This window comes from Falco punctatus (assembly GCF_963210335.1).
Source record: "Falco punctatus genome assembly, chromosome: 8".
NCBI classification, from domain to species: domain Eukaryota; kingdom Metazoa; phylum Chordata; class Aves; order Falconiformes; family Falconidae; genus Falco; species Falco punctatus.
In genome coordinates this window covers 61,559,295-61,631,383 of record NC_137588.1, presented here as the reverse complement: position 1 = coordinate 61,631,383, position 72,089 = coordinate 61,559,295, and the positions used below count along the sequence as shown (strand labels likewise).

General features: G+C 41.0%; 1 protein-coding gene across 4 annotated transcripts; it reads right to left on the bottom strand.

Moving 5' to 3' along the window:
- Nucleotides 1-24,478: 24,478 nt before the first annotated feature.
- On the bottom strand, nucleotides 24,479-71,742 carry MACROH2A1 (macroH2A.1 histone). 4 transcript variants are annotated; one of them, XM_080398505.1, is made up of 9 exons: nucleotides 71,600-71,742; nucleotides 62,951-63,151; nucleotides 49,258-49,364; nucleotides 47,544-47,741; nucleotides 44,892-45,002; nucleotides 38,436-38,535; nucleotides 32,876-32,965; nucleotides 29,756-29,930; nucleotides 24,479-25,204 (listed from the first exon to the last, which is right to left on the bottom strand). In XM_080398505.1, exons 2-9 carry the CDS (start codon nucleotides 63,120-63,122, stop codon nucleotides 25,039-25,041), a joined length of 1,119 nt encoding a protein of 372 aa, XP_080254631.1. In that variant the 5' UTR covers nucleotides 63,123-63,151; nucleotides 71,600-71,742; the 3' UTR covers nucleotides 24,479-25,038. The 4 variants fall into 4 exon arrangements, with proteins under 4 accessions (XP_080254631.1, XP_080254633.1, XP_080254632.1 ...); XM_080398507.1 differs by lacking the exon at nucleotides 38,436-38,535 and adding an exon at nucleotides 36,849-36,939; XM_080398506.1 differs by having other exon boundaries at nucleotides 44,892-44,999.
- Between the last annotated feature and the right edge of the window lie 347 nt (nucleotides 71,743-72,089).

Below are 72,089 nucleotides of genomic sequence, written 5' to 3'. Positions count from 1 at the left end.
CATGGTGGAAGACAGGCTGCCAGAGTCTGGAACCTTGTGTTTAGGTGTGTAAGGACTCCCCCTTTGGGAGCTAACACTTCAGTGGGAGCTGGGTCTGGCCATAATCCTTGGATCTTCCTCGCTGCTTCTCTTGTGAACATTAAAAATCCTTTATTAGCTTTGCTTAGCAGCCAAATGACTTTATTCTACGTTATTTCTTCACAAGAAGTTATTCTAGTTAGAGGATCTGACTCACATTTGTCCACCATGCAAAGCATCTCAAAAGGAAAGTAAATTGTACAGCTATTTTAAAATCCTGGTGGTAAGACACAACCAGCCTCTTCCCTCTCCCCCAGTCCATAGGTATTCCTGCAACTACTTCACTGCAGGAAAATGAATTGGCTAGATCCGTCTGAAGGAATGCTAGTCCGCAAAAACACACTCAGCTGAAAGATACATTTTAGCCTTTTGGATATGGTTTCAACTTTCAAGATAACTTTTCCTTTGAGGGGGTCTAACTATAAATCCCAAAGGGCCTGCAAGGAGTTGGGTAGAAGCCAAAAATGCCAAGTCAGAAGAAAGTAATTGTTTTCAAATGGTGACAAACCTGCAAGGTCGGCAGAGAACAGAGGAACTGTGTTGCTGAATGGAGATAGCCATGTAACTCAGGACTGTGAGTTCCGTACACTAAACAGAGCCTAACATCTCCACAGGGTGTTTAGCTGCTGCAAACACAGAAGGGAACTGGTCTGCACTGGTCTAACTCACATGGCAGAAATGATATTGGAAGAGAGTCTAAAGGCATCAGGTTTAGACAGGGTGTGCACTGCTAATGCTTTGGTTTGTTCTGGGTTTGTTTTCCAAAGGTGAAAAAATGACAGGTTTTGTATTTTTTAAATTATTGCAATGAAAATAATTAGACAGGTTGGCCTGGGGATTTCTGTGTCATTATGAAATGTTTGAAATTGTGCAAGGCAATACAATAATTATACAGTCTAGCATGTCTAAGGATGAACAATACTTTGAGTGGAGGCTGAGAGTTCGCCGCTGGTGTTGGTCTGGGTTCCTTTGTACCCTGGACAGATGCCTACGCAGTGTGGGAACATGCTGTGGGGGGTGCCGAAGCTTCAGGAACAGCACTGCTTTTGAAACTGCAGTTGCAAGTCATGTGAAATCAGCTTGAGGGAGCCTGGTGATTACTTTCTAAGGATATCTACATATAAAAAAAGCATGCCTGGTGGTATAAATCAGCATAGCTCTGCTGACTGCAGCATAGCTGCATCCATCTACTCCAGCTGAGGATCTGGACAAAAGTACTTAGGGAACACAGAAGACTGAAAACTACCAGAACACCTTTAAAGCTAATGTGCCAGCAAGCAAGAGAGGCATTCATTTGTGTGGAGTAGACTTCTTTCATCTGTGGTAGTTAAAGCAGAAAAGTGAACTGTAGATTCTCACAATTTTACTGCATCTGTTAAAGCAGTATTGGCTTTCAACAATGAAATGAGTATTCAGGCCAAGTGTCTCTGCAGAATTTCGGGCACTCCATGAACGGATAAAATTTCAATTGCAGAAACAAGAGAAAGTACCAGACACAAATGTACCATGTATTACATTTAAGGAAAGACAGTGAAGTGGGCAGGTTATACCGTGGGAATAGGCAGCAGCTGGTGGCTGACCCTGGTGTTATGACTAAGTCACCGATGAGGCCACAAAAAATTAAGAAAATTAGTAAGTAAGGGCAGCCTGCCTTTAAGAAATCCAGAAGGGCTGGTCTGCGGGCTAGCAGCAGCAGGAACTGCTAAGATCTGGCCTTGGGCTCCAAGCCGGGTCCCTTGTTCCCAGGCAGACAGAGCTGGCAACAGCCTGTATCACTCTCTGGTGGCCCCTCGGGCCAGAAAGAGGAGGTATATTGGCAGCCCAGCGAGGGAACAGCAGCCAGATCCCCTTGCCAGAAATCAGGTTGCTACAGCGGCGGTGAGAAAAAGGCTAAAGCAGGGCCCCTTCGATGCAGCAGGCATGGGGCTTGCAAAGAGACACATGGGAAAGACCTGCAACTGTGCCATTGGGATATGCAGCTTGAAAAGCCCAGGCCAGGTGGGACTCACCAGTCAGACGCCTGCACCGTCCTTCGGCGAGCGGTCCTGGGGGCCCGGGCTGCCAGGCCATCCTTGCTGGCTGGCTGGCGTGCGGCAGAGCCGGGCGCTGGCGCGGCCTCGGAAGTGACTCATTCTCCCACCTGGCCAAAACTCTTTGGGGCGCAGTGTGGAGATTTCCTGAAGACATCTGTGCTTCAGTGGCTCCTGCGTCTGGAACAGGCTGCAGCTCTGGTTTCCCCATGCACAGGGCTTTCTGCATATGTCTTTTCTCTTTCCACTGCTGCTCTAGACAGGCCTCCCGCTCATCCTTGTATTCATTAAAAGGGCCTTTGCCCCTCCTCCAGCATCTTAAAAGACAGTGCTGGGAAAGTCAGCAGTGACAGGAGTGACAGGCAGAACTGGAGTAACTACTGCACCCTTTTACTTAAAGCCCCTGCAATTACCTTCTTTCTAGGTGGGAATCTCTCTCAGTGATTATATGGCTCTTCTGATTTTCATCAGCTGGAGAGCTGCATCTTTGGGATTATCTTCTCAGCGTCCTTGCCTACCCCTTAATGTCACAGGCTTTGGCCAGTTAGTCCAGTTATAGCTTCTCTCAATTCCAGCCTCATCCTCCTGCAAGAGTAACTCACAAATAAAGCAAAGTGGGAGTTGCCATGTTAATGTGCTTTCCTCGAACCCTCAGGGAAAGGTCCTGAACATGATTTCTTCCGCTTGGATGGAAAGAAGAATTTCTGTTAGAGCCTCCATGAAATTACAGTCTTCTTTTTTTATGAAATGTAAAACAAAGTAAATATTACCTTAGAGTCTCTTATTCATGCTGCAATAAAATGAGACACTTCCTTGGAAATAAGTTTTAAGGCACGAGTCTTGTAATGTTCGTATTTATTGGAGCAGAGTTCACAGCTGACCTGAGGTCTGGAGGGTTTGGAAGCAATAGTCTGTGTGAACTTCCAATTCCTTCTCTCCTTCTCCAGCACATGAGGTGCAAAACTGGTCAGTTATTCAGAGACTTCCCCACCCTTCGTAAGCTCGTGTGCTCATATATCTCTCATGGTACATAAAGAATGACATATTGCAGTGAATCTGCTGAGAATAGCTTGTAAAATACATCATTATATGAATCAGCCTCATTAGAAGTCTCCTTCTCTCATGATTTAAAACAGACACAGTACTTGCAGGAATGGAAACCAGTGCTTTTTTTGCTTTTTTTTCCCTCTCCTGCTGGCATGTTGTGCTCAACCAAATGCTGAAACAGAAGAAAATAATTCTCTCAACTCAAGGCCAGAAGTAGAAAGGAAGAACTGCACTACCCTGATGCCTCTCTGGCATAATTAAGGTCTTGGGTGTTTCCCTGGATATATGGCTTTAGAGCTTCATTAATAAAATATTATGTTGCTCTTCTAGACAGCACAAAGCTGCATTCTTTGCATACTCCAAATCCCCCTGACTCAGGACCCTATAACACCTCACATTCAGCATCCTTAGCCATTCCAGGCCTTTCTCCCACAGCTGCTGCTGTGTTTATGAAGGGGATTATACAACATGGTGCCTGTGATAGCAGGAGACAAGGCTCGCTGACCCAGGAGGCCTCTCTCGGTCCTGTTTTATGCAAGGACTGGTGCACCAGGTGCCACAGCTGCATAACTCAGACTGTGTTCAAGCTGCTTGTGTGCTGGTGCAACCACTTGCCAGTGGGCTCAGTGAAGTTAGTGTTTTACCTTAGATAAGGCTACGGCAGATGCAATCCAAATGACACACCATGGATCGCAGCAGCTCTGGGCTAGTGGCAATGTCGTGCAGGGCTCACAGTAGAAAAGGGATGTCTCTTTGCTCCAAGGCAATGAAATAAACTCTCTCACTTTCATTTGCTCGCAGTATACTGTAGAGCTAACTGACAAACTGCAGGTACAGCAACTTATTATTCTCTTGTCACTTCGGCATCAGAGAATATAATATTTCTTGCTGTTATCTTAAACCATGCCAACACACACCCTCCACACCATGTTTTGGCTTATAAGCCTCTGGCCACACTCTTCTGAATCACACTGATTTTTTAATTAACTGTGATAAGTGCAATTACTCAGCTATCCTTGGTTGTTCTGGTCTCCTAATGCTTCCAACCATGTAACCCAGGAGCTCTCCCTGGATTGCACTGCATTGTGGCCTTGTCACCGAAGAACCTTGTTGGCTGAACACTATGGTATGTTCCTGCCTCCCACCCAAGATTTTGAGCCATGGACATCAGCAGGAGCCTTGTCACAATGAAGACAACACGCCTTTGCAGGCAAGCTGTATTTATCTTGAGCTTACTTGTTTACTAGATTCTGCTTTGACTTTTGCAGAAGTAGGTCAGAACGTGCAGTCTGGATGCATTTTATTCACAGAGGTGGTAAGAAGCTTCTGCTTGGCTCACGTAGGCTCCACAGAAAGCACCACAGGCTCTACTTGTAGCCACTGGCTTTAGACACTGCCCTTATATCCTACAGTATCCCCAGGCTGCTCTTGGACTTGCAGTGCCTTCAGTGGCTGAAAGCACAACCACGTTAATCCCCCTGGGTGCATCCGTAGGCTGGCTTCCAGTACCAGGTTTAGTTGGATGTAATGGGCCTGCTAGGATGGTCAGAGGTTGCACTAAATAAGCTGTAGAGAGACAGGGGCTGGGAGTCCTGCAGCTGCACTAAAGGAAGGGAGGTCTTCAGTCAAATCCTGATTTTCCTTCTGCCGTAGTTTGGCTGTTCTGGCTAGTGATCAATGGATGGTGCCAAAGAATTCAGCACAATCTAAAGATGAAGTGCTTGTGAAAACACACATACTTCTGTGCAACTGCACTTCATTTGGGTGGGTGGTGGTGTTTTGGGGAGTAGAACAAGCACATTTCCTCTCCGTTTCTAGTCTTGATCATCTTTTCCCACACACTTGTCTTACTTGTCATGGTTTAGAGGAATTCTTTTTAACAGCAGTTCACATAACCTTTGTATCACTGCTGGTTTTGCCACTGACAAAAGTGGGTTTACTTTTCTTTATCACTCACTTTGTTTATCAATAACTACTTTACAAGACCTGTTGCATTTCAGTTGTGATTTTTGCCTCAGGACTGGGCATCCCTTGCAATGCAAGCATAGCCTTCTGCCCCTTGGATTTGATGGGGAAGATCTGGTTCCCAAAGCTGGGATTTCACAGCTGTGGTCTGACTGGCTTCCTATCAGCCCATACAAAAGAAGCGAGCACACAGCAACAGCTAAATACCTACTTCAAACTTCAGACTTCTCAGCTGGAACAACTGTTGCGGTTTGAAGTTGTTTTGTTAACTTCTTTGGCTAATTGATAACATCTGCATCTCACCACCCTTCCTTGTGTCTCAAGCTACTTCCAAATAGATGGGATAGATAATACTGTGGCAGATCTCAGTTTCTGTATTAGTGATATATCGTTACGCTTTCACAAAATTGTATGAGAACTGGGGGGAGTCTTCAAATAATGCCTCCTTTATAAAGGTTTTTTTCACACAGTTGCAGAAACAAGCCCAGAAACACTAATAAAACCTTCATGCTATTCATTTGGCATTTCTTTCATGATCACGTTTAGATAAAAGAACTTCTAATTTCCCACTTTTTTCTTCTGTTTTTCCCTACCACACTTTCTAAGTTTGAAATTTACATTTGGGCTTTAAAATATTGGAATTAGTTTTTATTTTTCATTAGTTTGCATTTTCTTTAAATTACAATAGATGGATCAGGAACTCATATACGTGATATTTTAGTAAATAAAATCCTTGTATTCAGGATCACTCTTGAAGTCTGATAATACACAGTGACAACATATAGGTCCCAAGGAGACATTATGGTTGTAATGGAAATATCATATATCTCATATCCCAGGTCTGATATATCAGCTCAGCAATAAAAAGAAACAGGATATTTGCAACTATATTTTAACAGGGATTTTGCTGTTACCATGAGAACATGGATTACTTAGAAATTTTGGTGAGAAAACTCTTTAATGGTTCATCAATGTCTAACCCCAGGAGATTTCAGTTCTTTCATTGCTATTGAAATAGCTATTAATGCACTGAAAATCAGAAAAGTTGAGCACATTTCATTGGTGTCTCACTGTACATCTCAGACTTAGGTCTCAGAACAGGTCACATGGTCCTTTCTATCATATTTCAGGATTCCCAAGATCAGATCTGGGTTATGACTAAAGACCGATGTCCACTATGAACTCTTCACAGCTTGACATCTTTCCAGTTTTGGCTGGGGAGAGATTCCCTCCTCTGCCTCCCTCTTGCTCTTAGGATGGCCAGTGCTGCTACTGAGAAAGGCCTAGAGATGTCTGCAGGCTCTGTGATGTGCAGGGAACTGATGTAAGCCAAGGCTTGAAGGCTTGATGTTGCTTAGTCAGCCAGGAGAGCCTCATGAATTTCCTTGTAAAAGGAATTTCTTAGGATTCGGGGAGATTTGTGTTACATAATCCTTTGAAAACAATATTTGACACAGGATAGGGCTATCCCCTTTATGAAGTCCCCAACAGAACCTGCGAGATGCCATGAGCATCATTATTATTGCAATTCTTTTCTTTTGTGCCATTTCAGCATCACTAGTGTCAACAAAAGAAGTCAGATAAAATCCCAAATACAGATTTCTTGTAACTTCACCTAGTGTAAGCTCAGCACATTTGGTCTTAATCTGAGTGCCTGGACTGGGATGAGTTCTACAGGGCTGTAATAGAATAAATATTTTCCTGCACTGAGAATGGCTCATCGAGAGGTTCAATGTCAGGTCAGCACAGCAAGCTCTTTAACCACGTTTTGCTAGACATGGACTATGTTTTTACCTAAGAAACTGTCACGGCTCCACAGCAGCTGGTGGAGTGGAAATGATTTAAATTATTCACCTCTTGCTCATTTTAATATTAGATTTGGTCAACATTTGAGGAAAGCTGGACAATGGATACAGCTCCAGCTTCCAGAAATAAAAAAAGTTTCCACTAGAAAATTAAAAAGAAAATAACAAATGGGGAACTTTCTGTAGAGCTCCCTTTCCTGCTCTGCCCTGCTCAAATTGGATTACTTACAGAAACAAAGGGAACAAGCAGCCTTGTTGCAGCAGACTAGTCCCAGGTGAGTAAGGGTGAGCTACTTAACAATTAGCAATATAGTGAGAGCTCTTTTAATTATTTTTTCAAACAAACCTGAACCACCTGTTCTGCCATTTTAATGCAGGAACCTAAGGAAGTGTGATTCACAGGTGTATTATAAAAAGGAAGGCAGAGATGCTTGAGAAGGAAGTTTGTCTTTTTCCTGTAGCATGAGACAGAGCTTGAAAATGTGGTGACTGGATAGTTCATGTTATTGTGCAGTTGGGGCAGAAATAATCTGAACTTCAGAAGAATTTTTAAAGGTTAGTGGTTTTCCATTCTTTTACAATCATGTCATCTATCAGTACAGCACAGATGAGCAAAAAAGCCTGCCTCCCTGCCAAATAATTCCCAATTATTATCACTATACTAAAATGCTAGGTAACCATTTTATTTATTTATTGCTCATTTTTCTTAGTTCCCTTTCAAATTGATGAGAATTGATTATGAACTCTAGTGATAAAATTTAGCTCTTCAAGTGAAGTTTTCTTAGATGAAACTGATTCATCATGTGACTCTTCTAAAGTTTGATACTTTACTGATTTGAGAAGTGGTTAATCTTCTACCAAACCATGCATGTAGTTACTGAATATTAGCTCCATTGTGCCAGATAGAAACATTTTTCTCACTTCCAAACTCATACCAGCCCATGCAAAGAACTCAAAGGTCTGACCAAGCTCATAAAGAGGACTAGGAGCAGAGATGGAAATGAATGTGGGCATTCTCGTTCTAGGTCTTGTACTTCTTATTAATTAATCATTGATGTAATCAGTCTTCAGCTATATGCACCATAGATTATCTCAGCTCAAAGCAAAGGTATTGGATGCATGCTTGCAGACCTAGGTCAGCAAGAAGGCCACTGCATGCTCATAACAGAAGTGGATGATGCTCTACACCTGGGCCTAGAAGTTTTACTGCTCATTTAAATTCAGCAAATGCATTCAATATAATCTCATCCCTCTTGGTAGAACCTAACTCTCCCTGTTCAGTTAAATTGTTATTTACTGAGATACCGCAGAGGCCAACCTAGGAGGAGAAGATGGCTTTCTTGGTTGGACTTACTACAAAAATCTTTGTTTCTCATGTGTTTTCAGGAGAGGACTTTTAAAGAAAGATTGATCCAAGTATGTACTGTTTGCTTACTGGCTGCTGGGAGAGAGGTTGATGTGTCCTGTCCTTGCAGAAGCTGGTTAAGTGAAAGTATTTCTTTATGGCCATCGCCATTTACCCTTTCATTTTGGAGCAGCACTAATCTCTCTCCTTTTAGGGTGTGTCAGTACATTTACAGACTATGATAAGTTGCCCTGCATTGAAGGGTTTACAACCATATGTATATTTTTTGATTTTTTGGGACACATATAGATCATGTTAAAAACCAGAAGTCCATTGTTCAATCAATCAAGTTAATCCTGGTGCTCCTTGATAACTATAGCTATCGCATTTCAGAGTGATTTTACTGGATATTACTGGGATTACTTGTAGTAGCCACTCAGTCTAGACAGGGGTTTCTATTACAGTGAACACAGACAAAAGGGTAAGAAATATTAATGCCCAACATCCATTAACCATGCACAAACTGCATATTAGAGAGTGGATCCTGTTCACTTGGCTGTGGTTCCCCCTCCCTTTTGTTTATCTCTCAGGAGGGCACTGCCTTTTTTAATTAAAAAGAAACAGGTTGTCTTAATAAAGGCAGGGGTGGGGGGAAGAGCTGCTTGAAAACCTTGACATTTGGACTTTTTAGTCTTTGATGAACAGTTCCTGTATGGAAAGGTCCAAGTATTTTGGCCCAAGAGCTGCCTTCAGGATGGCTTTCTCATCACCTTTCTGCAAGATGGGAGCAGAGTTGTGGTGATCTTGCTGAAATGAACAGCTTTAGGAACCTGGATCTGTGAGAATCCTGTCATTGTGAGAAATACAGCAAAGTGGATCTCAAGGCTGTCATCAGAGCTGGATAAAATTATATTACACGTTGTTTCTGAAACAAAGCCATTTAGAATGACAAGCACTCCAGGAATGCTGCTCCTTGAATAAACGTAATGTGGCAGTGACATGTAGTTCCCACCATCCCCTACAAGACAATTCTGCTAAATTAGGACAGTTAGCTGATTAAAATTAGGCCTAGTTAACAAGGCACTGAAAGAGGCAATAAAGTTGAACTGTAAAGCATTTCAAGTTCTCATTTTATGATACTCCACATGTTCAAACTCATAACACATGGGCAAACATCATATTTGCTGCCTAGACTGTTTGCTGTGTCACAGATTTTATTTTGGTTATGGCATATTTCAGATTATTGTCACATTGCCCATCATAACTGAAGTTCCGTCAGGTCTTCCAAAGCACATTAGCAGTTAGGGTAACAGTAGAAACAAACACTTGGCTTCCATATGGCTTGCCATCCTGCGTTCATTCACCCAAAGACCTTAATGTCCTTTTATTCCTGACATCCTTTTGGAATCAAAAGCTAATTAGCTGGCTGTTGGGAAGGGTCTGCAGATCCTGTGGAAACAGAAGCTTCCAAAACCTTTTTCTGGGGACTGTGTGCATGTCAAAAAAATAAAATTAAAAAATCTGCAGTTATAAAAGAATTATGTAATTATTTCAAGATTCCCTTAATCCCTAGGTGATAAGGCCAATTCAGTGCTATATGGATACATAAATCAAGATTTCCCTGCAAAACTTCATTTGGTATAGACTTGGAGAACATACTCCGTGTGCCAATGCTCTCAAACCCTTTTTATATCTGACAGCTGATTTCAGTATGTTTGAACATGATATAGTAGGCACTGGAGTCTGCGTTACTGTTGCTCTCACAACGTCTGTCTTTCAGTATCTAAGGCTCAGCACTGTCCACCTCTAATCTTCCACAGCAAATCTGACCATGACCTGAAATCTTGCCTGTTGGTTGGTGGAGCTCAGCAGGGGTTTGGTGGCTCCAAGGTCTTCCCTCCAGGCAGAGGGGAATAGGAAATGTGGTTGGTTGGTTGTTTTTTTCTTGTGAGGCAAGATTGTGTTTTTATCCCTGTTTTACAAAATGGAAGTGTTGCTGTCATGAAGTTAGGGTCCAAGTTCATCAAACTATGTAAGTACCTACTTCTCTGGGTTATTTTAATCAGTGGTTATGCTCTTGATACAGTTGTGGGTATGATAATAAGTTACTTACATAAGACCTGTGGAGCAGGGCAATGCACTTGGTTTCTCTCAAATTTTAGGCTTACCAATGAGTGTTTTTTCTCTTGCTGTGTACATGTTTATCCTGATCCAGCAGCTGCAGGTCTGCTTGCCTGGATACACCTCCTCCCTTGAACTCTTTGGTTCATGGTAATAAAACAGGAGTTTCTGGGGTATTTCTCACTGCTGTGTCAGAAAGGAGGGGTCAGCATAAATTTCTGCCTTTGTTTCCAGGAAGATCACCATGGCTGGTGTTCTGATTTTAAAAGCAAAGCCTTTCCAATATACCCATGGGGATAGCTCTCTTCAAGCAGCCAATAGGCAGGAATAAACTATTGCTTGGAGAGTAAAACTCATCCCTCCTTGGAATAAGTTTCCTTATTTTCTTGCAGTTGTGTGGATGGCATGTGGCATTCTTGCTGTCTTCTGGTGCAAGATGTAGGGTGATCCAAAGAAAGCATATGAGGGTCTGAGAAGAACAAGATCAGAAAGTCTTTCCTGTGAAAATGCTGCCTTTGTCCGGGGTGTTTTGCCAGGCAGCACAACCTAACTTTATTGAAAGAGCTGAATTATTTTTGTATAGCTTTAAAAGCACAGTATCAAACTATACACATAATTTGAGGCTGGTTTAAATACACATTTTCTCTAACCTGTGGTTCCCTCTGGTTTAAATGTGCTCAACTTCTTGGTCAAATAAATAACAGCCTAGAAGAGCATTTTTTAGGAAAAGATGATGCTTGGTGATGGCTGAGAATTCTGTGGCTTTCACGGCCCTTCAGAGGGCTTGGGCTTATGTGTATACTTTTCAAGAAAACAAAAAAAGAGAAAAACTTGGGAAGGTTTTAGCTGAAACACCATCCAAGACAACTTGCAACCTGTCCTTTGATTGAGTTAGCTGATGTGTGAGGGGGGTATTTTTGTTGTTGGTTTTGTTTTGGTTTGGTTTTTTTTTTCCTGAATATAACTGGACTTCCTGAATCTCTATACACCTGCTCCTAGTTTTTCTTTCCTTCTTTATCTTTTCATACTTTCCTCTGTCTTTTTTTTCTTCATCCTTGTTGCTTATTCATTCTTTCATTTCTTTGTGTGTTCCTCCCACTGTTTATTCCTGTTTCACTGCTTCCCTTCCTGGTTCTTCTGCGGTTCAAAATTACCTTGTCTTGAACTGTTCCAACCAGTTCTCCAGAAGTCAGCTCCTTGTCAAGGTCAAATTATGCTCTTGATCTAATGTTGAGATCACATCTGACCCTAAATGTGCCTAGATTAAAGGGGACAACATTATAGAAAGGCTGGAGAAGAGATGGCAGCAGGAAAGCCTGGGGGAAGTGTGCCATGGGACGTCCCAGGACCCCAGCTTTAGTTCAGGCTCATTTCCACAGGAATATCAACAGCCGAGGGAGGATGGTGAGGTGTGAACAAGAGCTGGAAGAAACCATGCAGAGAACACAGCACAATGTCTCAAATCTTCTAGAAACGGAAGATGAGTCTGTATGCTTTGAGCTTGTAGGATGTACCAAGCCAAGGCCTGGATTTTGTTATTTGAATTTTCTTAAAACATAGCTGGGGGTGGGGAAGTGACTGGGCCTATGTAGGCAATACCAGAGACCAGAGAGGTCCTTCCCAAGGAGTATCTGAAGGTTTTTGGCGGATTCCCACTGGCTTGTGGATGAAGGCACTATTTTACTGAGGAAGCTGGAAATGGAAGAGGCTTCTTCCTTGTTCCAGGTCCACTTTGATCCTTTCTCTCCTGCCTGCTGGACACCCCACAAAGCCTGGCCCTGTGATTTCAGTGGATGACAAGAACCACTGGGAACTACTTGTAGTAAACATGGAATTAACTGCTGTGAGGGCTGACTGAAGTCCTGAGATTTCCTCTTTGTCTTTTCTGCCCAAATTATGCTTCTTGACAAATCCATTGCTTGACTGTGCTGTCACCTCCCCTCATTCCCCACTTCCTGGCTGTATAGCTCAGCTCTGGATTTTTAGGAAACAAAATATTCTCCAGACCTAAAGACAGTGAAGAACTGCAGTAATTTATGTGGCCTGAGATAATGGCTTTAGGCTGTCCTTTGAGCTTTTCCGTATTTCTTTCATTACTGCCCAAATGCCACTCCAGTTCCTGCAAACGGAGCAATCAATGGTACTATGCCAGGGTCATGAACTTCGGATTAAACTTTCTTTCTTAAACTTTGTCAGCGACGTGGACATTTTGGGAGTTACAGACTATGAAGGAGGTAATTGTCTGTGGGAAAGGCTGGCTGATGCTATTTCATTAGCCATCTGGCTGGGAGATCCTGATTGTACTACTTCAGACAGTTTTTGAAAGACTATTGAAGATGGAGATGTTTAAATGATAATTAATAACAGTATTCATCTCAGCGATTCTCTTGGCAAAACTCTTGCTTTAACATTAGCTTTCAATAAAACTCTACCATTTTAAACTTTCATTCTAAACAGAAAAATGCTTTTAAAGTTTCAGATTTAGAAGCTTTTCCAGAGCTTAATAAAAATTCACTTTTTGGGCAAAGTGCAGTTGACAGCTGTAGTGGTACTGATGGTTTCTATTTAAAAACATGTTCCCTTTGTTTGCTGCATCTTGCAGCTGCTGACATTCTTTGTCTTGCTTCCTCTGAGTTTCTTTTACCATCACACAGGCACCAGAGAAGGGGGCCAAGTGCCTCTCACATACCAGTGGAGACAACTTGATTTTATTCTCTCTCTCTGTCATGACTCAGCTCTTTGTATTGATGGGGGAAGGATCTGGACAAGTACCAGCAATGCTGGGGAGAACATGCTCTGTAATGCACTCAGTAGATGGGAAGTGAAACACTTCACCATGATTTACAAACTACCATCAGATATGTAGGTGGCAGGATGGCCAAGTACACCAGGCTTTCATGTAGGAAAAATACACCCTTAATCCTTACCCCCCTCTTCTGTGACCAACCTACCAGGTAGCTGGGCAAGGTGGTCCCATGTGAACTTCTTGGGACAGAGGCTACTTGTTACTTTTAAGTTGCATATAAGGTCCTATAGAGACAGTAATGACAGTGCTGTGGGAATCCTGCTGAATGCTGTTGGTTTGGGACTGGCATTCAAAGGACAGAGATCATGAACTATTTCAAGAGAATGATTTAGGGAAAAAAAAGCATATACTAGTTCAGTGGGTAAAACATCTGTCTGGAGAGTCTGAGATCTGGCTCATCCTACTGTCACATGCCTGGATGGATGCCTCTCACTTCCCTAGGAAGAAGTATAGCAAAGTGAAGAAAAGGAAATAAAAAATATAATCTCATGCCTAACTAGTAGCTGTATCTCTTTACCAGCTTAGCACTTTTGGGCCATATATCCATGTAGGAACCCCAGTTGTACTTCTTTTTATGTGTATTGACTTAGTGGAGTGCAAACATGTTAAAAAGTTCACTTTCTCCTTTATACGAGTCTATAAAAAAGCTCTTAAAATGGAGTCATAGGGTTTCAATGAGACAAATGAATGATCAGCCGAGACCCAACAGTCCTTTCTGATGGATTAGGTGCGTTAGTGTGAGAAATTTTAAGATGCTAATCAGCCTGGAGAGTTTTCATGCCTCCAGCGCTATGTAATGACACAAAATATTGTGATGCCTCCAAGTTATGATGGAACAGGCGAGTAGGATGCAGTAATAGGTATCACTCGTGGTATTTGATTCCAGTTAAAACTGAAAAGTCTCTAGGCAGCAGAGGTTTCTTATGCATTTATGGGAATTTGAGTAAAACTAAACACACTCATACTAGCTTGGAAATTTTTCTAACAGCTATTTGGACACAGTAATGCACAGTAATAATTGTAAACAGATGCACAAGTAGATCAGTGTGTGTTTTCAGTGCCTGCTTTTAGGAGAAATAACACATTAACATATTTCCTGAATTTTGCAAATGCACTGCAAAATTGCAGCTCCATAAACTTAACTTTATCAGTTCTTCTAAACTGATGACACCAGTATAATATCAAGATGTTTTCCAGTTGGGATCTAGGAAGCTGTAAGACATGACAGAAGTGTTCATTATAGGATATTTCAGCAGAAATTTTAACTCTCACCGAGTTGATCCAAAATCAGCTCTCCGGCAAGGAATGTATCTGTTCACAACACTTACTGTGGAAAGGATCGATCCCACTGCCAGAGTAGTAAACCACACATTTTCTGCAACAGCACAGAAGCAGGTCACGGTTCACCAGAAGAAATCATTTACTGTGCAGAGCTGTTACATGTTATTTCTGTACATTTCAAAAATTTGAGTTACATCCTGTCACTTACATTTCAAGCATGCAAGTGCTGTGTTTATATTCCATATTGGTCACCGAGATCACAAACAGGATCAGCCACTGAGAAAAGAAAGAAAGAAAAGAGGGTGAGGGGGGGAAAGGCAGGATATTTCATCTGCGTGTTTTTCTAGGGGTGGTATCGTTTGGGGAGATAATGAGCAAAACAAGTGTTTGGAAACATCGCCCAGGATAGCTCTTTTTCTACAGGCTTCACTGAGCACTACAAGGATGCACCTGAGCTAGTGCTGAAATGGTTAACTAGTAGCAAGGGGCTAGGAAATCGGCATTCATCCCTGGCACAACTGCTTCAGGAATCTTGCCAGGAACCAGTAGCTGAAAGCCTCCCTAAAAACAACAGGACAACACTATTAAATGTCTGGAGTCTTAAATGGTTAGTAGTTTGTCAAGGTGACACGCTTGTGGTCTTTATTGAAACGCAAGCTGAAAGACATCTCTGTTATTTATAGAAACACGTAACCAATGCAGTCTGTGAGCATGTATGTTGTCATTACAAGAACAAAATGTTATCTGCATAATTACAAAGTTATATTCTGATAGGGATTCTTATTTAAGCCTGTTACATGCTCCAGCAAAGCAGAAAATCCCTTCCTGAGCACCGTTAATAATGGAGCATTAAGAATACACTCTTTTCTTGCTTTATGTACATCTATTTATTTTTAAAACAACTGTTTTTTGGTGCTTTCTAGGATTTCTCTCCCAGGTACTGGAAGGACCTTTCCCCTGGACCTGGCTACAAGAAGGGATGTCTCTACAGTCATTTCTGGTAACGTTCCCTATGCCCTGCTGGGGTCGGCCCTCTCTTTCCCACCGTAGTCTGCATCAGGGCCTGGGACGGGGATTTAGGTGGGTGATGGAGTGAGAGGGGTTTGTCAGCCCTAGGGGAAGTGCATGGCCCAGGAGAGGCTGATAATGTCCAGAGATTTCTTTCTGATAGGATTAAATGGAACTTTCTTGTGGAGAAATTTATGATATTTAGTGGTAGACTTGGCAGTGCTAGGTTAATTGTTGGACTTGATGACCTTAAAGGTCTTTTCCACCCTAACTGATTCTATATGATGCCAGAGGACTGAAATAACTCTAATTTGTCCCCAGAAATCTCAGTAGGGGTCCGCTGAGGTGCACACGTCCTCAGGGATGTCCCAAGCATGGACTCACACCTAGGCAGTGACTGCAGTGGTGGTGGGGATCTCCTGGGAATCCTCCTTGGGGCTGAGAAGGCTTTTCAGGCTGTGCTGTTGGGGGGGGGGGGGGCTGGCAGCTGCTGGGGAGTGGCTCCTCAGGGGGCTCCACCAGCAGTGTCTGATGGCCTCAGCCACCTCAGCTTGGGGGGTGCTGGGCTGCAGACCCAGCCCGGCCCTCCTTGGGGGCTAAAGGTGCAGCACCATTTTGTACAGACCAGTGATGGGCTTGGGAAATATAAAATAACACTCTTTGAAACGAAAAGGAAAGGAGTGAACCCCACAAAAGGAAGCAGCAGGAAGGCAGGCAGGAGGGAAGGGCAGATGGGGTAACTCAGGGCAGTTACGCCTTCTTGGAGGTAACTGACTCCCTAGGCAGAACCTGCCTGGTGGCTCCTTCCACTGCTGCTGCTTGTGCACAACAGATGCATTGGCAGAACAAACAGCCAATGATAATTAAAAAGGAAAAAAAAAAAAAAAAAGGGGGGGCCACTATCAATCAGGCTTTGCTTGTTGAACCACTAGGAATTTGTGTCTGGGAAGGTTGTGGAACTGGTCCTCCGTTTAGTGCTGTGTCTAGCTGAAATATCATGGTCAGGCAGCTGAGAGGGGAGCAGTCCAAGGAACCTGGTTTTCCACAGGGATTCCTGCGCTGCAGAGTCCTGTAGTTGGACAATGGTTTAGCAGACTAACCCATGCCCGCTCTGCTTCATGCAACTCACTGCTAGGATCCATGGATGTATCTCCCCATGCTGCGGGAAATGAGCTTGTCTCTCCAGTTTTGTTAAGACACAGTAAATTAAGCAGTGGAAAAAGAATGCAGAATCAACCCCTTCCCTGGGCTGGGCACTTGCGGGACTGCTAAGTGTAACATTAGCATTATGTGGCTTTATTATGGACACGTGTATGCTTGGATTTAAAGGCCAGTGGCTAGACTGAGCAAACATTTAGTGCCGATGGGAGGAGGGAAAACATCTATTTTCTTGTGCCAGTACAAAGGATGACTAATTGCCCCAGGAACAGCTGCAGTGCACTTGAAACTATAGAAGACCAGCTGATTCCTACCACGCTTCCGCAGCCAACTGGCAACACCTGAGACCTGCTAGGTAAAAACCAAGCTCTGTGCTTTGTCCAAGTCATTAGAGCTCCACTTGGAGAAAAAAGAGCAAGGAACAAGCTTTGCTTCACTGCTTAAAGAGTTACTCAAAAAGTTAAAAAAAATACCTGGAAGAAATATTTCAATCCAAAGTAATATTTACTTGGGTGCTTAAAACTTTGTAAAATGCCCTGAAGGTCACAAGCCATTCATCCTGCTGTGTATTTCTCTTTAAGAAGGTGCTTGTAAGTACTACTGGAACACATGTGTGATGAGGGGTTGCCATGGCAAACAGGTTTTGGCACTATTTAAGACAGAGTTTTATTGCACAGCAGAATAAATAAGCATGTTAAAGCCACATACAGTAACTTGTTGGCACATACATTAATGCTCCCAAGGGCTGCAATAACTTAAGCACCCTCCCTTTAAACATTTTTCAGTGTTTTTTCTTTTTTATTGACTACATGCATTTAGTATTAGGGCTAGGAATGTCCCATTTCCACCCCCTTTTGAAGTGAGTAATTGAGGCAAAAAAGGAGGACTGTCTAATAAATCATAAAGGGGCATTGTGCACTGAGAAGAGGGGCAATTTTCCCATTCCTTACATACATGAGGATAAGCCAGCGTGAGACCTGGCTGTGCACTAAATCCTGACTCGCTCCCTCTAGACACAGGAGTAGATTGGGGTGTTTATATTTCTGATGGAGCCTGAATAATCAGAAATAGTTTCACACCATTTTCTGCAGTTTCTGCCTCGCTCTTTTTTTTGCCAAGCCAGTCTCCTACCACATCATAGCAGCAAGCTAGTTACTTCAGCTTTGGTCGTTTTATGAACCACCTGTTCTGTTCCCAGTTTGGCTCCCAGTTCACACCAGTGAGTCCTGTCAGGTCTGGAAACACTCCCAGCTTTGAGGAAGTGCTGCAGGGAGGCAAGAGGTAAATCTGTGCCTGTAAGAGGGCTCAGGTTTGTGGTGCTCTTAAAGGTGAACATAAATTACACTTTATAATGAAAGCTCTGGTTTAAGAAGAGTTACTAGAGTATTAGGCTGGGCTTTATTAGCTCAGAGGTTTTGGAGCCATGTGGGAGGTGTGACACTGGCTCCCTCTTCTGTGGGAAGCAGTTAACTTTTCTGGTTTGGAGAACTTGGGAGCTGCCAAAAGCAGAGGAAGCCCAGAAAACCTGCCCTGTCCCCTCCCACCTCGGGGACACCAGGATGAAGCACACCAGTGCAGATGTGACCAGATACCGCCCAGCTGTGAGGCAGGTGTCACAGCTGCCGCCTCCCCTCGAGCAAAGGCCCGAGGTGTCCAGCCACAGCTGGCAGAATTGCCTCTTGCTTCGAAACTGGGGAATTGGTGGGAGCGATGGACCCAATTCTTTCTAGTTTATTGGTAAGGACCCTACTGGGTCAGAGTGACCAGAAAGTACATCTCACCCTAAAGAAGGTTGCAGCAGTGCTGCTTCCCATCATGCTCAGAAGAAAAAAATCTGTTTGACATATTCCCTATGGATTTAGGATGAAAGCTGTGATGTATTTCGCTCCTAGAGACATTTCTGCCTCTTGCCCCATTGCCAAGATGACCCCGTAGCCTTCAGCAAGGCTTGGGCCGATCGTCGGGGCGACTCCTGAGTTTCTCCTAAACTTTCCTGTACGCTCAGCCATCACTGAAGCATGCTCAAGGCTCGTGAAATGGGGGAGGCGGAAAAAGTCAATTATTTTATGAAACCTACATCTTTGTAATATCACATACTGATAGTTTCATTATGAATTACAATTTGTTGAATAAGAGAACTCATGAGGGAGGGACCGTGCATGGAGAGAAAAGAAAGAAAAAAGGGGGGAGGTGGTTTTCATGCCTGTAAAGGTGTCTCCTGGGCATAACCAGAATTGAAGACCTACCGTTTCCTTCTAGCTGTTTGGATTTGCTTGCAATTAAAGCCTAGTGGAGCTGTCAGGGGCTGTTGACAAATATATTATAACCAACTTAAGTTAAGCGGAAGTTACTTAGAATTAATCCATCCCTGCACAATACTCCTATTTCATTTCAGAAGAATGTGCCAGGAGGAATAAGTACAATCCTGACTATGTTGGGAGAACATCCTCAAGGTGGAAATTTGCAAATAGGGCTACTGTAGTATGTAATGAGAAGCTGCAGGGCTTTCAATTATCCCACATAGTCTGTCTCTTTGCAACTTGACTGACAGCTAATTATGCTGGTGCCATTTTTTTGGCAGTGGAATTTAATCTCCCAGATGGAAAGCAAATCAATCTGCCCATCGCTGCAGCTGAGGCATACTTTGGCTCAACTTTAATTTATTCTCCTAAGCCTAAGAAGGCTAGTCATTTCAAGGTACAAAAATATCAAATTTCTTCCGTTAACCAGGCTGGTGAAAAAGTGTGGAAGAGTTGGGATTTCGTAGGCTGCGCTGTGAAATGTTGTCGCTCCTTCCTTTGTATTAGGAAACCGCAGTATCATCTCCCCTTGATTCCTGTTCGTGGAACCTGACAAGGAAGAAGCATTTATGAGCAGGTTGCTAGTGATAATGGTTAAACATGAGTTGTGGAGGCATTAAGTAGGATTCTATGGAGGAATGAACTAAATCTCTGAAGAACTCGACACAAAAAGGAATCGGTGGCAATTTTCAAGCACTTTAGCCAGTGTGCAATAGCCCGGTTCCCATTGGGTTTCATGCCAGGGATATAAATACAATCCTTCTACTTACCTGCATTCTTCAGGCCTAGCAATTATGCTGCTCCCTCCGAGCTGCTGTTACATTAGGTACTACTGTCCTCTGTAAAACCATCGTAGAGCAGAGTATGTGACTGGTTACCACAGGCTACAGACCTGATCTTCAAGTACCCAGGCACCTGCAGCTCCTGTCAATGCTATTTTTCAGGCTAGAAAACCCAATTTCAACTAGGATCAAGGGGAAGGGGGCTCACAAACACTTGGTGTTAATGAATGCTGGAAAATCGAAGCCTTATTTTTCTGCAAACTTTTGCCTGTTTGACTAACGCTATTTCAGCCTGCGTATGGTACCTATGTTTTATCTGTGTTATTTTCCTTTTTGGGATAATTTCTCTGAATTCCTAATCTCTCAGGTTACTGGATGTACGTACTCTGTTTTTTGGAGACAAATAGAAAAGGTTCACCATTCCCCTTTTTACCGAAAGAGGCATTTCTAGAAGTGCTTTGCTCATATCTCATGAGTCTGATTCCAGTCTTTCTTGTGCTTGTACAGACCCAGCCATTTCACTGCCTCTTCCTTACCAGGTTTGGAGGCTGAAAGATTACAAGCCTTCCTATCTGGCTATTAACACCTATCTTTTTCTATTTTCACATTATGCTTATAATTATGTTGATGCTGTTCCTAATGAGCCCTTGAATGACATTTTATAATTATGATGAGATCTTGTACATGGAAGCATTTGCTCATGACAAATCTCTGGAGAACAGATGTTCTGACGCTGTCCCATCAGTGCATTCCTTACCCTGCTGCATGTTGTATTTCTGCAGTTGGGACAGTTTAGAGGCAGCCCAAGCAATGCCCTCTCAGTTTGTAGCAGAGGAGAGAGGTCGTTCAATAGATGATCGGAGTGCTAATTAGTTTGTGGGAGGGATGATCAATACTTGGGGGAAGGTGGTGCAGGAGCAACTGAATGTGGGCTTGGAAAGTAACGTCCTGTGTGTCTTGTAGCTGACATTTGAGGTTATAATGCCGCTTAAAGATGCTAGCTGCAGGCATTTCTTTGAAAATGTACATGTAGCAAATGGAAATCCAACATAATCTGCAAATAACTCCCTAAACGGAGCATTATGAGGAAACCCACCCCGCTCACCAGATGTCAGACCTCCCTTTGTAAAGTGCTGTAAAATATCGGCATGTCCTCATGGCCAGAAAATGGGACCTCTTCCAGGGCAACCTTGCCAGCAGGGCTTGCCTCACCCAGGGGATGAGTTCCTCCCCATGGTTCTAAGTGAGGTGTAAGGATGGGCACCAGCTTCACGGCAGGGATGTGGAGGAGACTCTTGGATTCTTTAGGTGGAAGCAATAGTTTGGACGAGGTACCTGCTGGCAACCAGCACCGTCTGTAAGGCAATGAGGTATGCTGCTGGGGAGGGACCACGTTTACTACACAGGCAGTCACATCAGTGACATTACATTTAAAAAAAACTAAGTCCATAATTTATTAAACAATCAGAACAATTATTTTTTCTTAATTATCCTAGAAGTTTAAATGCTGATGATAAATTGTACAGTGGAAAGCCTAACACCTTGGAGCCAGGCACAAGGACTGCAGTGCAATCCTGCCCACTTACCTGACAGTGGAGTGCAGTGGGGTCCCCAGACCCCCTGGGATCAGAGCAGGGGAGAGTCTCCACTGTATTTCTCTTCCTCCTGTCAGGGCTGGTCCTTGCTCGGCCACCTTACCCTTACTGGTCTCTGCTGCAGGGTGGTGTACCTCTGAATTTGCCAAAACACTAATTCCAAAAAGTTGACATCTGGAAAGGAGCTGAAGGAAATGCAGCAGGATTTGTTACTGAATCTTAAATGAATTGTGAAGTACGGAGGGTTGATTTCAGTGGAATGTAATGTGAGACTGAAAGTCTAACCTGTCCATCAGCGCACTAACCATCAGAAACACACCCGCATGGCTCTTAGCCCTTCCCAAATTGGTTTAGAAAAGTAAAGGTTACACAAATGTTGCTTATTGTTCCCATTTTCCAGGATTTTTAAAAGAATGGACTTCAGGGAAAAAAGGATTCAAAGAGGCAGGTGAGCTACAGCATGGTTATGAACTCTTCTTCCTCTTCGGGGTGGGGGTTGGGGAGAACAACCCCCAAACTTGCATTGTTGCTTCCTTCCTCTCTGGGGCACGGCAACGCTGCTGTCAACAGCTAATTGCAGCTATAACCCAGCCTGGCAACCTGACCGTGAACGGGGTAGGAGCATTATACGGGCTCAACAAATCATGCAGGCTGACAACTCAGAATGAGGAAGGCTTCAGAAGGATGGTAGGCTGTAAAACCAGAGGGAACTTCTAAAGTTACACAACTTGGTGCACCCCAAGGACGGTGATTACAATGAATTTTCTACTGTGGAAAAAATCAGTCGACTGGAAGCAGAAAAGTAGTGCAGAGCAGGATTTGAAACAGTGAAACGAAAATGTTATTGGCCACAAAATGCTTTTAACCTTTGGAAGTACTGAAACAGTTAAAGAGGGGAATGTCTATTTTAACTATTGTTTTCAGTTGCAGCAGTTCGCAGGAATTTCTTCTCTTGTTGTTGTTGTTATGCAAGTAACCCGATCTGTTACTTTTTAGGTTCTTGAATATATGCCACGATCTACTCGGGCTGCCCCGTGCGGCCAAGTTCAAGCTTGTTCTGGGATCTCTGGCTTTCTTGCCAAGAGCCTGCTGGCTTCCAGGACCTCAGAGCAGCGCTCTTCAGGCTGCAGGGAATGCGGGCGAGAGCTGCCCGTGCAGTGGGGCCAAGGCAGGACCAGCTTGGGGCTCCTCAGGCAGGCTCACCCTGCTGCCAGCGTGGCCGGGACCAGCTGCACAGCGGTTCAAGGTCACTTGCAGAACAGGCTGGGTCAAAGCAACAGAAGATGGTATTCCCTGAACCACCAAGAGTTCACGGGCTTTTGAATAAGTAAGGAAGAAGAGGATGCTCTGGTATTTGTACAGAAGGAGAAAACATGATGCCCACTAGGAGACCAGCTTCAACGCTGCATGTTTTACCCAGGAGCAAAAATGGTCCATAGCTATGACTGGGAATGAGAAGAAAGACCTGAAGGCTCTGGGGCTGTCGCCATGCCCACCAAGGGGAGCATCTTCCTTGTTCAAAGCAATGTAAAAAATCCTTGAGAACCATTTTTGGTGACACTGGGACACGGTGCTGGGAGCTCAGATTCTCATCAGGTGGGAGCTGTTCAGCCCTTTTTTTGCAAAAGGACCCACATCTGAACAAAGCAACGGCACATCACGGGCGACCCCAATGAAATCAGCAGTGCTATTTATGGAGCCAGCAGCTGAATAAGCAGATGAGATGTGAGGCCAGAAGCAGCAAGTCCATGTGATTTGAATTACAATACAGTTTGCTTTGGGGTTTTCTAGTTGAAAGACAAAAGTTGGCCCTCCCAGCACGGTGCAACAGTGTAAAAGACAGATTTATTAAATGCCATCGGAGGCTGTATTTTTGACTATTTTGAAAATATTTGTGGACAAACATTTTTTTCGTAGAGGACCTTAAAATTTTGAGACTTTTACAGTTGGACTTTATACAGTATAGTAAATTCTACAGTGCAAAGCGACCAAGCAGCTGTACTCCGTACACTCGTTTTAATGTGCATGTTCCTTCTGTGGTGAAAAAAATAGAGCCCTTCTCGCACCGAGCGTTTCCTCAGGTGCCTGATCACCGCCCCGTGCTCCATTTTCCAATCCTTTCAGTGACACCTAGCGACAGCTGTGGGAACTGCAGGTCCAGGCTTCTTCGTAAGGTTCGAGGCAGGTACTTCAGCTGCTGCCTTTGAAGAATGGGTTTTGGCCATTTAAAAATTTTAAGTTTGACCCTGTAGATTGGCCAAACACCTTAAATATATTTTGTGCCCATTGAGGCATAAAATTAATTTAGTCTTTGCTCCTTTTAACTTTGGGTATGTGTTCAGAATAACACTGTTAATTTAAACTTTCAGTTCTGTTGTTGCTGCTGTTGTTCCTCTACAGCAGTGCGCTTGAAAGCTGCAAGTAGTTGGACTTCTGCACAAATTCTTGCAGGAGCTTAAGCTATACATTTGAATACCTGGTATTCCTGAGCTTACTGAAGTCAGATTTGGTCCAGTCATTGCTCTGGCTCAGTCTGGAGTGGATGTGAATCGCTCTTTCATCAACAAATGAAGTTTTCAACAAAGATGGGAAACGTATGCCTACTATCCAGAAAGAAGGCTAAAGACTTCAAAGGAAGAGCTTCCTCTTCACAGCGAGCGTTCATATGCAATAGCTTTTGAAAGTGTAACCTCTTCTCTTTCAAAGTACAAAAGCAAGTGGCTTCTGTAAAGGTTTATGTTGGTATGGATTTCAGCTGTGTGAATGATACAGCAACCAATACAAACTGGTCTCATAAATATTTGGAAAAAGTACAAAATGGCTTCAAACAGGCCAATATTAAATGACTGGAACTACTTAAAAAAATCCTAGGCCTTGATTGATCTAAAAGGCTTCAGCCTCCCAAACTAAACTGCCAATTCAGCCAGATTCTGAACAGAAGGATCTGAAGCATCAACTGGGAAGCCTGCATGCCCACTGGAAACAGCTGGCTGTGAGTGCCACTGGGCACGGCGCATCCACCCAGCACAGGTAAGAGGCCCAGTATCTCCAGGCTGCTGCTTCAGATCTGGTGTTTCATCATCCCTCTCATAGCTAACTTTACAGAATTTAGAGAAAGAAGGCTTAAGGGAAAAATTAATTCAAGTACACCAACAGCAACAGTTCAAACATTTTACTAAATCAATTCACACAGTTTCAAAATTGTAAATATAATTAAGGACAACAGGGTTTCTGTATTTTTTTCTTCCAGATTTATCATTAAGACAATAAACAAACACAAATTAGGTTTATAGGATCTGTTCTTTTAAAAAATGAAAGGAACGCCACTCAATGTATTGATAAAGCACCACAACACAGTTACAAAATAGGGTTGGCCTGTTTCTTTCACAAGTAAAAGACTACATACTCCTAATAGCTTTCTGCTTCAATCGATACTTCATTAAAATAAAACTATAAAATCTCCTAGTTTACACTAAGTTCAGACGATGCCTGGTATACAGTGCATTAACAGCAGTAATGCCAACTATCAGTGCCAACATAAAACATTTTAGAAAGTAAAAACAAAACAAAAACAAAACAAAAAAACCAACAAAACCCCCACCTTTATTCCCCTCGATGAGCAAAATTTAAAATAAGGGATGCTCTGCTTCACAATGAGTTAAGGATTTGGGGAGGACAAGGGGTAGAAGAGGGGGCTGGTACTGTAGCTTTCTAGGCTTAGTTGGCATCTAGTTTGGCCATTTCCTGCACGTATATCCCTATACTCTCGCTGTCAAAGAGCACAAAGTACACCGTCTTGATTGAAGAGGACATTGTTGACACAAAATAGCTGGAGATGGCTTTCAGGATAAGCTGAGCAGCTGTTTGTTTTGGGAAGCCGTTTCTGGAAGGAGAGACAAAAACAGAGAGAAAATCAAGACTTGCTGAACGGACTTCTGGTGCAATCTTGCAGGAACGCTCCGCTGCTTCCCTACCACAGCATGGTAAACAAAGCCACAAAGCCAGTGTTTACTGAATTAGAAGTAAATTCAGGCCACAAAGCCTGAATTAGAAGCTACAAATTTGTTTGTCAAGGCAAGGCTTACAATGTTCAAACAGAAGAAAAGCATTCCCAAAATATGAATACAGAGTCCACACACATTATCGGGTTGAGCATTGCAATATCTGGTGCGTCAATTATTCTCATTTAACAGACAAGTAAACCAACAGCACGAAGCGTTCAGGAAAGCAGCACACACGTTAGAGTTGTAGAGTCAAACTCATCCTGAAAGCAAACTAACCATTACAGAAAGGTAAAAAAGGACAGAGAACTTGAGATCGAAAATGAAGAATGGAAAGACGTGAAGTACAAAATGGTTTTACCACTATTGATGGTTAATAACATAGCATACAATTTTAAAAGGTACTTGCAGAGCTTTGCTGCAGACTGAAAAGGAAGACAGAATGAGTTCTAGCAGTCTGGCAGTGAGAAAGAACACTGGCAACACCCTTACCATGTCAAACGAGGCAGGAAAAGTGAAGCAGGGTGAGTGAAGGTGAGCACGCCTGCTCTCCTGGGTCACAGTGAGCCTTGTCCAGATGGGCTCAGTCTAAATTTACCGGGCTTGGGAAGCCAAAGTAGCTGTGTCAGATCTGAGGACAGCTTTAAGGGACTTGGTGGCTTTCTTAAGCCAACCTCAGCAGCACTTCCGACGCTCCTCACAAGCTTTTTAATTACAGGCTGATTCAATATAAGTACAGTCCTAAGAAAAATATCTTGAAAGACATCTGCTTTCAAACAACAAACCAACCTTGCTGCTTTTCTCAGATGCCAGAACTGTGCAGGACTGAATGTCAAAGCTCAGTGCTGAATCTGGGAACCCTTCTTACAAGCTTTTTCACATTTTTATCTAGCAGCTCTTGTCTGAAAGTTTCATCTAATCTCAAAACAGGTCAAGCACAAGTAGAATGGTCTGAACAAAGCCATGACCTCAACTGTGAGTTTTCTAGGTCATGGCAAACGCCTGAAATTACAGCTGGTAACTACTTTGAATGTGGCATAAGCTTTGCTGCTGCGTTACTCCCGAGGTGCTGCTACCACCCAGGCCGCGGCTTCACCCCAGCCAAAAAGCCTGAGTGCTCCACGAGCCACGGTAAAACACATTGCAGCAAAGCAGCGGTCAGTCTGAAGGTGACTGAGTAGGTCAGAAGGTTATGAGTAGGACCCAAACAGAATTTGAAAGAGCACTTGGTTCCTTGACATGCACCTACAGATAAACAACGGTCAATACTCCATTATAAAGTGTGTACTATTAATACTAGTACCAATTTACAGATTACACAGATGGCTGAGCTTCTCAGAGTTTCCTCAGCAATTCCAAGCAACTTGGCTAAATTTACCTCTGGCACTAACAGGTACAACATCGCTTAGCGTTTGCTCACTGAAGGGCCAAACCTTGATGATAAAATGCTGTTGTACTCTCCCTCTCATTACATGCTGCAAGACACAAAATGAGAAAGGCAACTGCCTGTGTCATGGTCTGCTTACTGCACATTACCTTACCATAAAACACACTCTGAGAGCAATTCTGTGGTAGTGCTGCCTGTAATGTGATATTATACATGCTGCCTGAAGATAATGCTTGTGATATTTCAAAAATGATGACATGAAATAGCTCATGCTGTTTCTTTCTTTTCTGAAACTGCCCAATTTTTTCTGGTACTAAAGAAGAAAAGGAAAAGAAAAAGAAAAGAAGAAAAGAAAAAAGAAAAGAAGGAAAGAGCATTGTGAGAAAACCTTGTACTCTCCCAGAGCCAAATGAGCTGGTCAGGGAGAATCAGCGGTGTGACAAGATAATCAACTGAGAGCATAGGTTTAGACACAGGAGCTACTTCCTACTGTCAGTTTGCACAGAGAAAAAGCCACGGACTCAGCATGCCTCCACATCCGATCGCTTGCTCATTACTTATGAATGCTGCATCCTGGCAGACACTGGACAGATCTTTAAGGAATGTTGCTCCTGAGCAGAAATTGTCATGCGGGCCAGAATCAAAATTAAGTGTGTACGCCACTTCTGGATTGCTGCCAGGGGACTCTGAGGGCATACAACTGCCACTTCAGTAGAGCTGCAGCAGGGTGGTCACAGCAGGACAAAGGGAAGAAGAGCAGCCTGGTCAAAGGGAGGCGTGCACACAGGGAAGCCGATTAAAGTACATTGTTTAGGACCACTCTCCCAAAAGAAAGGAAAGAGACAGAGCAGAAAAATCAGAAGAAAGGTGCTGACCCAATGGCCATGTGTGGGCTGCAAGAAACAGAAGCCTCTTGCGTCGGCCTACTGGTCTGGTTAAGTTCTTGTGAACAGGCAGTTTGAGACTTTAGCCAAGCCAGTGTCAAACCAGATCAAAGTCAGAGCCTCTGAGTGAAATCCCTACTCTGAGGATGACTTTATGTTCAGGCCCGACCTCTCCTTTCCCTGTTCTCCTGCGGGCCCTACCAGACTGAACTCCAGGCTACCTCTGTACAGCACCCAACTTGTGCTTCCCACAAGCTGGCTGTAGCTGAGCATCTGGCCCGCTGAATGCTACAAGCATGCTATTTTATTTCCCCCCGTGATTTATTTGAACTGCCCTCACGTAATCCCATTCCTCAACTATAAAAGAGAATGAAACTGTTTATGTGGGTTTACTGAGTGATGTCTGCTTGACAGATGTCTGTACTAGAACAGCTGCATACATGTGGTGTCTTTGGCATTTGCTGTCTTTAAAAGCTTTACTTTTATTTTTTCTTAAATGCTTCTGACTTCCTAAAAACAAGTAAAGAGTATTATCAGAATACAATCTCTTCTCTCCAAAATTAATTTGGGCCTGGATATCTCTAATTAAGAGAAAAAAGGGAATATACAAAGCTGCATCTATTTCTCAAGGCCTTTTGATTCCTCTCCATCTTTTAAAAGCCCCACTTCAACTGGCTCGAGGGAGAATGACGTGCGTGTGCCAAGCTGAGAACTCAGCCACAGCTCTTGCCTGTCAGTAACCAGATCTTGCCTGCCAGTAACCAGATTCCATAACGGAATGCCAATCTAATGATTATGCAGGGTTTCATCATCTTCCAGTACCAGCCAACTACTTCGCGACAAAGGTTGAGAATGGTTCTTCGCTGGGAGCTATCCAGAAAAAAAGAGCTCTGAGGAAGATGATTTACATAGCCTCGCTTTTACATAGCCATCTCCATAGTCATCCCACAGTCCATGGAGGAATACGGTTTCTCCTAAGAGCAACTGAGAGTGGCTCTTCGTACTGACCAGCCTGTGAAGCTGACAGCCAATTCAGTGGGTTAGTATGAACCCTCCGCTGTGTTTCTCTACTGTTCCACAACGTCTGCTCATGTTATATCCTTAAAATCACATTCGTGCAAATTAGACTTATTTGGAACTTTGTCTGATGCAAGTTGCTTAAATTTATTATCCTACTGAAACTTCTATTTCTTTATTGTTCTTCACCCACAAGCTCAAATGCTACTTTCTGCCCTAACCCACAGAATATGCAGGAATTAATCATGTGTTGCAATGCAGCACAACGGGAAGAATATTCCCGCTGTACCTCTGCCAACTCCTTTCATGGCAAATTTAAACGGGGCAGTTGCTCAGGGTTAAATACACAACCGTGTAATTTCAGCCTAGATTTGGCCCTTGGTCTTCATACTGAGCCATCATTAAGGGCCAAGTGTTCCAAACCTTCCTCCCCAGCCCAAACCCAAGAGCCTCACACTGGAAGTGCAGTCCGTGTTCACACTCTTAAGGATGTGATCCAGCTTTCAAAGGCATCCTGTACAAAGCCAGAGGACCTCAACTTTAGTTTGGCTTTCAAGGACCTTGGAAAAGCTTTTAAGGCATTTTTTTTATAAAAGAGTCCCATGATATAAACTGCATGGAATTCAGCTTAGGGATTCTGAAGTGACTCTGCAAATCCTAAGAAACAAGGCACTCCACGTTTGCTGCTTAAACAAACACTAACCCACGTCTTCTGGACACCTTAAGACAGTTGTCACACTAAGTTTAATTATAAACCTAGGTAAAATAGACCCTTTTTCTTCATGTTCTCCTCCACATCCCCAATTTACATGAACAAATCGATAGCCTGAAATAAGTCTTTTAATAGCCTCTTAAAAAGTCTGTTTTACGCTCTTTAACCTATTTGCATGCTTTAAGACTCTGCAGGGATCACTACAAGACCTGCCAAAGCTGAACTAGTATTCAGGAGAATACTGCAGGCTCCATGCGCAGCCTGGACGAACCAACCTAGAAGAATGATTTCACTTCGGGAACTGATTTAAAGGAAGAAGAATAAAGTCAGCATTGCAGCAATGGCTTTTGTACATGAGAAAGGACTTGGAACATGTGAGATGGCCCTTAGAACACTCGACCTATTTGGCACTAGGTTTGTGTAACAGCCTTACCTGCCACTGCCAATTGAAGGAAACGCGATTGATTTCAGCTTCTTTTCATCAGCCAGAGCCAAGCAGTTCTTCACCGTCTTTTCCAGCAGCTCCTCGCACTTGTCTGATCCCCATCCTGGGCTGTTACAGTGGATCACATATTTTGCAGGCAATCCATGGCCAGCACTGACAACAGCTAGTGAGAACCGAAAGTGAAACTTAATTGCTTTCCTCTCCTTAGGATTAAAAGAGTGCATACATGATTAAAACAGCAAACAATTGACAGACATTCCTTTAGCCCCTGTGAATGTTTTAGATTACAAATCTGAAGCCTTAAAATATAACAACATGATTACAGAGACTTTGTATTTTCCATTTCCAGCTGCACTTTGCTGTGGTAATTTATAAATCGTAGCTATAATCGAGCTTATTTTAGAGAAAGCAAGAATTCATGGCTGACATCAAAGGAAACACATTTTTATTGGGGATTGTGTGAACCTGTGTAACGTGTAAAGAAAAAGGCAGTAATCTGTTAGAACATAAACCCGTTCAGGGGATGATCTTGCTTTGGTTCAGTTTATTGCAGAGCTACAGTAAATATCAGGATGCTGGACAGTCACATTGGGTTAAGACTTGTTTGACCTTTAGTTACCGCTGCTAAATACAGTTTGTTTCCCTAGCTTCTGATCACGCTGTGGCCCAAACCAGATTAGTTCAGAGCTGGTTAGTGCTCTGCAAACTGGTAAGGAAGGCTGGGAAAGAGGTGAATTAAGATTTTTGCCTTATTTCCAGCTTTGTTTCTGAGTAACTGTAAAGAAGATATTTTGTGTGATTTCAAGACTTTGGGCCTGGTCTTATTCGGGGTTTTTTGTGTATGGGTCACCCAAGACCACTTTAACAATGCTGGGTTTAGTTTACCTCTTTCATCACATTCTTGACAGACAGTTGAAGAGGATGCATTTATAGATTTATAATATTTGATTCACACTGTTCCTATACCAACAGACAAGGCCTTGTAAGAAAAAAAGCAGAATTTCTACCATGCTAATTATATACTATCACCACCATATACCATGGACATGTGGGGACTAAAAGGTTTGTTATTAAAAAAATGAGGGAAGAAAAACACACTAATCACAAGCTGAGGGAAGAAAAACACCTAGTCAAAATCTCACAAGAGCATACTTCAGAGAGTCAGCCCCCTGCCACGCACACTTTGGGATATAATCTGACATGGCCACAAAAGTGTAGGTATAAAATGGCAGCTTATGTCTTCTAAAATAGTAATAAAAATAGCAATAATTAAAAAGAAAAATAATCAGGTTTGTTAAAGGTGCTTAGAGGCCAGAAATCCTCTGCTCCATTCTGGAATGTTTATGAGGCATTGTTATTTAAGTATCGTAGAAATAACTCTTGGAGCACAATCATCACATATGGATACTACCCTGTAGCTGCTGCAGGAAAGAGAAAACAGACTTTGTCACACAGCACTCTGAGCAGAAGTTGATCAGAAGGGTACATGCTGAAGGACAACGGCAGTGCAAGTGTTCCGGTTCTTAGGGGTCTGCAGTTTCTCAGCATGTTGAATAGCCTCTGTTAGGCAATGTTAATTTGTCATAATGTGCAACTAAAATGTTGGCAGACTCAGAATACATCATAAATCCAAGAAAAATCTATTAAAAGCAGCTGACATATCTCTAGTCAGATGTGAAATGTGGATAATATCTTCATCCTGAAAGAATAAAATACTGTATTGATATGCATCACCAACTTTTAATATATCTCAGGGAGTGTTTTCTAGGGTAGTCATTAATTAACTCATTAGATTGAGGACAACTGTTAATTACCAAGAGCAGTTGTCCCTTACTTCAAATGCAAAAGCTCTGAAAGGGGGAGCTGTAAAAAAAGAATGAGACGCCCATGGACACGTTCTGTGCTAGTCATGATTACATGCCAGGTAAGGATCCTGGTTATGGGTAGGTTAAAGGGATACCCGTATAACTGAGAAATCTGAAAACTGGCTATCCGTACACCCTGAAACGATGTGTATCGATCCTTCTCTAGAGCCCTCCAACAAGTCTCTACCAGCCAGTTTCTCCCAGAGTAGTGCAGAACTCTGCACGGTGTGAAACTGCCAAGCAGCCCTCAGATCTGAGGGATGCACTGATAGCTCAGAAAAAAAAAAAAAATCTTTTCTCTCCAACTTGCAACCTATTTGTGAGCAGTTTGGTCAGGGATGATAAGGAATACTCTAGAGAAGTGAGTGGGTGGAAAAAAAAAAGGTAATCAATTCTACACATTTTTGCAGAACAAGAACTCCAAGAAAAACTTATTAAAAATTTTAAAAAGCAAGGGGAGAAAAAAAAGTATTAAGCACCAGAAGTAAACAATTGTAATTTTTCCTGTCAGAGCTGAAATCTTACATATCCCCTTCAGCTTTAGTTAGAATTCGTTTACAAAACTGTGCACACTGTATTTATTTTTATAGCATAAACACAGATGGCAGAATCAGCCTTCTATATGAACAACATGTATCAGCAAATTCACAGATGGTGTAAAATTATATATCGCCATTACCAAACTTTATTACTCATATAGTAGATTTTTCTCAGATATTACATAAATTTTGATAACTAGGCATCAAAAAGTCGTAAGCTTTTATAGTGATGATTTTGGCACTGATTAAACAAAGTACCCAAGCAGACGCTGAACTTTAAGCACGTACTTAAGTTCAGTGAAAGTCAGCGGCATTTCAGCAAAGCAGATGTTTAACAGAGTTGGACTCAACTGTTCTGAAAAATAAGCATCTCATTAATTGCTTTTCTGAACTGTGCCCTTAATAATCAACATTTGTTGTGTACGCACGTACCTGTGAATAGCCCACTTTTACTTGGAATATTACATCACTACACCATTTCCCAGATGCTTTGGTAAAGGTCACTTAAGATGCAGCACATGTATTTTAACTTTGGAGAATACAAATACCATGTAACCCATAAAAGCTGTCTGCAGGCAGCACGAACCTATCTAGAATGTTGCACTAGCAGGAGCTCGGCTGTCTGACTGCAACGACGGCTGCCACAGACAGCGAAGCCAGTGCCCGCAGCATTGTTTGCAGGTTTCCGAAGCGCACAACCTCACCTCCAGCTACGTCCAACGGCCCGTTCTTTTTGCGAAGCTCAATGACAGCTTCCACAAACTCCTTGCCGCCTTTCTTTTCCAAAGTGCTCCCTGAACAGAGAATTGTTATTTTACTCCCCTGATCCCAGGTTTTCATGGCAGACATGTGACTCATCATTATTTTTTATTACATCGCTTTTGAGTTTTCTGCCCAAACGTTTTTTGGGGACTGCAAAGTAAGATCTAAACCTTTTGGGACTTCAGAATTAGCTAGTCATAAAAAACAACAACAACAACAGAAAAAAAAAAACCAACAAAAAAAGACAATCCTAACAACCCAAAAACCTCACATAGGTATCCCTTGCTAACATTCTCAGACTCCGATTTTAATGTCAAAACATCTGACATGACATCCCTGCCTCCTTCCTTATCATGAGCATCTGTTAGTGTGCAATGTTCCAGAAGAATGTGCTAGCTCAAGAGTGGTTGAAGGTTCATAATTCCTTCCCCTAAGATTCATTTCCCCTCTCTTACAAATTGTTTTAAAGAGCCATTTGCCACAATAAGAATTTGAAACTCACCTGATCTTGGTCCCTGACCCCAACAGGTGGCACCAGGAATGAAACAGTCTCGTGAGTGCAGCGGGCTGCTTTACTTGGTAACTGCCCAGCTTGTTGAGCCACCTTTAACCAAGAGGAAGAGCCTCAGAAATAAGGAGAATCTCTAAGGAACATATTCCTCCAATGAACTTCTCTAACTACAGCTAAGGAGCTGGACAAAGTCATTCTGGGAGGAGAAGAGCTGTGCAGTGTTTCAGGGCAACCAAAAGGTATGCTGTTTACAAAGGCAGTCCATCACTAAATGGTTTAGATCTTATTTTGCAGCTCTAGTTTTAAATATTATTAATAAAAAAAGAAACAGCCCAAGAAAGCATTTTCCTAACTACATAAGCACCCCACATAATTTTGCACTGTGCATATTAATTATAAAGGTAGATAAGTAAAAAGCAGTGATATCATAAAGGCTCTGATTTGAGATATTAATTTGAAAACTGATTTTCAAAAATTCAGAACTAGGATTTCTAAAGATCTAGACAGTTATTTGGTGAAACCCCTTACTTTCACTGATGAAGAAAGAAAAAAATGCATTTTCTGATGGAAGTGCACATACTGTATGCTCACGGAAGCAGAGCCCCTCCTCCAAGATTCAGTTTACTGAATAGGGTTATAGCTGTATGAGGACTGCAAGATACTTTCCTTTTGAGACCGTTGCTAAATTTCTTTCAAAATGAAGATTGAAAGTTGAAAACAATGCCTTTGTTTGCTCATTCCAAAACTGACTCTGTGACCCTGCCTCTATTTTGCTATTGGGAGTTTATTGCTTTTGGGGTACAAAAGCTGAGGACAATTAAAAAACGTATGCCTTTTCTTTTGCTTTTTTCATAACCAACTCACAATGGGTGTTTGCCAAAAGCTGGATCACAAGGTCAGACAGGTCAGAGCGTAATTTGCTCTTTGTGCTCATTTAAGTTTTTTATATAAATACTTCGGTGTAAGTTCATTCAGACAAACCCCTCACTAAGAATTTTCTGAAACTCAGTTACCTACTGCTGCGCAACTGAGCGGAAGGCACCATCTTACAGAAAAGACAGTAACGGCTTTATTGGCAGCAGCGAGGTGTCTTAGGAGCGTGCTAGGAAAGGAGATGCACGCCAGAGCGGAGGCGCTTGGAAACGCTGCCCTTCAAAGGCAGCCGCATGCCAGAGGGCACGAGACACAGCGCCCTTTGCTAAACCAGCCGAGCAGACGTGGCTGACACCAGGGTCTTACAAAACCCTCTGACAGAAGGGATGGGGAGGGAAACAGTCTTCCATCCTATTTCTATTCTTGCCTGTATTTCCATATCATTCCTGTTTATATTTGTATATATTCCAGTTATACTCCCTTTGAGTCCATGAACTCGGAACAGTCCTAAACCCCATGATATTCATAACCCTTAATTTGTCTTGTTTCAAGGGGAAACATAATTAAGCCTGTGCAGAACCTAGGAACAGAAAAGATCTATTAAGTAGGTCATTTCTTTGCCATTGCAAAGCTGTGGTACATTTAATGGAATTTAGCCTAGTTTGGTTTAATTCAGTCCAGAAGGATCAGCTTTTTCCCCTTCTACTGGGAATTAATTTATAATTAAAAGCAATGAACAACCCTGTCAGTTTATTTCACTGAGCTCTCTTCTTGCAAAGAGCTTCTGGTACAAAGAAGAGAAAAGTAGTATTTGCTGTGAATCAGTGAGGTTTTCTCCATTTACTCCTCAATTATGTTCTTCTTCTGATTAATAGAGAGGGTTCATATTGAAACTATATTTTAGAACTATGTTGTAAATTAGCTTCATCTGGGAAAGGACATACTGTATTTAACCGTTTTCCACTACATTAGCAAGTTTCTTGATGGAAGTCCTGCTTCACAGCTTCAAGGTTAGTAGCTTATTTGCTCACAGGCATAAATATGTGTCACTCCCATGAGAATAAGATCATTATCTCATGCTTTCCAAGCAGGCATTGGTATCAGTGTTGAAAACAGCGTTAGCAGAAATTTAGGCTCTAAAATTCTCAGGATAAGCCCCCAATACATTTAAATTGTTAGGGAAAAAACCAACAAAAATTAAAAAAAAAATAAAATTTAGATGGGTAAAAGTTAATCATTGGAAGCTAAGCATTTGTGCACTTCTATTCTTTCTTACAGCAGTCAGAGGCAACAGGAACCTACACTAAGGATCAAGCAGTACAGCTTCGAAAGAGAATTTTCTTTGTAGGGTAGCAAAGCTTTTCTTTGTCAAAGGGTGGGAGACAAGCACATTAGCTAAATCGGTCTGACAGACTTTAGAAGCATGTTCTTTAGATACAGGGTATTTATGACGCTCTTATTTTAATGTCTCTGCATAATATTTAGCCAGCCAAGTCACAGCTGTTGCTGCCCAAACAGGCTACACAGAGCTACGTCTGTCTGCATGTTACTCAGAAAGTGGCCCCTTCTGTAAAAGCAGGTGGCTTAGGACACGCCAGCTCTGCAGCAGGACCGTGTCCCTCCAGGCCAGTAGTGAAAGGGGGCCTCAGGCGTGGAAGGAGACCACTCGCATAGCGATGGTGAGGTTAAGAGATGCAGAACAGAGGCTGGGAGCAGGCGACTTTTTTTTAAAGCGTGGTGGGTCACCACCCTTACCAGCAGCTTCTGGATTCAGCCCAAATTCTCATTTGCCTTCTCAAATTACAAAGGCTGTTCAGTCCTTTTATTTTTTACAAAATCCTTCCAAATACTGTACACAAGGTGGGGTGGGGGGGTATTACTGAGATAAGAGTTACTCTGGGGACGCTTAAGATACTGAATTAAGATGTCTGTCATGTTTTATATCATGCCTTCTCTCATCGCTGTAGCTTAGATGACTGACCGCCTGGAAAATGTATGTGGTGTCACTAGCTGTGTGCTTGTGGGTGTGAGGACTGTTGAGCAGGGCTGTGAAGGTAATCAGCCCGTAATGTAAAACATGAAAAAACTAACCAATCTTAAGTGTTCAGAATATACAGATGGGCTAGATCCAGCACGTCAGATGTGAACATCTGAAACTCAGCATGGAGAGGGTGTACTGGGAACTGGTTAGAAATCTAAAGATCAAGTCTCAAGCCGTATTCAAAACAGGCATTTAACGTGTCAGGCAAATAATGCTGGAATTCATTTTCCTTGGTCACGTGCCTGCATTGAACGTACTGTTCCTGCACTTCAAATTTTGGCGGTGTGTTCTACTGTTACTTCTGAAAGTCTGATTTGGTGATAAAAATCAAAAGCGCCTACTGAGTTTGCAATTATTCCTTTATTTTATTGTCAGGCAGGACTGCTGGAAGTGAGAAATGAATGCAAATCTGCATAGCTACAACAAGCTTGTGGCTGCTGATTGACCATGCACACACATACAAACTCCGCAGCACTGAACTTTCCATTACCTACTTCACCACCGGTGTAGATGTCAGAGTTTGTCGGGTGAACGACAGCATCACTGTCGATCGTGGCAATGTCAGCCTGTACAACTTGCAACTACAACAGGTAAACAGATGTATATCAACCACGTTGGACAGAGACCCAGCACAGGCTCTACATTTACACATGTACCAACGTCCATATTTTCCTACCTTTACATCTCCAAACCTTGCGCCAAAGGAGTATGCTGAGTTGTGTGTGCAGGTGTGTGTAGAGAAAGGGGTGTAGGGAACAGGAGGAGGAATATTGAGTATGACATGATCAAATAAATGTTAAAATGACAAGTCAGAGCAATCACATGAGATCATTTCCAATGTTTTAAAATCAGCTATTACCCCATTTCACTTTGCAGAAACCTAGAACAACCAGTTCCCCACAGAGCATGACACTAAAATATGGAATCTGTTTAAAAAAAAAGAATTCAGGATCATCAAGCCAAACAAAATAACTAGTTTCTCCATTTTGTCAGCATCTATAAGCTGACAGGCACTAATCTTCAAATACATAGCTATTCATTTGGTTTCTAAAAATGACAGTCTCCTTCATATGGAGGAAACCATGTATGTGCAGACAGGGTTGTACTGAATTTGCTCTAAAAAATATAAATGATTGTTCTTACATTTTAAAGGTAAGATACATTTTCTACTTATGTGTCGGAGTGGCTGAGACACTTGTAAAAACATACATATTTCTGAGAAAGGCCGATTTAAAAATTAGCTGCCTTAAATCTTTTTCTTGTTAGATTACTTGTGTAGATTCCCATAGGAAATGCAGTACTAGAAGAATTATGGGTTACATTCCATTAAGGAAGTTTAAAAAAAAAAAAAAAAAGACAGCAGCAGGTGTAATCAAATAAGAAGGGAATGCTGTCCATAATGCATGAATGTTCACTTTTTCTTTTGCTGAAGAGCAGATTTCTGTTGAAGAAGTATTTTTTAAATTTTTCTTCAATCTGGAGAAGACAGAAGCTTGTAAAAGCAATACACCATCTATGATAACATCTACAAGTACACTGTTGGTATAATATTCGTTTTCAGCTGAATGTGAAAGTGACAGGGAGCAATTGAAGCATAATAGAAACAAATTATTTGACTGAATTACACATGAAATCAAGGTAGGCAAGATTTGGGGACAGTTAATCATTTAATCATTCCTCTTTAAAAATTTTATGCCTACTCTGAGTATCAGAAAAAAGTCTCGAGATTGCAGTTAGAATGGAGAAACTGCTTATTTTGAAAACAACCTGACAAAGACGTATTTTAGTCCTCAAAGTATCCAAATAAGAACCCCCCCAAAATAGCTAACAGTCACATATGATCATTATGGAAAAGAATTTAAGATTCTTGTTTTAACTGAAATCAGCTTGAAGACTGGCAATAGCTGCAAGTATTCAGATTTGGTGAGAAAGTATTTTGAATGTAGTTCTTCAACAAAACAGAACCTGCAAGATTTGAATTTCTGCTCTTATTAAATGTAAGAAGCCCTAGAGAGTAAATTCTGGGTTCCATAATTTCCATGTGACCGTTAGTTGTGTCAACCCATGCCCCATTTACCTAGGTCATCTTTAAGGTCAATGTCAGCATTGGTAGGATTGATAATGGCCTCCACCTCGAAGCCGGCTAAATTACTGATTTCACTGTGAATAAGGTTCAGCTGAAAAGAAAAGCATGAGGTGGGAAATAACAGGACAGCTGGGAAATCACAGAGAAGCTGCAGAAAAGTGAGCTTTGCAACACAGATGGAGATAGCATCACTGCAAACAAATATGCAAAATAAAAGGCAGGTCATAAAGGAGGGTTATTATCCAAAAAATTCAAACACAAGACTCAAACATTGTTCATACTGGGAGGACGTCACTGTACCTACTAACAAGCTCTATTTTGGCTTTATGCTGACCACTATTTGGGACTCTTATTTTGGCATTATAAGAGGGTATTTGTTTCTCCTCAAAGTACAGATGAAGGACACCCTAACCATTTCTTAAGCATCAATTACAGGAATGTGCCTTTACCATTCAGCACAAACTGGATAAAAGATGCTGCTTCTCCTTCTTTAAGGCAGCAAACACAAGCACATCTTTGAGAAAGCACACACTTGCCTCCAGCGATTCCTCCATCCTAACAAGGGGACACGGCTCTTTTTCTTTCCTTATTAGTGGCCACCATATTCTGCAGTGCAGGCACTTCGGTTTTCATTTGCACAGTTCCACAGCCTTTGCGAATGGCTGGTGACGTACTGTAAACAGGCACCATTACGTGCTCGTAACTTCTAGTTTTTATTTTATTCGCTTTACTTCCTTTTGTAATTTATGAAAATGGAGATTTTAACCCCACGCATTAATGCCCATTAGGTCCTCTCATTAACACCCACGTATTTCAAGCATGCCTCTCGATTTCTGTCTTAGTCCTTGCAAAATCAGAAGGATTTCTCATGGGCACTCAGTAAACTCAGGAAGTTAGCACAGATATCTAGAGATTAACCTCACATCTGCACTACTTGTTCTTGGAAAAATAAAAAGAATTAGTGAAATATGAGGAAGTGCAGATTTCAACTTCTAGCAACGCATTTGGGTAAGACTTACAAACTGTTATATAAAATAAGAAGTCAATGAAAAAATCAGACCAGCAATGGTAACGAACTGACCCTGTCCATCATACTAGTAAGGGCGTTTTGTTGGAAGTGCTTAGAGTTGTAAAGTGATAGCACAGTTTGCTTACTACTGACAGTTCGGGTGCCTCGTCACAGCACGTGACCCACGCCACAGAGCAGCTCTGTGATTTGAGGCAATCTGATGGGAATGCCAGAGCTGGCAAATGTCAAAACTGCAGCATGCTGACAGCATGTGAGGAAGCTGATAACCAGGGGTTGTGGCACTGCTTCACAGCCAGTGTCGGGAAGTCTGATTTCACATGCACCAAGCTTACTACTGCAAAAACTTAAAATACTTTAAAGTGCAAAAAATCTTCCAGACTCTTTCATATGGGAATATACATTATCAACATCATAAATTATGCTTCTATCTGCAACATGCATTTAAAAAGTTCATTTCAGTAGCTGATTAGGCAATATGGAAAGCAACTATAATAAAGAAAGTTCTCCATTTATGCAAGTCCTCAAGCCAGGTGCAGTTAAACCAGGCTTTCCTTCTAATCCAAAGCCCACTGGGCTCGACCTCTGAGGCATAACATATATATTAGGCATGGCAATTTATCTCATCAATAACTGAATTTTGTCTCTTGGTTTGTAATCCACATTCTGTAAACTTAACACTTCAAATTTTCTCCTTGTGTGTGGCAGTTCAGTAATATGGGAATATGGAGCCAATTCATGAAACCAATACAAGTGAATGGGTCATTTAAGGAGGCCAACATCCATATATTTAAGTTTTATAAAAAAAAAAATTCCACTTCATTCGTGTCATTATATGAATTGACCTTCTTTCTCTTTTTAAAAGACTGCAATTTAATGTAATTTGCATATGTTGCTTGAGTAAACTATGTTCTCTCAAAATAGGGTGATTTTGGCTAAAAATGAGTGTAATTCAGCCCTGTTTTAAGTACGGGTCTGTTCGGGAATTTGTAATAAAAATCTAAGAAAGCTTGCTTTCCAAATAGCTTAGAATCCTTTAATACTTCACATGTGGCAAGTTATTCATACTTGAGTTTGAGTCTTGAGTTTGACTACAAGCAACTGCTGTTTAAAAAAAAAAATCAAATCAAATCAAACGAAAACATTAAAGAAACTTTATGAATTTTGAAATAAAAAAACAACAACAAAACACATGCACACACCAAAAGACTGTTCTGTGGAGATTTTAGTATGTTCCTAAGCATATTTTGTTCATTTTACAGATGACTCTCTTTGATCCTTGATTCTGTGTTCTACAAGTTTCTGCCCAGATCTATTGGCTGCAGACCATTTTGGGATCAGACCTTTAATCTATCTCTGCGCCTACTCATATATGGGATTTACATAGCAACCAGCTTGTAATTACAGTTTCAATTTAAAAGCAACAACAAAATGCTTAAAAAGCTGCCCATCACTGATAGCATGTATTGGCAGCTAAGTATTATTTTGCTAAATTTTGTGTTTACTGTTCAATGCACTGTTAGCTATCTGATTGCCAAAAACAATTTTTAAAAAATCAGAAGTTTCCCTGTAGAATTAAATTCCCCAATGAGTATTTGCTCAACTTTACTAGCCAATAGTATGAAGCATGTATTAGAAGAAGTGATCCCCTAAAGGGCCACTTTAAAAAAAAAAAATAGGCACAACTTGCATATGCATGTGCAACAAAGAGTGGACGTACTTTAGGTAACATTTAAATTAAATGTTAGTCTAGATAAAATGCAGATGGCACTTAGTACATCCATGAGTATTGTCTGAGCCAAGCTTTGCATTTCTTATTTCAGAAAAAATTACCTTTAAAGTCTTGGAACTTTTTCTGGTATGAGTTTGGTACAGAAAACTGAAGACGCCTGTTGCAGACAACAAGCTGAGGTCTCTCTGAACGTCCAAACCCTAATGCTTAGGCTTGAGGTCTTACAGCTCTGCCTCTACTCCATAATTGTCTCAGGAAAAACAAACTAGTTAATGTGCAAAATACCACGTTTCCATTGGGATGTCACTTGTAGGATGTGAAATCATTTACATATTAACTAGATTTTAATACTTAATTAGTGCAGCACTAATACACTTCTACAGGAATAATTGAAGGGTTCTTTGCCATTTCCTGACCTCTAAGAATTTCTAGCTGAATGTCAGCAGTTACCTAAAGATTTAATGCAGTAACAGTACTTTTTAAAAACTGAACAATACCCAGGTTTGCAACATTCTCATTTGTCTTTCCAGCAATTAAAGCTGGGGATTTTAAAAGGATGAAGAGTGCTCTTGCAAATAAAAGCCTTCCCTTTCCCTTCTGCAAACATGGAGACAAGAAAAAGATTTTTCCCATTAAACACTTAGGAATGATGTGATACTAAGAACTGCATTATTTTCTTCCCTCTCTGCATCTCGCAAATTATTTCCCAGTCTAGCAGACAGTGGTTTTGCAGACCAAAGAGGCGTGCTGTAAAGGTGTTCAAGGATGTCACAGGAGGTTCAAAAGATACTGATTGTTTGGGTTTTTCAGTTTCAGGTTTCTGTGTTTGCACTGTAGTTTATTAAGGACACACAGAACATGAAGGTACACTGAAACTCTGTATGTGCAAATTCAAGAAAAATCAAATAACTGTGATCAATACAAGTATTTTTGCTTTTCAAATGGAAAGGCTCAAAATGTTTTAACATATTGAGCTTTCCTACCATCCGGGTAAAGAGGATAACTGTATCTCCATTTCACAAATGTGGAAGGCAACAGAGAAAGGAGATTTACATCTCTGGATCAGCCAAAACCAGAAGCCAGGAGCCACGGCTTCCAGGCCTCCAGCTGAACCACCTAAACACCATGTCCTCCCTCCACAGGAGACCAGCAGATTTCTCCTTCCCTCAAAATGCTGTTTAAGGAGAGTGAGGCTATGCTGAATAGAAGCAAGTCCTCCTCCAGAGGCCAACACCTTCTGCCCTCACACACTTTGAAAAAAAGCAACATGCACAAGTCTAAGGAATCAAACTACAACACTACTGTGCAGAACTGCCATTGAAGAAAATTCTTAGTTCATTACGTTTATAAATACCATGTGGGACTAATTTAAGACAACTGTAACAAACCCAATTTTTTTTTCTGTTAAGTATCAGACTTAAACTTGGATAAGTATTTTAAAAATCAGTATTATCTTTTTAAACAGCAATTGCATGTAGAAATGGCTAAGCAGAAGCATTTAACTAATTCAAAGTCACTAGAGTTTTTATAGGTAATTGTTTGAGACTTCCATGTGTCACTTTGATGATTAACAACTACCACCATCAATGAGATCGCAGTCTGCTAAACCTGCGTGTAGCAGCAGACATCCTGTCACACCCAGGGGCCTCCTGGCCCATGCAAAACACACCTCAAGTTTAGGAGAGAGAAAGCATTCAACTCCCACCGATTCCCTGACTGAAAGTTTTATCTTTGCCTTTTTTTATCACAAGGAATTTATTTAGATAATTTTGAAAATCCACGTTTTGAAAATAATTTTGGGGAAATGGTCTGAAAATATTTCTAGGAGTAAACCAGCATAATTTTTTGGTTTTATTTTTTAATGCTAAATAACATCTCTTTTATCACTACAGTGCAAAGGTTTTTTGCATTTTAAGCTTTCCACATTTTCAGTCTTAAAAGAATTTAGGTTGGTGCAAATGTGCTATTTTGGGGGTAAAATCAGAACAAATACATTATTTATCAGCTCAAACAAGGTAAGAATTTCATTTTTAACTCACACATAATAGGATACAGGAAATCCTTGTATCTTCTAGACATAGCCTACTTTGCTCAAGATTTTTTACACTAACCATTTACTGCCTCTGAAGACAGTTTCTCACAGGGAAACAAAAGAAAAATATAATCTGTGGTAGATACATCTCAAGAGCACCTATGCATTCTCTGCCTCTCAGAAGATAATCTATTTGGAGCGTTCCCTCACAGGCGACAAATGGGGTTTCATTTTTCTTTTAATTGATATGCATACTGTGTTACAAATACAGGTTAATACCTGCCCCCCCTCATGCAGGGCTAACTGACAACGAACGAGTAGGAGGATGGACAAGTGGCATTTTGTGTAGAAAGTAACTTTTTCAGGGGGCTACGCTCTACATAAATGAGAAAGCCAGCAAGTCCCTTTCCCAGTACAAGGTACTCACTGAAAAGCTCTACAAGAGACACTGGCTTTGCTCACCACAGCTTAAAGCAGTCCTGGAATTCACAATTCTTTTCCACTGAGCCCAACAGCAAAGCTCCATTGATTTGCTGGGTCACTCTTGCTGGAACACAATGCTAGGTCTTATTATGGTTTTCCTATGGTAGCTAAAAGGAGTTCAAAATCAGGACCAAAAGCCTGACGTTACTTGCTTTCTTGAAAAAGTAATGTAGTTTACAAATTTTGGGTTCTGATTTACTCACCAAAATGTTTTTAAAAATATGTTCAAAACCACTACCCCCTAGTACTAGTCAAATAACAAAACCTATCAAACCAGCAATCTAACTAGCTGTAAAATTAAACGTGGAAAATCAGAACACTTGCAAAAAATAACGTTACTGTCATGCATGTTAAACTTAGCAAACAAACTGTGGCAGGATAAATGGAGAACAACCTCAGTATGAAATAAAAATGAGTCAGAGGAGATATATCCCACAATGGACAATGGCTCATCTTTTATGACTTACAACACAATGATCTGATTACCGAATGATAGAAGAAAGATGCAGTTTTACTTAACAAAATTTTGTATCATGAACTAAAGGCAGGTTTCAAGATAAAAGACCAAATTAATTCAATGAATTGTTTCTTTAAATGGATCCTCTCTTTAAGCAGACATGTATTTGTATTAAACCACCCCATGTCCCAAAGCACATTCGCAGGGAAAAAAAGGATTGTTGACTTCTAGCTTTTCATAAAAGCATCATTCATTATTACACAGCATTAACTTTTGTAAATAACAAAGCAGAACAAAACATAAAACCACTATTATGAACAAATGTCTGAAATAGGTTTTGATAAAAACCTGTAAATCATTTACATCAGCAACGAAGTGGGCTGCCCATTGGAAAAAAGATGTTTTATTCTTAGAATAATCTCATCCTTGGCAGAAGCTTAGCTGTAACAATTATACTGTTTATGAATAAGGCAAGATGGATTACAAGCACACAGGCTTTCCATATAAAGACTCATTAATATATTTTTTAAAATGTTCTAAAAGCTGTTTGAGAGAATTTCTTTGTTCAAAAACTAGCATCACACACCTCCTCAAGAGCTCAGTGGGGAAACGTCCATTGTACCCAGACATTTTAGGGAAAGGGTGGTGGTGGGAGGGGGTATTCCCTAAACAGCACTGAAAAACAGGTATAAATTTATAAAAATGCAGGAGCATACCTTCTGCCCAAGAAACAGACTTTTGGTGGACAGGACTGTGAAACCATCTGCAGGAGTTCCCTCTGTTGTACTGTCAGCACTGGCTGATTTGCTCACTTCTCCCTGCTTCTTCTTCCAAAAATATAGTTAATTAGTTAACTCAAGACTGAGAGAAAAACAGTTTAATAACACTTCAGATATATGACATGCCATAAATGCTTACCAGGCAATAAAATGCCAGTACAAACACTGGTGTTTGGATTTTATCCTTTAGTCTAACTAAAGTGACTGATTACAGCTGAAGGAATCAATAGGAAAAATTACCTCAACGTCTGCGTATCTACATAAGCCTTTTCTTGACTACGACAGTGCACAGTTCAGATGGCAGTTGTCTTAAATGTTGCAGGAAAACATATAAACAGCTCCAAACTTTTAACAGCTTTCTAATGGCTTGTGTGGAAAAAGTTAATGTATCTATTTATATGTGTGGGCAGACTCATTCTGAAGTAAAAACCTACTTGTCACAGTGAAAATTTTATCTCTTTGTGAAGGGAGGTGCTCCCAGATTTCACAAACTTATTTTTAGAAATACTGCTTTGAAACGTGGCGGTCCTTAGAGCCAGTGTCAGAATACATCTACCTTCTACCTACCTAGTACTAGGAAATGGGCTGAACAATTTTCTCTGTCTTGTTAAATCATCACCTTCCTTATCTCCAGTAAAACTGCAGGGGTAGAGGAGTTCCCCCTAACCACCATTCCTTTTTTCAACTGTATTACTGAAGTAAAATAATAGGTTTCAGGAATTAATTGATTTACTGAATAAAAATGAGAATTAGGAACATTTTGAAAAGGATGTTTCATGAAGACAGTGAATTGACTGCTGTGGTTATAAACTCAATTGGTGCCAAAAATAATGTGATATTTTCGATAAAATTACAACTAATGATTTTATATAAATACTTGGTACCTCAGCAATATCTATGCTGAAGCTTAAAAGCACACCTGGAATATTAAACAAGCCACTGTTCTCCTATTTTCCTTTTCCAAAGTATATAAACTAAATCTCTGGCCGAGGAACTAAAATGACTCTGATGCGAAGGTATATTGGTGCTCCTAGAAGCTGTAACCATGCGTTACTTTACACAAATGTTTTGAAAATTAGATTTTCATGGGTCCTATTTCAATTCCCCAGGAGTTTACTGTTAGCCAAATACCAATATAGTAAGCAGACAATACAGTTTATTGTGTGGAAGAAAAACAGAACCCCACAACAGACTTCCTGCTTTTGTAATCAAGTAGGGGAAAAAAATTCCAGATTTAGAGAAATTATTAGTGCATGGTTATTAGAAGCACTGCACTTGAAATGCCAGCTACTAGGTGTTCTAAGAAAGCAAGCTAAACTCAACAGTTCAAAAACCAAAAAAGGGAAACGATCAGAAAAGTGAACAAGTAGACAATAACAAAGACACACAGGGTGATACAGAAGCTTTGTTTGGCCCAGAAGGCAACTTTTCACATGCATTGTCAATTTCATGTAAAATTCATGTACTTTTCTTCCTACTTTCATAACCCATTGCTTGACAGCAGTTTTTTTTGAAGGGAAAAAAAAGATCCTTGGTTACACAGGCACACACAAGAAAGCTTCCCTACTCCTACAAACTGAAACCAAAAAAAGGAATATAGGAATGTTCTCCTTAGCTTAAAAAAAGATGTTACTCTTGGTTTCCTAGCATAAGAAAAAGCTCATTTTGGTCCTCTTATTCTTCTCCTCACCTCCACAGTTTTTTGAATGAATTTTAATCATGAGGAATTAAAAAAAATCAAGTCTAAACACGGAAGAGTCTCATTTATAGCATACTAACAACAGAGAGGACATTTGTGGGTCTTTGGCTCAGCCAAAGAAACTGCGTACCCACAATATGGTTTCTCTGATGCTGCAAGATACTCAGCTACCTGATCTAGCAGAATCGCATCCTACTTCAGAAGGAGTATTTCACACTTCTTGGATTTCATCAGATCAACGAAGCCCATTAAAAACCCAACAAACAGCAGAAAAACACAACGCCTGAAAAGAGGACTCTGACATGCTGATGCTGAGGACACTATTACAGCGCGAGTGACTTAGGCTGGTTTTCTTCAATATCTAAAATTGCAAATGTTGCTTTAGCGTGACTTGACTTTTGAAAAAAATACCCAGATTCCCTGTTTTTTGCAGACACATATCAATACTTGAACAAAGTCCAAGCAAGTTTACTCTGCCTAGCCCAATGCAGGCACCTGTGTGCACAGTCACAGCAGAGCTACACCTATAGCTGCTACATAAGATCTCCGTTGCCCGCCAGCAGGGCATGGCTAGTGTAGCCCCATACACTCTCTTCTGTCTCTTGGTGTCTCCAGCCTGTGCCCACCTAACGACGGTTTCATACAGAGCAGTGTTTACAGCTTGCCTGCCTGTCCAGCAAACCTGTGCTACTTCCAAGGGTTCTCGCCCTTCCAGCAGCACTAGGGAGGGGGCAGTGCTCCCCCTTCAGCACCTGCTTACACTGCTACCGAAATCACTGTTGTTACTACCACACAGATTATAATAACAAGCCTATCCTATTGAGCGATGCTCCCTGCAGCTACTACTAGCAAGCTTGTCTGGGTTTAAATTTTTAAACAGATTACTCTACCTTGGATTTCCTTGCCCCTTTCTTGCTGCCAGTTTTCTTTGATACAGTTTTTTTCTGTGACGGAGACTTTGCCTTCTTTGCTGGAGGTGGAGTGATGATGGCTTCCAGTTTTCCTTTTGATCCCCGCTTCTTTGCCAACAGCTCTGGGTGAATATTGGGTAACACTCCACCACTGGCTATGGTGACCCCTTTCAATAGCTAGTAAAAAAAAAAAAAAAGTTGTAGATGCCAAATCCCAGCATTTACTCATCAATAAATAGAAAGTGGCGTTTAATGCAAATTTTGTACATTGCCTTGAGTTTTAACGGGTTCTTGTATGTTTCTTAACACATTATCTTTGAAGAAGAGAGACATGAAACGTATGAAATGCTCACGTATTAGATTTTAACTATAAAGGGAATATGTATTCTTCTTGCACATATGCTTGTTACTGTCAGTATCTCTTGGGCTCGCACCAGATCTCTTTCTGTGAAGCCATGCAATGAGGACTGTTACCCAGCTGCCTGAAAACAGGACAGCCCCAGCCCCAGATGTGAGAGCTTTGCAGGGCAGCCTGTGTGAGAGAGATGGGACCCCAAGTCCATGGCATGGGACTGCAGTGGGTACCACGCTGTGGTGAACCCAATATATGTCCCAACTGCTGAATTTTCTTGAAAGTATATTTTTAAAACAGATATTTTTTTTTCCTTAGAAAAAGAAACTTTAAATGGAGGGTAACATTTATACAAATCTCTATACCTGGAAGTCTTTCTTCAAAAAAATCTTTATGTAGTTGAAGAAAAGCAGATCAATATTCAAAAGTGTGCAGATCATTCAAGCCTTTAAAAGCAGAGGTGAAATATATCATGTTCTGTATTTAAAACCACTTTAACCCATTTTTTTATACATCTAACTGGGACTAATTCCCTATTTGGGAGGATACGAAAGGTGAGTATCAAAGTCCCTCACGTACTCCCACCTTCTGATTCACGTTTACTGCTCCCCAACCACAGTTCAGTGATGCTCCAAGCTTACAAAAGGATGATGAATGGAAACTATTATCAAATTTCAGATAAAGTCAGAAGTAAGTTGATTTGGGGATACTTTTTTCCCTGCCCCATCATGACACATAGGTTCAGAAAAAGGTGTGTTTGTCCAGCACCTCACACAAAGGTGCATTAATCCTGGCCACTGCCTCTGGCTAACACCACAACACTGTAATAATAACACCCAAATTTTCTGTGGCTAAGTTAAAGGTATCTTGAAATCTGCAAAAGACACAGACTTTCAAGAGTTCCAGAACTCTTAATTCTGTGGTAACAATGACAGACTTTGTAACAATGACAGGAGCAGGATAGGTCCCACTGAGTCTTAAGCTGCATAAAGGGGGAAAACAAAAGCCAACAAAAAAAAAAAACCAATCTGCAAGATTTTCTCCACGTCTCTGTAGAATTTATGACAATATCCCACTCTAACAGAAGTGGTTGTAATAGCACAAGCAAATGTCATATTACATATCCATTGCATTTTCACATGTTTTAAGAGTCCTGAAATACATAATTAAGCTGAGTGCTGTAGTTAGTTACACAGGCAGCGTGTTAGTGAGCGAATGAGCAGTTTCCTGGTGGGCTACTCAATAAGCAGAGGTCTTGAGTTACAGTTCAGCTATATGGAAAGACAATTTAAAAAGCCCTAAAGGAAATCCTGGCCCTCACACGGCGGAGTTCTGTCTTACCTGATTTAATTCTTCATCATTTGCTACAGCCAACAGGATGTGTCTAGGAGTGACTCGACCCTTCTTGTTGTCCCTTGCTGCATTTCCAGCCAATTCAAGAATTTCCGCTGGGGAGAAAGTAAGCCTCTTTTAATTACATTGTGATCATTAAGAAAAATCAATGTGTTATTTAACATCCATGCAAAAAGATACCTGAATTATATCATGTTATTCCTAACTGCTGTTCAATACCCTCAACAGACATCTAACTCTAAAATTATAATTTTCTTTTGATATGTCTGCTCATTGAAGGACAAATGCGTACTTGAAGTCCTGTGGTCTAAACTTCATTTACTTTTTTGTCCTTTTAAAGAAGTTCCCCTAGATTCTTGATTTTTCAGTGTTCTTCTCAAGGCTACTGTCACTTCACCTCCTAGGATCCCTTCTCCTATCAGGGACAGAGTATTAGGTGTACAAATGCTATCTTTTTTTTCCCCTCAAACCTGTCATAAATGTAAGTTCTGGCTTGCATCGCTTCTACTTTTTTATTACTGGAAAAGATGCTATTCTCAGTTTCTCATTTTTAATGTTATGGAAGCATGTAAGCACACATTCAAGCTAGAACATTAAGAATACACACTCTGCTGCTACACTTACTTAATGATATTTTTTTTCCTCTGAGAAGTTTTTGTCCAGAGAAAGTAATTGATGAATCATGTTTGTTTGCTCCCAGTAAATTATCTCCTTAGAAGAAATTTCCAGTCCTGACAAAATCCATTTAACAGCTGTGCATTTGATGGCTTTTGTTGGAATTAGGAAAGATTAACTTGCTCCCCTGCAAGGGTCTACGAAGTAAAAGGCTAGAGCGTTACCTGCTAACTTACCTGTCTTCAACTCAAGAAGCCTTAGGCAAAGAATGCAATTAATTACAAGAAAGTCTGGGGAACAATTAAAAAAATGACGTAACATATTTATTTGACTTTGTAATTATGTGCTACTGCTGTCTCTATTATACAACCTTTTGCCTCCCTCTGTATAGACTGTGTTTTGCTTTTGGTAGATTTGCTTCTGCAAACCTGGTAATGTTTGGAGAAAAAAGAACATTAAAACGTCTTTTTTACATCTATTCTATGTTAATATATTAAAATGTAACATTAGAATAGGGTATGAGATTGATTTCAGATTTAATAACAGACTATACCACGAAAGCTCTCCTATAAGTTTGCTTTAGAGGCAAATAGAACTGAATTAAGATGTTAATTTGGAAGTGGAAAAGACTAAAATCAAAGCCCACATGACCACATACCTTTACCATAACACATAGTAAATCTTAAGTAATACTATATAGCACAGACTACAGCTTTTCATTAGATTGAATTTAACATGATTCTCCAATTATTTTTTCATTGTAAGGCCCATAATAAGCTAGTTATGACACCTACTGGAAAACTTACAGCTGCTTCTGGATGTTCTATAGTTAAACTTCATTGAGGATTTTGATAGGTTTTCACTATTTTTGTGTTCTTCAAAATACACAATTAACTTTATTATAGGGCAAGATAGAACATTAAGTTTAAGCCCCCAAAAGTAACTCAACATTTCATGCTGACAACAATTGCTTTAATTTATTTTTAAAGCAGGATTAGCAGGGTAAGGTCAACTTGACTATGCTTTCCACACCTCCAAAGAACTGAATTAAGCTGGCATAATCCTTTTCACATACTTCTGAAAAGCCACAGCTCAGACACGTGAGGTTTGGCTTGCATTCAGTACCGCATACAGCCGCCTGTTGTGACAGAAGACCTGTATCACCTTCCAATGGACAAGCTGTGCTCTTGGTTACACCCCGTGCATCCCCGCTAACCTCAGAGAGATTCTGTGTCACTGTAATAAGGCCAGCATCTCTACCTCTCCAGATCAGGAATTGTTTTGTTTGTATCTCAGGCTTTATTACCAGCTGATAAGCATGGGAAGGATTTGCTGCAAACAGCAGACTACTTTTTGGTTTGCCTCTGCTTCCCCCACCTCCGCTTCTTTACTGCATCAGGCAGCGCGAAACAGTTGGGCCGTGTTACTCTCTGCAACTGATCAGCATAACTATGCAGACAGGTCATTTTGTAACTAAAGAGTCTAAGAAAGTGTTATGCCTGTAAAGCACAGAGGAATGTTTTATTTGTTCCTCATAAAACTAAAATGTCTGCCTCGTACAGTGGAGAACTGTTCTTGTAAGTGCTAAGCCCTCTTCCTTGGACAGGAAACTCATTTCGAAATTACAGTTTTCTAATGGTCCTTTAGGGAAGTTGAGGTACCCCACTTCCTTTTCAGGAACAGAACGCTTTGCACTGGCCTCGAGGACCACAAAAGAGGAGCTTGGGGAGAGGGAGAAAGGAGGAGGGCATGGAGGGTGGAATTTTTCTTCTAGCCTTCTCCTCAGCTCTCCAATAATAATCAAGTATTGCTTGTGCGTGCAGAGGGACCCACAGCACAGAGAACAGCAACACTCAGCTTGCACACACGTCTGGTCGGAGGAGGAATTCCCCCCTGTTTGAAAACAGAAGATTAGGAGGTATTCAAGCTGAAGCCAACAGAGGCAACAAGTTTTTGATTTAGTACTGACAGAAACAAACCTAATCCAAACCCAAAAGATCAGAGCACTTACAAGTGCTAGAAATGAAGACTTTCTGGATCTGGATGGGATCCCAACTACCTGCCTGGAATTCGCTTGCAGGCAGCTTCACTTTCACATCTGTTTTATGCTGCTTTAATTCTAAAGATTTGAATGGTGTTTCATCCATGTTTTAAACCAATTTCAAATTAGATGAAAATCTATCACTCTCTGTAAGGGGCTGACTCAAATTTCTGGAATAATAGCTTTGGATTTAGGTGTGGAGCTGGGAAAAGCAGTAGATGGAAAAAGGTATTTAAAATTGAGACTGGATCTGAATTCTTAGGTCAGACCCATCTTTGGAAGTGCCATTCTACCAGGTTCAAAGGTTTGAGTCATTGAAACATTCTGTTTCATTAAAGGTAGTCATGCAACAGTGGGGAAAAAACAGACATTCAAAAAATCAACTCCTGCAACTGAACAGGGTCAAGAGAGAAAGCTTTGCTTCTTAGTGTTCAGGCAAAGGAAAGTGTTAAGAGCTTCCATGACATCAGGATTCACTCAGCTTGTATTTATCCAGCCAGAAGACCAAAACGAGAACATTTTACAAAAATGAGGCCTCACAGAAAGGATGTAAGTTGCATAATGTCTATTCCATTCCTTTCATATATTTACTCAAGGCATTTCCCCCCTAGAGAATAATTACACCACCAGTACTCAGGCAACAGGCAGCTGAGACACTTTACAGAAGTACTGAACACTAAAATCTCTGTTTTTTAAAAAAAATGAGGAAAATACACAAGTTATGCAATACTATAAGAATTTTAAGGTATAATGCTTCAACTACTACATATTGAAACCTTAGGTTAATATGAAGAGATACTCTTTATATTTACACAATTACTTTTTCTGTGCTTTTGAATAATTCCAAACCAAAAAAGCAAAACAACCTATATTGCTTCAACTGCAGATACAAAACAATCCAGTGAAAAAGCTGTGAGAAGTATACAATTAAGAAAGAAAAAAATTAAGTAGGAATGCCATGTCAGCATGTGATATATTCATGATTGGACAGCTGTTATGTAGCAAGAAAACTGACAGATGCCTTAGAAATCTGACTATAACATGAACACATCAATTTGATTCAACAAACAGTTTTGATTAATGTTATTCTTCTTTTCAGTCATCATTAAAAGCAGGAGGTTAAAGTGGGAAGGGAAAGTCCTAGAAGTTAAGCAATCTTCTCTTAAAATTTAACTGAAAGGTAGTTCTCATTTATATCGATTGAAAAAATCTTTTGTAATATTTATAACCAGGCAAATGGATACGAGTAATGAAAACTGGTCTAAGCCTGTTCTCAGCACTTGAACCAAAACCGCTTTCCTTCTGGTGAGGTTTTTAGAAGTTCAGTTAAATATTTTTAAAGGAGAAAAGAAAACAGGTTGTATATCTTTGTACTTAAGCCTGAGATAAGACCACAGGAAAAGCTGTTCTCAAGGCATTTCCTACTCAAAAACAACCAAAAAGTGTTACAAGCCTCCGCAGAAACCTCATCGTGAAGCAGGTTTTCAGGGCGAGTTCCTCATCCTCTGCTTGCAGAAACTGATCTCTGGGCACCTCTTGGTCCTCCTACTAAGTCCCCAATTTCATTATCTGCCTTTCCTGGTTTCACAGTGGTACTGCTCTGCCTTGAATACCCTTACTCTGCTATTTCAGACCACTTGCAAATTTTGGAACAAGAACTCAACAGAAGGTTAAAAGAAACAAGTTACTATTAGACCAAAACAAAGCAGGTACGGTAGCAACTGCAGATCTGGATGGAAACAAAAGCAAGTGCATTCTTCTCCCACTCCTGGAGAATGCTCTAGTTCATTTGTCCTAATTTTGAAACAAAATATTACTGGTCATTACTGAATAAAACTCCTTTAAAGCCTAAATGACAAGGCCTTTAGCTTATTGCGCATTCCAGGCTATAATACTTTCAAAATGTAAATACTCAATTCAATCTGGTCTGAGTTCATCCCCAAAATGTTTTTTTCTTTTTTTGGTTTACATTTCAAGCTAAAACACTGCTGTTGCATTGAATCCCTTTGTCCACCTTCTCTTCGGGGAGATGAAATCATAGCTTTGAAAATTAAACTCTTAACAACTAACAGGTGATGTATTGACATGAGGCCAATTTGTGAACACACGAGTTCCAACAGGAACAAGTCAGGGGTTCTAAAAAATTTTGAAGCCTCTCCTCAGAAGAAAATTGAAAACAATATCCAGAAATCAAAGAAAAAATGAATATTGATACAATTCCACTAAGAAAATATGTATTTGCTACAAAGCCAACTACATGACAAGGCGTCTGTTTATTGTACTTTAAATTAATCATCCTTCCATCAGCATTTTATTGACTTCAGAATAATTTCACATGATTCCAGAAGGTTTTAACTCAATCAGCCCCAATCAACCAAGACTGCTAAGAGTTTCCTGCATTCTTCTCTCTGTGTATTCCACCCAATCCCTCCGGAATCTGCAGTTGCAAGAACGAAGGTAGAGTCATTTAACAACACTTTCCCTCTCATGCATTCCAATAAAACAGTTCTCAGCCCTGGTTCAAAGTCATGGAAATTTGATGCAGTGAAAATCAATTCAAGAAATTTTACTGCTTTGAACAAGCCTTGATGAAACCTCAACTCTCAGCAGGGCAATCGTTCTCTTAGGATGTGATAAAAAAAACCCCAAACCTTTCAGTCTTTAGTGTCTGAGCTGTATCAAAACTAGGCCCCTTAAAGAAGAAACTGTTAACTTTGCCAAGTTATTGTAAGTTTTGCATTTCTGGGAGGCAGATGATAGACTGCTGTTTACATAAAACTCAAGTTCAGGCCACAAAAGCCACTTCCACTTAGAGCCTTCTGATCTGATTCACACTTCTTTTCAGCTCTTCTCTACACTTTAATACCATCCATTATTGTTTTTGTAAGAGATCCAGTGTTATTTAATGTCCTATTTTTGAAAATTTTCTTGGTTTACTATTGATCTATAAAAAGTATGAATGTCCACTTTTCAGGGAAACCAGAAAGTGAATGTCATCTCAAATGTTATCTATTATGACAGTCATACCCTGAGTACTAAGTTAAAAAGAGATAGCCTATTTCTTCTCCACTGACTTCAAGAATCCTGATATAACTCAAATTAACTTTTTTTTATTTTTCAGTGGAGCTTCCTCTACCTAGCAGTTTACACTTCGCTGTTACTCCTAACAGTTTACATATGTTTCAGAAACGCACTCAAACATGATTAATATAACTGCTGCCAGACGTTACTTGATCAAGTACAGCATCTATGCTTTGGTCTGGCTGTTACAAAGTACAGGAGACTACTCATGTCTTAAGACTTGGTCCTAGCTTAGTCTTTAACCATTGCAGGCACATGTTAGGAACTTGCATTTCCAAACATTAAAGAAGTGGCAGATACCAATCATCTACTGAAACTCAGTGAACATTAATAACGTGATTAACAAAAGCAAAAGAGGAGAGGATTTAATATTGTAATTTTGGATTTTACTGAAGTGACTCCAAACCCTGGGCATGAAAGAGGAAATGGGTATGTGTATCAAGGGCATGCGCACCCACACCCCTACAAAGAGAAGCAAGACATACAAGTCAGTCTCAAAGGCTTTACTAAACAATGGCCAAAGCTGATGCAACCCATGTATGCTGTGCTCTCATTTTTATACTGTAACTCATTTCAACGTGATCTGGCAGATGGTGATAATGGTTTTATTAGATACTGCCTCTGCAGTGAGGAAAGTGGGATTCAATGTTTATTACTGAAAATACTACGACTCATTAAATTGCTGTTGTCTCAGTCTTCCCCCCACATCAAGTCTTTTTGTATCAAGATAGCAATGGAAACCATAATAAATACAAGTATCTGTAGACAAATACAACTTATTATTTATAAGAAAAATACTTACAAATATTTTTCCCCATTACTTCACAGAAGCAGTATAGGAGTGACTATACAGCACGTTCAGTGCCTTTTTTTTTTTTTTTTTTTAATAATCCATGTCTTGAGAACAAAGCAGATAAAATCCATTACTTTGGATGTTCTGTGGTAGGTGGATGTATGGACAAGTTGTAACTTCATCAGAGTAAAAAATACCTCTAGCCTGACACCCAGTCCCCAGCCACTGCCCAAGAGCAGGTGCTCAGGAGGATTAAAGAAACAGGCAAACTTGAAATGCTGTTCCCAGCACATGCCCTCTGATTTCATCCATGTACAACTAGCGGTTTCCCAACCTAGAAATGCCGTCTTTGTGTTTAGTCTCCCAATGGATTTTATTTCTATGGATGTGTCTAATTGTTTTCTGAAACTATTCAGGATGGTTTGGTATTCTTTTCTGGTATCCACAACATCTTGCAATAACAAGGCTCACAACATTACAGACATTTTTGCAGTTTGGAGGACAAGTACCTCCTGTTTGTTTTAACAATATTGTTATTTCACTGTTTACTGTATACTCCCTACGTTTATTTTTCCCCAATGAGGTTTTATATTGAGAACGGAGTATTTCATCCAACTGCTCCTAAGAATGCACGTGGAATTTCATCCCTAAAAAAAAATTCATGGATAAATGTACTGGGGAAAAAAGACTGAAGACCAAACATATAGCATGATCTGAACTGAGGCATTCTTAAATAATCCTTACAGAGAAAAGAAAAGGGGAAGAGTCATGCTTACAATACTTGATGTAAGAACTTCTAAAGTCTGAGACAATCTGAGGAAAGAAACTGCATGTGACTCTAGAAAGGTAGGATATCTTCCAGCTTTTTACCAATTTGTGCTACAACTATCAGTCCCAAGAATAAAGGGCCAAAGAAGAAAAGGCTTAAGCTTTCTAGGTTCTTTTGTTCTTCTCAAGAAGAGACACAAGCTAAGACAAAGATAAGGGTAGAAAAAAAGTGTAGCAAAATCAGCCAAATTTTTGTTTTACACTTAAACTCCATTCTTCAAAACAAAGGGTGATACCAATATTAAATTGAGCAGCAATTTATAGTAGAAGCCATTATTTTGTTGCAACTTAGCCAAATAAATAGATCTAATGCCTGTTACCAGAATAAAAAGTATTTAGTTCTAGATCTAAGGATATTAAAATTTAATATTTTCAAGGGAGAAAATAATTCAGTGACGTGATGTAAAAAACAAACCAACCCAGCCCAGCATTTTTTATGTTATCGCAATAAGATACACGTCACAATGCAAATTCTGATGCACATTTACCCCTCTGAAATGCCTATGTTGACATACCAGTATGCACCATTAGGGCTTTTATCAAGAGAAAATGCTTTGGCGTTTATTGTTTTTCATCAAACCTGATCTCTGTAGCTTGGAGAATACATTAGAACCATAACCAGGTAAGTAATTTTGTATCAACTTAGCTTTTGTAACTCAAGAGACCCACTGAAGTTTATGGGACTACAAAGTAAAATAGACACACACCGAAGTGTTTGCAATTGTGGAGCCAAGGAAGGGCTTATCAGTCATGAAATCTCTTCAGTTATATATATTTGAAGCAGACCGATTCACACATTTGTAAGTTCAGAAAGTTGGTCACTCAATTAGTAACAATGCAAAGTTTTATACCTAAAGAGGCACTTCTCACAAGCATAATGATTCTACATTGTGACAATCACTTCTCTTCAGAGTGTGACACAAGTCTCACATAAAAGAGAAATGTTATGAAGGAGCTTTGCTATGCTGACATGTTCAAAAGGTCTCTGCTTGTGAGACTATTGCCATAAACAACCCTGCTGTATTTTAGGTCCAACATTAATCCATACTAAAACCACACTGGATCTGAAGAGGTAGGTTCATGCTTGCTCAAGTAAGGCACAGGTTCTACAAGATGCTAATTTATTTTAAACCTCTTTTGGGACACAATTTGTGGCACAGCACCATAATAGGGATTAGTGTTTCTAAAGCTGTCTGTTTAAATAGAAGAAATGTATCTTGGTAGCGAATGCACATTTCAACAGTATCAAAGAGATACTATCAATTAATTTTGTTCTTAAATTTCATTACTCCCTAAGGACTGTTATTTATGGTAGCCTCTGAATGCCTGGAACTTGAATCTGCTTTTAACCTAATGCTTTTTTACTGTGGACCTCTGAGCTCCCCTCTGCTTCCAAGCAGAAGTTCAGCAGTACATCTACTTTGACAAACAGGGCAAATCATTGTTTTCCTCAGTGACCCTGTAAAAATTTTCAGCAGCAAGCAGAACACAAGAGGTGAACAGCAGTTCAAGTTGATCAGCTTGCACATCGGAAAGTGAGCATCTGAAGTGAGCAGTTAAACTTACTGCATTCAGGAAGGACTTTCAATTTGCAGCCAATCAGCAGCTGGCTTAAGAAAGTTTTCCACATCGAAAATTAATCAAGATGAAAATGCAACGAACTGAGCTCCAGCACATGAACCTCCATTAAGGGATTCTGGTGACATCAGAAAGCCTGAAAACAAAAACTCAGGTAAGCACCAGAATGCCTCAGAAGCCGTTCTAACCCTGGGATTCAAAAGGTGCTCATTTTACATTTTAACAAAATACATGATCAACAGTACACAATGGGCAATAAAAATCCAGTTGAGAAATAAAAATCTAATGGAGAAAACAGACATTTAACATTTTCTCCTACCTTACTTCAGTATGTACAGAACAAATATAAATCAAAGTCTCATTTCTTCTGTATTCCTGTTCTCCTGCTGTTTTATAAACTTCTCCTTCTCCTCATTTGCTATGACATTTTGGCAATTGAAAATTATTTACAGCGTAGAGAAAACGATGGGGGGCAGGGGGAACAGAAATCACTTGCAGGCCTAGTTCTTGCTGCCTTTAAATATGCTCAAGAGATCTCTATTTTTTAAGGGCAAAGGAATCTTTTTCAGCTAGTAAGAAAGTTTGGACTATATTGTAACTGTGCAAGCTATACACATCTTAAGGGAATATATCTGATCACATGTATGGCTGGACCAGTTCTGACAAATACAAACCATACAACTTCACCTGAGTGGCTGCAATGCCCCAGATGAAGACAGCGGCCATCCTCTTGACTAACCTAGTATTTTATTTTATTTTTTACAGAAATGGATAATGATACACTACTTTGCAGTGGATTGCAGTTTTATGAAGTACACGTTAGGGAAGATAAATAGGCAATAAACCATTGTAAAACAAGTGCCACAAAAAGGAAAGACGACAAAATGAATTACTAACATTGAACTTCTTGTCAACTTAAAGCTGTTGATAATGCTTAAAATTAATTCTGCAGCATAAGCAGAAGTTAATCAAATATTCTGACTATTCCCTGCAAGACAGACAGCACTGCATGAACTGCCACTGCAAGGGCAGAAAAGAAAGAAGAACCATGCATTATGGTTCTTCAGCATCCATACTATTCCTCCAGAGCAGAGAAAGAAGTATATACACTTGCTTCAGTATCGGTAAAACTCAAAGGTACTTTCTGCACACTCACCCATGAACTTACATCCTATTTACAGTGGACATTACACACTATTTCCTTAGATGAAAAGCAGAAAAGAATAAGAAGGTAGTATGCTTAAGAAACCAAACTGCATATACTGGGTGTGCTAGTGAGTTCTTTTGTAGCATTACTTGTAGATAACAAGAACCTTTAGTGAACAGGTAACAGAAGAATACTCACTGTGCAACCTGTTTATGTGCCAAGTATATTGAAATGTAAGATAAGGAAAAACACTTCATTAGCTGAAGACCAGAAGACAAACGGTACACCTAATAATATAGCAGTTTTATTATTATTTTTAAAGTTACTATAACAGACAACACAGGGAAGATGCACGCCAGCCAGTCCCTGTACAAGAAGCTGTCAGAAGACAAGAGACTGAAAAGCAACCCAACAAAGATGCAGTTTTTAGTTCTCAGCAACTGAAGCAGCCAGACTAACTCCTGTGTGCTAAAACAGTGCATGTCCTTGCTAGTGGAGCTGTGCCGTGTATAAACATGCTAATACAAATAAATGTAGTTTGAAAAAGCACTTTGTCGGGCAGAATGAAGAAGGGCTTAAATTACAAATGGGCCCATAGACTACAAGAAATTACAGAACGTGTATTTTTACTTTCTGATGAGTAGCTGTACATACCTGGTAACAGCTTCAAAGGTTACCTTCAAAGTACAAAATGGATAAAGTCATAACTACAGATGGATCCAGAATAGAACTCCAGTTCTGAACAGCTGGAAACATTGGAAGTTCAAATATCAAATTGAACCAAACCAAAACCCCAGATCTGAGCATATTATGAGCTAATTTTCAGATTTACATCAGAGGTAAACTTTAGCAAAGGCCAGCAAAATTTAGCACTTCATCTTCTAAAGGATTAAAGTCAGTGCCATATTCTGCACACACATGAACTAATTTTCAAACCTTAGTAGGTTCTATTAGGTCACATCTCTGTCACTTCCCCCCCCCCCCCCCCCCCCCAATCTTTTCTGAAGTTCTTTCCTACAACTGCTTTTGATATTTTGTGCTTCTCCACTCCTTCCTGGATGCACAGGATTGCTTTTTTGATTTAGCCAATTTATTAGCATGCCACTTCACATGGTCTCCTTCCTATTATGTCACGTTCCTGCTTTTATTTTGAAATGGTTGAAATGCTTTGATTTAGTCTCAGATCATGTGCTGACATGAGCATCTTTAAAAACTCTCCTGGAGAGAAGTCAGGATTTCTCTGGTTTTGTGAAGTAATAACTGCCAAGAGGTAAAAAGAACACAAACCAAAAATCTCCAAGCACCCCATTTCAAGGGAATGTTTCTGAATTATACTGAAAAAGATGAATGACCTGAAGTTCAGAAAACATACTGAGCATTAAAGGCTGAAAAATTACACTATATAAAGTGTGAAACACTTACAGAAAGAAAAGGGGGGGAAAAGCCCCACCAGACTGAAACAGTCATAAAATATATAACTGTTACTAACTCCGTAAGGAAAGAAAAGAGTATCTAGGCTTTTGAGATGTATCTATGTGTAAGAATGTAACAAAACCCTGAGATACAGGATACTAGGACTATCTACTTTGCTTTCAGAGGAGAAAGAAGAAAAAAAAATTCTCACACCAGCTTAAAAACATTTAAAGGGAGAGAAAAGTAAGGTACTTTTGCCCTTAGCTGTCCTTCCCCCCTCCTTTTTTTTTTTTTTTCCCTAAAGAAGCCACATGTGCAACTTTGGGGTTTTTAGCTTTTTTTTGTTGTTAACCTCCTCAGACAGTTTCCCAGGATGCACAGCAGTTAAAGAAACACCTTTATTTCCCCAGCCTATTCTTAGCTGCCTTAACCATCACTGCCTCAGTAAACACTTTAAATCAAACAGTTAACCAATAACATGTGCTGCTCATTAGCAGTGCCTTAAGCTCACCTGTATTGTTCTGTTTCTTTAAAAGGGCAGCATTCAAAGCACCCTTCACCCTAAGAAGCATTTTATTTGAGTTGTTATTGCTGTAAGCAGGAACCTGGCTGAAGGAAATGTTAATTTTTTAAGGCCATCTATGAAGTTTAAAAGCATTCTTTTAAAGAAAAGGCCCAAATAAAGAAAACTATGAACATGAACAAGTGAAGAAAAAAAAAAAAAGGATATTTGAAGGCTGAGAAAATTCAATAATTTAATATTAATACCTTAAAAATAAGCACGCTATTAATTATTTTCGAATGTTACCAGTCTTCGTCTTTACGAGAAGAAGAAACTTTGCAGAAAAAAAAAATATCAGCCTATTTCTGTTCTTCAATATCATTATAAGGTGTATCTAAAATTGTCTTAAGAGTCAGGTCACTTCGGTTTTAAATACTCCCAGCAAAGTTAAACCACAGGCTTTGCTACTTAGTGCTTAATTCAAAGAAAGAATGAACTGTATCTCTTCCTCAGAGGCTGAGCACACCATTATAGCTTAAAGACTACTGTCCCTTGAAACACATGAACCTGCTGCAACCAGAACATTGACATAAGCAGATGCACTGTACAAAGAAACACTGCTATGAGAAATGAGATCTAATTCAGGCTTTTCCTTACTCATGCTAATAGAATTTGTCCCCAAACGCTAATCCATCTAGCACTTGTGATTTTTGCTAGACCTCTAGCCTGTAGGTATATGCTTATAAGTCAATCTGGCTTCATGATGTGATTAAATTGGTGGTTTATTCTTATCCATTTTTTAAAGTGTATTTTGTTTTAAGCAAACCAATATTGTGAAAAGCTCATATGTTGATGATATTATAGTTGGGGTTAATTTTCTGTTAGAGGGCTACTTTTGTAATGTTTGTGGGGTAAACTTGCAATGTTTTGAGTCTCATTTGAGAGAACTTCTATGTAAAGATCTTTACTTGCATGCCTACTTGTGTATGTCTTTGGGCAAAGCGTTTTCTTCCTTTGAAGCTTCTTTCTAAATGGAGGAAAAATAACACTTTCATCCTCCAAGAAGGTACTGTGAGGATGAGATAATTATTTAAGGTGTTAGAATTCTGATGTGATGTGAAAGGACTACAAATGTAAGCAAATAAGCTATGCTGATCCAGGGCAGATGAACACAGTGCGCATTTATACAGACTCAACCAAACAAATTGCTAACAGCGTATGTAGTCTCAAAAATAATCTGTAAATTGAACAAAAATGTTTAAACAACGCTGTAAGCAATCTCAGCCCAGTGTAAACACTGAGCAGCTCTCCATTTTAAAAGGAATGTATATGCTTAACAGACAATTACAACCCAAACAAAGCCACCAGGCACAAAATTGGAGCAGGAAGGACTGCAACACCATAGGCCCAGTCCATGTGCATTGATGTTAGCAGGAATCCTTCTGACTGCCTATGGGGAAGAAGAGCGTTTACAAGCGGTCAAAGCAAATCCAGCGCTGGAGCGCACAAAAGCCATCAAAGTTCCAAGGCAGTGGTGGGCATACCTTCATTTTGGCTTAGATGTGTGATCTAAGCTTACTTCAGCTATAACTTTTTTTAGTCATCTATAAATCAGAGGATCTTTTTTGGGTTTTTCTGTGCAAATTCAGTTTGTATTATTTCACATTGTTCAGCAAAACCTACCAGTCAGATATTCCAGTACAGCAGCCATGTACACTGGAGCACCAACACCAATTCTGTACTTCGGGTGGCCTTTCTTAATGTAACGTAGCATTCTTCCAACAGGGAATATGACCCCAGCCTTTGCAGAGCGGGAAGTCTTGGTTGACTTCTTCTTTCCACCCCTGCTGGACATTTTGTCTGTATTGGGTCTGGAATAGCCCTCTACAGAGGGGAAGAAAAAAAAAAAAAAAAAAAAAAAAAAAGAAAAAAGGTTATCAGTAAGGACTGATGCTGTAATACCATATACTTCATTTCAAGACAAATCAGTATTTTGGCACAGGCAATGCATCAGGGTGCCTAAAACACACAGACAAGTTGCCTTTTCAGAGTATACACAACAAGAACCTAAAATGATTTTTCACAGAATGTTTACTTGCCATTGTCATCTTGGCATAATTTTATACAGTAAATATATGCCAACAATCATAAACATAGTAAATAATAAAGCCAGATAAATTAATTCCTATAGATCTGCTTTGGAATTACTTTTCTGAAATTCCTAACAGATTAAACCCAGTACAATTACTGGAGCAAAGACTGGTAACTACCTAATGTAAAACAGATCTGCTGCACTGAAGCAGAGGATGCTTTCTGCAAGGAGACTGACACAACCCTCTGCTCTCTGGGAAAAACTCTTGACTGGGCATTTTAACATCTGTGGTAGGACTGTTTTGCTCATGAATAACTACGTTCCTAACTAGGAAAACCTGTATCCAGTAAAGCTTTCATAAAGTATATTCACCTTCCTCAAAAAGCTGTATTTTCAAGCATGTGTGAATTTCCAAGACAAAGGCCTATGCATAGCAAAATACATGTCCTGTATTTTCTTCTATTTTTAGAAATATCTGAAGTGAACCCCTTGAGATTTGAACCTACCGGAAACCAGCTATCTCCTCATTGAAGACTGCACTGATTCAACATGCCCTCTAGGAATTTGATGAACTTCATCTGCCACCTTTCCTTAACATAACGTGGTCTAATCACCCGACAGATATCTAACAACTGTATCTCAGTTTATCTCGGTGAAGAAACCTACTGCTGATGCAGCTGTCAAACATATTTTTTTCTCTCTTTGATTTCTGCTGAGGCTGTAAATAGAAGCTGACAAATCCAAAGAGGTGGAGGGTTTACAGGATCTCAAGGTATCTTTGAAGGTTTAAGCAATACACTGGGTTTTGAAATTAACTCAGAGGAAAGGAGATGGTCCCCATCTCCCCCTCCCTCCCTCCCACACATCTGAACTCTAGGGAAAGCAGCGGTATGCATCAGTGATACATACACTTCTGTGCATCCTAGTTCTTTCCTCACTGCAAAAATCCTAATACAAATGCAATTTTCCTGGTATTTATGTACTCCACAATGAAACCCCTTTAAACTTGCTTTCCCATTACACCATTTCTTTGCTTCCTTTCCTGTTTTTCTCTCATTTATTCTGAATTCTGTCCTTGTCCTTATGAACTTAACTATATTTGCCATACTTCTGAATCCACTATGATTGAGCGAGCTCACAGTTAAGCAAGACAGGTTCACTAACCCCACTTCTAAGTTTTGCAACTTCTGTTCTGTGCTGACATGTCTTACAGTCTTTTAAATCTCAATGAGTCACTGAGATTCAGACTACATATCAAATTAAGACCACTCAGAATAACTAAAGAAACATAATAAATAAGTAAATAAATCATTTTTCTTTCCACTTCCACACTCCATTCAAAGAGCCTATACTTGCATAGCACATTAAGTAAAATAAATGCAATGGGCTTACTGCTTGTTAAAGGTAAACAAAATAATCCCATTTTAGTAGCTCAGATGAAAGTCACACCACATGTATGAAACATGTCAAAAACCAGACAGGAAGCTTTGGAAGGGGGAAGCCATCAAAAGGGCTCCTTCTCCTTTCCTCTGCTGTGAATTCAGCTCTGTAACAACTATTATTCTGCAAAGAGGAGAACAAAAGCCAATTTCTTGCCTTGAGAAACTGCCTAACTTGAGCTCACAAGTGTTTTCAAAAACCTTCCATTTAATTGCATTTCTCATCTAGTTAGCTCTGTCTTTGTTAGCAGGAAGGCTGGGTGTGGCTTTGAGTTGGCTATGGACTTTCTGCCAAAAATTATTTTCATAATCCATTTTCCTCAATACTACAGATGTTTAATCCCACAAATGTCAAGAAGTTCACTGAATCAAACACCAGAGAAAGTGGGCATGAGAAATACCCATGTTTCTAGCTATCCTCATAATTCCTTTGGTTTGTAACCGATAGGTGAATGACGAAAAACGTATTTTTTCTAGTGAAAACCTGCAAGACTTCAGCAGTTAATTTCTATTAACCATTTAGCTTACGAGTTTATGGGAGTGTCAGAATAGCTGGAAGAGAATATGGAAATCTTTACTTCCTGAAGTTATGCTTTTTTCTTTGGGAGAGTGTCATCTAGCCATCAGTTGCTGTAACATTTGGACCAAAGTATGAGTAAAGTATGCAGCAATAGAGAATTACTGCCAAAGAGGCTTTGAAGGAGCTGGAATAAATACAGCTCACCCAATCTAAAAATCCAAATGGAAGACACACATGGATGACCATGCTGTAGCTGGTAACAGAAAATGAAAGAGCACTGCCCTTTCATTTTTAGTTCCAAGAAAATGACTATTCATCCAGAAGGGAAGTGGTTCCTTCATATATTGAAACAAATGGGTATTGTATATCACTGTCTAGATACATATCATTTATCCATAGCAATGCTAAGTTTGTTGTTAATGTACTTTCAATTGTCATTGGTCACGCTAAACCAACCTCCCTTATAACACCCTTGAGCAAAACATTTTGCTGTTAGTTTCCAACCTCTTTCATCCAGTGTTCAGAAGATGTTCTTTCCTTTAACATGCCATTTCTACTTCTACCTTCCAGTCTCCTGCCATCTGTGGCTATCTAACACCTACACATAAATAATATGGTGTCTTTTTTTCTTTCATAATAGGCTTATTTTATCACTTCTGCATATTCTAGAGGTTAATTTCCCCCTTTATTTTATACTCCTGGTGACACTTCTCTCGATATTTAGGATAACCCTGAGCCTATCTCAACAATTAACCTGATCCTCTCATATTGTACATTAACAAGCTTTCTAGCTGTAAGTTTATTTGTGAGGACAAATTTTGCCTGAACCAGAAAGGTGAGGGGGCTTGCATATTGAAAAAAAAGCAAGAACTTCTGGAACTTGTAGTACTAAGAGTGAAATGCAATAAAGATGAGTTTCAGAGCTTCTTGTCTCGAGGATCCCGTTCCTACAACACGTAGCGAATCACAGTATCTTTAGATGTTGAGGGTGGAGGGAGGGAAATTCCAATTAAGCTTCAAGTACCACTTTTAGTTGTGCCAACCATGTAATCTGGAAGGGGTAAAGAGAGCCTGGCATGGAAGATCTTTTTCAGGCTTAATTATGGATTCAGGATCATTACTCTGCAGAACCTGTTTGTCCTGCCTTTGAGCTAAGGGATGGCCCAATGAGCTCCTGAAGTCTCTTCTCTACTTCTAGTTCTCCACAGCACAAAAGAAGGGAAAGAGAAGAGATTTCACTTGCAACAGCTACAAAAACATATATTGAAGTTAAATGCAAAGATAGCGACAAATCAAAAACTGAAGAAAACTGCATGCTTTACATGTTCTCAGTTTATCTTTCTAACACCAGATACTCTGGAATGCTGCCAACATTAATGAACCAGAGCTGTTTGCTGAGTCACTGCTAGCCAGCAGATGAGGGAGGCAACCAAAGGGAACCTTATCACATGCGCCACAGTTTAGACAAGATTTGAGCAGGGTAATTAAAAAGAAAAATAAGTCAATGACAGTCAGTGGACCAATCCTTTCCTTTCTTTTCCCTCTCCTGCCTTTGCAAGGGAATTACTGAGAAACTTTACCAAATACATTGCAAAGTCTTCAAAGATTTGACAATAAAATGATTTTGGTTATATATGACAGTTCACAAAATTATCACTGTGATAATCAGGGGATATCACCGAGGAGTTAAATTACCTAAGTTCACCTTTGACTTCAAATCAAGATTAATGCTATATTCAGAGAAACTGTGGCTGCCCCATTCCTGGAAGCATTCAAGGCCAGGCTGGACTGGGCTTTGAGCAATCTGGTCCAGTGGCAGGTGTCCCTGCCCGTGGCAGCGGAGTTGGAACTAGGTGATCTTGAAGGTCCCTTCCAACCCAAACCATTGTATGATTCTTCAGTGGCTCTGCTGTGCTTGGACACAAATTGCCTTAGTTGCAGAATTTAGCACCCAATTCATAGCCTTTTGAAAATCCCTTAAAGACTGTGGCAAGACTCAAACTGCTTTCTAAGATCTCAAAATTCACAGAAACGAGATTTTGATGGTAGATTAATTTCACTCAAAGCAAAGATTCAAGCTCCTCTGCTGTCATGTCTTTGCAAGCCAGAAATACATTTTCTAAGAAACAAAATAATATTAAGGTGTAGTGATGATATCAGTATAAGTAACATTTTCCTGTTTGAAATTGGCTATAGTAACTCTGGTTGACCATATTTTTCTCTATAAAGACAGACACTCCACTAAAACACGCTTTCAAATGCTATCTTCTTAAAATGAGCATAGGCATCTTTTTCTGAAAGGTTTAACATCACATAATTGTCAAAGCACAGCCTGCACATCCTGGTAAAGTGATACCTAATTTCCAAATACCAGTACTTTATTAGCTCAGCCAATTTGACACTTTCAACAAACAGTGGTAATGAAAACCCCCTGCTATTAATAGTTTTCAGGTACTGGTTCTTAATAACTTAAATTACTGTGAATGCTACTGCTGTCGGGCAGGGACTGGTCTGATCATGGGCTTACAGTGGCGTATTAACTGCACTCAGCAAACAGATGATTAAATTTACATCTATATCATCGCATCAGTAAGTGTGGTGCGATCCAGGAGACCATTACTACAATAGTTTAAATACCAAGATTTAGTAGTTATTTTTCCTCTTCTTTCCAGTACAAAGACTAAGTGGAAAGTTCATTTTTGTATCACAAGAGATTAACTGCAATGCTATTTTCTTTCCATTGTTTTGGAAGATTAACAATGTAAGTGCTGCCATTCTCTCTTAAATCTGTTTATGTAGTATAATAATAGTCACATGCTGAACTCTTTTTGAAAAGGTGCGTTTAAATTTGCTTTGACAACTAACTTGCTCTGTTCTTGGCTAATCAGAAACTAGTCTGGCATATTTATAAAATGCATTGCTTATAGAGTCAGTATAAAATGGTCTCTAATAATGCTTGCCTAGCACAACAGTGTCTCAGTCTGTGACTGTGGTTTCTAGGTACGACAGTAATAAATGAAGAGCTAATCACTCAGTTATGGTTTGATCTGATGTGATTTCAAATTTTAGCTTAAGTGCTTTATCAAAGCAGTAACTCCTTGTGGTCTGAAACAGAGGAGTGAAACCAGTTGTGAAACAGCCATTCCAGCACTATATTAATTTCTCATCTGAGAAGGTAGCACCATACATACACTTATGTTCACTTGGAAAACTGAGAGAACATTCCTCATCTATGACTGCCCAATAGGTGTACTTTCTGTTGAAGATTAATGACACTAAAAGTCCCACAGTGATAACACAGAGGATGGGGAAAAGAGTAATAACATTTTCACAAAATCTGAGTGCAAAACAAAATACTGTTGCACAATCATATTCAACTGGCAAAAGTCTCTCCCTCCCACAATGGGTCTGAAACCCTGAAACAAATATCCCCTTGATGTGCAAACGTCCACTATGAACAGTACTGGGAGCATGACAAGAGTTTTAGCTGGGCATCCTGCCACCAGCAGCCAGGAAAACGTAAATACAATTGTCTTCACTGACCACTGCTGGGAGTACTAGCATGAAATCAAGCCCATTTGTTCATTACAGGTTTTTGTATACTAGGTAGGAGGCATAAAATGTGATCCAGGACCTTAAATCACTGGATCATTTATTAATTCAATGTTCAGAAAAACTGTTTTGAAGAACATTTTGAAAAAATTATTTGCCCCTTCACATTTCTGGTAGAAAGCAAAAAATGTACTAAAGGATCCACACAGATGCTTCCAAGGAAAAATCCAGATGTAGAATGAAATTTAAGATAGACGCTTTACTGCTGAGGAAAGGGAGTGCAAGAACTTGACCCACTGAGGAGGCCATGAATGGTGTGATTCTAGCATCACTCCTTTTGGAGCAAGGATCAAGAATGAATCCTGATCATCCTCTCTTCAGAATGGGTCTGGGTAAGAAACTGTAAGTTCTTTACATGTTTATAGTGTCTTTCCCCAACAAGCAAGCAAGCACGCACTGCGCTCTTTCCACAAACACTGCATTTTTCTTTTTTGATTTTACCTCTAGGCAGCACTGAGCTGACAAAACCTAACACTCACTGCACTGCCCACTGGGTCAATATACCCTCTCCTAAGGCAGGCTCTCTCTGGAGGATCTTTTTTTCCTCTTGTGGCACCAGTTCCAGATTCCTGCTTTATAACCTTGCTGGGGCGGCACTACTTTTTATACAGAACAGACAACAGGCCTTGATCCTGGCTGACAGAGTTGTACAGAAATACTTCTGAATTTCTTTGAGAGCACAAGATTTTGACCATTCTTCTGGAGTGATATCACCTATCTTATCAAGGGAGTATCTTTTATCAAAGCTTGTTGCTGTACACTGGTATTTTATCTGATGACCCAAGCAACTCCTACAGACAAATTTAAACACGCTGATTTCTTTTAAGACTCAGTTGGCAGTGGTGGACTTCTCTTTTTGCTAATGCTGATGTATGAAATCAGCAGTGCTTAAGCACTCTTCCTATATTACTGTCATTAGGCCAAATTCTAGTCTTACTACTATATTTCAGATGCGTTATAGCTTAATCTACACTGTCAAATCTGGCTTTACTGGCAACCTGAAGGGTATGCCTTTCACACAATGAAACAAAGTTACTCTTTAGGAATCCAGATGATACATAACAGCAAAACAACCTGCAAAGATTGCTAAGTAAACATCAATATAGTTTCTTTGTTTCAGAATGCTTGAAAAAAAAACAAACAAAAAACCAAACAAAAACCCAAACAACCTCCATCAAAAAAACACACACACTGGCTAGTTTTCTAGGCACTACTGGATACAAAGTGTCTTGTACCCAATTGCATTTAAATATCTTTTTCAAAGCAACTGTAATTGTTTTGTTCCCACTTAAATCTTTTACCTCTGGGTGGTACCCAAGACTCTGGATTCTGCTTTTATTAATTGCTCGCTTGCTCCTTAGCTCATTTATTTCTTCTACTCTTTGGAATGGGGGAGGCAGTGGAGTTGCAAAGTTCCCTATAGACCTGTTGCTAAGTGACAGCCACACACAGTCCTGGGGGAAAAAATGGTCGTCCATTTGTATGGTCAAGAGATAAGTAACAAACCTCGTCCAAATGTATTTCAACAGTCTCCTTCCATCAACATAAATGAAGCAACCTTAGTTTTACACCACCCCACTTGCCTACAATCTGGCTACAACTCCCGGCTTCAGGTGCAAATTCACAAGGCCTTCCACAACTTACTTTTAGAGATTACAGAGGAGACAAAAGGATTATAGGAGTATCTAAGTTACAGAAAGAGTTTGTTCCCCTTACTGTCTCCTACATGCGCAGACATATCAGTCTTCGGTCTAAACCCAGATGCTCCTGCGATATCCCTTGTGCTGAGCCTTAGGAACCTGCATTCACCTGCGTCTTGCAGTACTCGCAGTCCCCTATGAGGAACACCCACACCTAGAGCCAGGCCGTGTAGGTTGCTCAGGTCCTGCAGGCAGACATATTGCAGGCTGTACGAGAAGTGACAGGTCGGAAAGAATAAGGGGCCCCCGTTTCCAGCCGAACACGTATTTTTACCACTCGTGGCACCTTTTGCTTACGGTTTTAAAAACGTCATTTGACTCGTCTTAATTAAGTCATTCACATGTGGCAGGTAACTTTTACGCCACGGCTTCTTCATCCCGAAGTGAAACACGCTGCAGACACGCTCTGCTGCTTTTCACTTGCGCTTTACGCAGCTTCTCTCGATTATCTCCCCCCGCCCGACGACCCGAGGTGGGCAGGAGGGGACCGGGGAGCCCCTGCGTGCCTGCAAAGGCAGAGAGAGGCGGGGGAGCCGCGGCTCGACGCCCCCGGCCGTGCCTGCAGCCCCCGTGCGGGGCGAGCGCCCGCGGGGCGGCCGCCGGGCTCCCTCCAGCCCCCGCAGCGCAGCCCGGCTGCGGCTGCCACAGACGCCAGCCCCGCCGCCACCATTTCGCTGGGCGCGGGGCGGATCGCCTGCCTTCGCCCGAGCCGCAGCCACCGCAGGCAGAGCCGACAGACCGCCCGGCGCGCCTCGAGCCCCCGGTTCTCCTCAGGGAAGGCCGGGGGCGGGGGGACCGCGTGCCCCCCTCCCTCACAGCCCACCCCGGCGGGCGCGGGGCCCCTGGCACCCCGGGCCGGCTGCCGCCCCGCCGCGGCAGAGCCCCTCGCCGACCCCCCCAGCACCCCCCGCCGCCTCCTTCCCCGCACGGCGGGCGGCCCCCCACCGGCGACCCCCAGCAGCGACTTACGGCGCGGCCTCCGGCGGCAAGATGTCTCCCGTGGGCCGGCGGCGGCCCCGCTGCCGCTGCCTCCGCTCTCGCCCGCGGGGCCAACGGGAACGGCTCGACGGGCTGGCGGCGAACTCCCACAATGCCTCGCGCGCCCGAGCGTCACATCCCCCCCCAGCCCCACGCGCGCCCTCCTCCCCGCGTGGCCCCGCCCCTCGCCCCCCACGGCGGCCGCCGGTCCGGCGGGCTCCCCGCGCTCCCCTCGGCGGCCGCCACCGCCCGCTCCCGGCCCCGCGCTCCCGGGGGCCTCGCCGCAGCGGCGCCCTGCCGGCCCCCCGCCTCGCCGGCCGCCAGCGCAGGCCCGCGGCTCTCCCCGGCGGGGGGCGAGGCCCTGCGGCCCCCGCGGCAGCTGGCTGCCATGCGGGCGCCCGGCCTGGCTATTGAAAAGCGCCGGCCCCTGCGTGGGGCTGGGCCTTGGCACCGCGTCCGCCACAGCTGCTCCCAGCCCGCC

Coding starts and splice junctions, on each gene's coding strand:
- MACROH2A1 (XM_080398505.1), bottom strand. CDS start 63,122: ATGTCCAGCAGGGGTGGAAAGAAGAAGTCAACCAAGACTTCCCGCTCT. Junction 49,365..62,950: donor TGTACTGGAATATCTGACTG/GTAGGTTTTGCT, acceptor CTTTCTCCCCAG/CGGAAATTCTTGAATTGGCT. Junction 29,931..32,875: donor GCCGTTGGACGTAGCTGGAG/GTGAGGTTGTGC, acceptor GGTTCTCACTAG/CTGTTGTCAGTGCTGGCCAT.